Below are 72,089 nucleotides of genomic sequence, written 5' to 3' on the forward strand. Positions count from 1 at the left end.
TCGCAGGGCCTTGGCCAAACTCCGGACTTCCACTCCCCATTCTGTGTGTACTGCCCCCTTTCTCACGTGATCTTAAACAACCCATTTCGTTCCATGTTGGTCCGGGTCTTGTTTACCACATTCCGTCGCTGGGTCTGTCAGTTCAGATCGGTCAATTAAAAGGCAGGGGTCGGAGGTGGTTCGGGAAGGTTTGTCCAGCCCACCGGGCATTTTGCTGGTCCATGTGTGTTTCCGCATTTGCGTCCCAGGTGTCTTTGAATCGAGCGATGACGTCAGTGACGGTCTTTCCTTTCTTTTGCACGCACAGGGCAACTTCTCCAAAGCCCCCATGTTGTCGAGCTGTGGCAAGGATAGGGGGGATTTATGTTCGCGCACCCTCGTTCCCATAGCCTGTCGGCATCCTCTCCGACTGACGCTGGCCAGTCTCCCTCGGGAGTAGCCTAGGCAGCGAGAAGTTGGTCTCCTCCCAGTCCAGGAAGTTCCGTAGATGATACGGAGGAGCGCCCGTAAATCTCCAGGCAGCGGGTTAAACATTTGACAGTTCCGAGTGAGCTAATTATGAAAAGCTACAGGTTTTCTTAGTGGATCCGGGGCGTCGCTGATCCGACTGCGTACGCCAGCCGGGGTCCAGGGTTTTAAAATAGAGATATTACCCACTATTATCCGCGGGATTTGAGAGGTCCCTCTCCCCCTTCTGGTGTCAACTCGACCCTCCGTGAACAGAGCGTCCGTTCCCACCCGCGGGCTCCGGAAGAATTGGGTAAGGGGGCAGGGTTAGGAACCAGGCGAGCGAACCTCTGGTGCTGTCACCCCCTGGGCTGGCTGGCTGTTCTGGGGTCTTTAATTTTGTAATCCCGCTGCCATTTAATCACGATATCATTCATGGGGAGCCACAGGGCGGCGGAGGCGCCGGATGAGGCTACAAACCTCCCAATGGGATTTCGGACTGACGCTAGAATCTGCCATTGAACTATTATTCTCCCATTTCTTGGCCTTTACCTTAGGGCGCTGGTGCCGCTTTCCCACCTCTTCCCATGCAGTAAAACATGTAAGTCAGTTCCCCATGAGGATCCCCACGCCCGTTCTCAGATTCTCCCTTCCCATATCCGAGTTTTACCAAACCGAGACTCCATGTGGCCAATCGACCTGATCCAACACGTAAGTCACTAGAAAAGGCAGCAGAGTACCTGTTGTCCCCCGTTTTCAACCAAACCTTATAGGCGGACAAACCCGGAGGAATTAACGTGTCGCGCAATAGTTGTTCTGTGTTCTTGTATTTTGCAACTTTCCTCTCCGTGTTCTTATTCACTGAGTCCTCGGCGTTCGGATCGGCCGGGCGTCGTTCATGGGGGCGTCCTTTCTTCTCTTCTAGTTCGCTTGACCAAGACTTACTGGCCTTAGGGAAGAGAGGGTAAAGTCGGGAGCAGCGGGTCTGACTGTGAGCAGGTTCGTGGTTCGTTAGGGGGTTGCTCTGTTAATGAACCGGAGTACTGAAATGAACGGATATCTCACCGCGCTTTTCAACTGCTTTCGGAAGCTGGACTGAGTGGCGGCGTAAATGAATGTGTTCGTGCAGCAGCTGAAATTTCTTAGCAAATATCCGGCACAGGCGGAAATAATTTTCGAGTCATTCCTGTGTTCCTATCCCGGTGATGTGATAGTAGATAAATTCTGCAAATACGTCAGCCACAGGAGGATGAAGCTGCCGGAGAGGGTGAATAGCAGAACCACAGACCCTCTTTCGGCTCTCCATCTCCGAGTCACTGCTGTTTCCCCCCTTGCTGTGACCCCTCAGCCCCCTACGGACCCAACTGGCCACTAAAATGTGCCTGACTGTCAGAGCGTTGAACAGCAGAATTACGACGAATAGGAGGAACGGAGTTAAAACGATGTCACACCAGTCATACGCCACCCACGCCGGTTCAGTGAAGTAACTTGGCTTCGGATAACAGAACCATGGTATATTGTTAATGATCTCTCTGTAAGTGGAGTAGAGTGGGCCGTTTTTCAGACAGAACCGGTCGCTAGATGGCGCTAGAACCAATGCCGCCGTTCTCCCCGTGCAGTACTTTGTTCTCAGTTTCTGACAGCAAATGGCAACGAACCGATCGAAGGTGAAAGTGACGGTGAACCAGACGAATGATGCAAGCAACCTCTCGGAATGAACTGCAGAGTCGACCCATTACTGGTGCTTTATAGCCAGACGGATCCCCATGGGTATATAATGGTTTCCTCACAGTTAAAATCAGAGAAGGAAAAGTAGCAACAAACAGCCAAGAGAATTACTGCCTGGGGTCCATTATGTTCACCGCGAAACTACAAAGAACACAACAGCTGATATCCCCTGCTGGGTGAACATGAAGAAATGCATTCTACTGAATATTGTATAAGCCCAAATACTGCATCTGATATTGTTTTTTTTATTGTTTCGGATACTCTTCGACCTGATACAGAGGAGATTTACCAGCATGCTGCCTGGTTTAGAGAGTATGCATTATGATCAGAGATTAAGGGAGCTAGGGCTTTACTCTTTCGGGGGAAGGAGGATGAGAGGAGACATGATAGAGATGTACAAGATTTTAAGAGGGATTGATAGAGTGGACAGCCAGCACCTCTTCCCCAGGGCGCCACTGCTCAGTACAAGAGGACATGGCTTTAAGGTAAGGGGTGGAAAGTTTAATGGGGATATCAGAGGAGGGATTTTTACTCAGAAAGTGCTTGGTCCGTGGAATGCACTGCCTGAGTCAATGGCACAGGCAGATACCCTAGAGAATTTAAGAGACTACTAGATAGGTATATGGAGGAATTTAAGGTGGGGAGTTATATGGGAGGCAGGGTTTAAGGGTCGGCGGAACATTGTGGGCCGAATGGCCTGTACTGTCCACTACTGTTCTACGTTCTATGACTTGCTCAATAATTAAACTCCGAACTATAGTGAACCATTTAAGACAATATATGGGGGCAGGGACAGCACCATGATTTACTCAAGAATGAGAAAGGTAAAATCATAAATCATATGAACAAGACGTCAGAATCTGAAGAACAGCGGGACGCTGCCATCTACTGGCCGAAGGAGAAGTTAAATGTAACCTTTTGTGCCTTTGGACAGTCAGTCCCAAGTCCTTTACAAGTAGTCCGAACGTTCCCCAGAATTGTAGAATGAAACATTAGAAGGTAAATTTGACGCAAGTTAACGATTAAATGAGGCTGCAACATCGGATAACATCAGGCCAGGTGTCCACACCAGGACTGCAGAAGGAAGACCGTGCACACTGAGACCCTGGTGGATACAATCAAAGACACTGTCACTGTATCATTAAAGTACCAATGTCACCATACACCAAAGAGATTGATTTTCCTGCAGCATTTACAGGAAAATAAAGAAATGTTTGAATTGATCAAAACTACATGTGCGCAAAGACGGGGAAACATTGATATACAAAAGGAGGCAAGCGGTGCAAATTAAACAAAAAGAAAAATATAAGAATATGAATTGTAGACTCTCAGTTATCGAACCTAAATCTTCTGTACCTCCCGTCTGATTGAGTTGGCGAGCAGAGTGCGTGGATGCACAGTGGGGTCCTTGATGAGTATTTATTTCCTGTGGCAGTTCTCCGTGTGAATGTTCTCGGTGGAGGTGTGAGATTTCCCGCTTATCCTCTGGGCTGCATCCAACACATTCTATAGACTTTTCCCTTCCTTGGCATTGGCTTTCCGTAACAGGTCGTAATGTGGAAAATATCCCGCTCGAGACTCGGCCTGTACTGTGACAGATACACACACACACACACACACACACACACACACACACACACACACACACACACACACACACTCACACACACACACACACACACACACACACACACACACACACACACACACACAGAGTCGAAACACCCTCTTCTTCCAGCTTCCACCTCCCCGCACTCGCCTCCGAGCGCACGCAGTCTGTTAGGTTTTCCAGCCGTGGCTGGAATCACACTGGGGTCGAGATGGCGAGTCAGGAGCGGGAAACCCAAGAGGTAAGTGATGGGATTTTTCACCGGGTAGTCAAGGGCCCAGGGCGAGTGACAGCCAGTTTGAATGAGAACCGGCGAGAACGTTCTCCACGGTACATCTGTGGAAAATTGCCGGTGTCTGCGGTGACATGTCAAGTCTCCTCAATCTCCTAATGAGATCTAGTCACTGTCGTGCGTTTGATGTGCTGGGCTCAGAGGGAGATCTTCAGAGATGTTGGCTCTCATGTTCCTCAATCTCCCCTCCTCTTCCTTCCTTCCTGCCCTAACCCACTTTCTGACAACCGCCTCCACTCTCCCAGTCCTCCTCAACGTCCCCGTTCGCTCAGCCCATCTCCTTCAAATCCCACCTTCCCCTCTTCCGTTCACTTCTTACTCATTTCTCACTTTCCTCTCCCTCTCTCTGAACCCCCTTATCCTCACTTTCCCCCTCACCCCATCACTCTCAAGCCCCCCCCCTCCTCCTTACTGAATTCTCACTCCCCTCCTTCTCTCCGAACCCCGTCTTCCTCCCTATCTCCGTCACTCTGTTGAAGTAAAACTTACGGAATTTCAGAATTAAAAAAAAATAACAGTAAAAGGAAACGCGAGGAAATCCGATGACGGGCGGAAGCAGCTGCTCCTGAATCGTTGGGCGTGTGCCTTCAGGCTGCTGTAACTCCTTCCCGATGGTAGCAATGGGAAGAGGGCATGTCCTGAGTCGTTAATGATGGACTCCCCTTTTTGAATCGGATGGCAGAGGGGAAGAAGCTGTTCATGAATCACTGAGTGTGTGCCTTCAGGTTTCTGTGCCTCCTACCTGATGGCAACAGTGAGAAAAAGGCATGTCCAGAGTGGTGAAGGTCCTTAATAATGGACGCTGCCTTTCTGAGTCACCGCTCCCTGAAGATATCCTGGGTAACTTGTAGGCTAGTGCCCAAGATGTAGCTGACTAGATTTATAATCTTTGTAGCTTCTTTCGGTCCTGTGCAGTACCACCCCCCCCCCCCCCACCACCACCACCTTTTACCGGACAGTGATTCACCCTGTCAGAATGCTCTCCAAATTCATGTATTGAAGTGTTTGAGTGTTATTGTTGACGTACCAAATCTCTTCAAACTTCTATTGAAGTATAGTCACTATCTCGCCTTTTTTATAACTGCATCGATATGTTGGGGCCAGGTTAGATCCTAGAGATCTTGACAAACAGGAACTCAAAACTGCTTACTCTCTCCACTTCTCATCCCTCTCTGAGAATTGGTGTGTGTTCCTTCGTCTTAACCTTCCTGAACTTCACAATCAGTTTTTTCGTTCTACTGACGTTGAGTGCCAGTTTGTTGTTCGGCACCACTACACTAATTGGCATATCTCGCTCCATTACGCCCTCTCGTCTCCATCTGAGATTCTACCAACAATGGCGGCATCGTCAGCAAATTTACAGATGGTGTTTGAGCTATGCCTAGCCACACAGTCATGGGCAAACAGAGAGTAGAGCCGTGGGCCGAGCACACACTCCTGAGGTGCGCCAGTGTTGATCGTCAGCGAGAAGGCTGTGTTCTCATCAATCCGCACAGATTGTGGTCCCGGAGCGGAAGGACAGGCATTGAAGATGAGAGCGTGTGGGTTCAAGGGGAATGTGAGTGGTAAGTTTTGTACTTAGTGAGTGGTGGATGCCTGCAATGCTCCGCCGGTGGAGGCAAATACATCAGAGGCTTTTAAGAGATGTTTGGAAAGGCACGTGGATGTGAGGCAGATGGAGGGATATGGACGGTGCAAATAGGAGGGATCAGTGTTTGGAAAGGCACGTGGATGTGAGGCAGATGGAGGGATATGGACGGTGCAAATAGGAGGGATCAGTGTTTGGAAAGGCACGTGGATGTGAGGCAGATGGAGGGATATGGACGGTGCAAATAGGAGGGATCAGTGTTTGGAAAGGCACGTGGATGTGAGGCAGATGGAGGGATATGGACGGTACAAATAGGAGGGATCAGTGTTTGGAAAGGCACGTGGATGTGAGGCAGATGGAGGGATATGGACGGTGCAAATAGGAGGGATCAGTGTTTGGAAAGGCACGTGGATGTGAGGCAGATGGAGGGATATGGACGGTGCAAATAGGAGGGATCAGTGTTTGGAAAGGCACGTGGATGTGAGGCAGATGGAGGGATATGGACGGTGCAAATAGGAGGGATCAGTTTGGAAAGGCACGTGGATGTGAGGCAGATGGAGGGATATGGACGGTGCAAATAGGAGGGATCAGTGTTTGGAAAGGCACGTGGATGTGAGGCAGATGGAGGGATATGGACGGTGCAAATAGGAGGGATCAGTGTTTGGAAAGGCACGTGGATGTGAGGCAGATGGAGGGATATGGACAGTGCAAATAGGAGGGATCAGTGTTTGGAAAGGCACGTGGATGTGAGGCAGATGGAGGGATATGGACGGTGCAAATAGGAGGGATCAGTGTTTGGAAAGGCACGTGGATGTGAGGCAGATGGAGGGATATGGACGGTGCAAATAGGAGGGATCAGTGTTTGGAAAGGCACGTGGATGTGAGGCAGATGGAGGGATATGGACGGTGCAAATAGGAGGGATCAGTTTGGAAAGGCACGTGGATGTGAGGCAGATGGAGGGATATGGACGGTGCAAATAGGAGGGATCAGTGTTTGGAAAGGCACGTGGATGTGAGGCAGATGGAGGGGTATGGACGGTGCAAATAGGAGGGATCAGTGTTTGGAAAGGCACGTGGATGTGAGGCAGATGGAGGGATATGGACGGTGCAAATAGGAGGGATCAGTGTTTGGAAAGGCACGTGGATGTGAGGCAGATGGAGGGATATGGACGGTGCAAATAGGAGGGATCAGTGTTTGGAAAGGCACGTGGATGTGAGGCAGATGGAGGGGTATGGACGGTGCAAATAGGAGGGATCAGTCTTTGGAAAGGCACGTGGATGTGAGGCAGATGGAGGGATATGGACGGTGCAAATAGGAGGGATCAGTGTTTGGAAAGGCACGTGGATGTGAGGCAGATGGAGGGATATGGACGGTACAAATAGGAGGGATCAGTGTTTGGAAAGGCACGTGGATGTGAGGCAGATGGAGGGATATGGACGGTGCAAATAGGAGGGATCAGTGTTTGGAAAGGCACGTGGATGTGAGGCAGATGGAGGGATATGGACGGTGCAAACAGGAGGGATCAGTGTTTGGAAAGGCACGTGGATGTGAGGCAGATGGAGGGATATGGACGGTGCAAATAGGAGGGATCAGTGTTTGGAAAGGCACGTGGATGTGAGGCAGATGGAGGGATATGGACGGTGCAAATAGGAGGGATCAGTGTTTGGAAAGGCACGTGGATGTGAGGCAGATGGAGGGGTATGGACGGTGCAAATAGGAGGGATCAGTGTTTGGAAAGGCACGTGGATGTGAGGCAGATGGAGGGATATGGACGGTGCAAATAGGAGGGATCAGTGTTTGGAAAGGCACGTGGATGTGAGGCAGATGGAGGGATATGGACGGTGCAAATAGGAGGGATCAGTTTGGAAAGGCACGTGGATGTGAGGCAGATGGAGGGATATGGACGGTGCAAATAGGAGGGATCAGTGTTTGGAAAGGCACGTGGATGTGAGGCAGATGGAGGGATATGGACGGTGCAAATAGGAGGGATCAGTGTTTGGAAAGGCACGTGGATGTGAGGCAGATGGAGGGATATGGACGGTGCAAATAGGAGGGATCAGTGTTTGGAAAGGCACGTGGATATGAGGCAGATGGAGGGATATGGACGGTGCAAATAGGAGGGATCAGTGTTTGGAAAGGCACGTGGATGTGAGGCAGATGGAGGGATATGGACGGTGCAAATAGGAGGGATCAGTGTTTGGAAAGGCACGTGGATGTGAGGCAGATGGAGGGATATGGACGGTGCAAATAGGAGGGATCAGTGTTTGGAAAGGCACGTGGATGTGAGGCAGATGGAGGGATATGGACGGTACAAATAGGAGGGATCAGTGTTTGGAAAGGCACGTGGATGTGAGGCAGATGGAGGGATATGGACGGTGCAAATAGGAGGGATCAGTGTTTGGAAAGGCACGTGGATGTGAGGCAGATGGAGGGATATGGACGGTGCAAACAGGAGGGATCAGTGTTTGGAAAGGCACGTGGATGTGAGGCAGATGGAGGGATATGGACGGTGCAAATAGGAGGGATCAGTGTTTGGAAAGGCACGTGGATGTGAGGCAGATGGAGGGATATGGACGGTGCAAATAGGAGGGATCAGTGTTTGGAAAGGCACGTGGATGTGAGGCAGATGGAGGGGTATGGACGGTGCAAATAGGAGGGATCAGTGTTTGGAAAGGCACGTGGATGTGAGGCAGATGGAGGGATATGGACGGTGCAAATAGGAGGGATCAGTGTTTGGAAAGGCACGTGGATGTGAGGCAGATGGAGGGATACGGACGGTGCAAATAGGAGGGATCGGTTTGGAAAGGCACGTGGATGTGAGGCAGATGGAGGGATATGGACGGTGCAAATAGGAGGGATCAGTGTTTGGAAAGGCACGTGGATGTGAGGCAGATGGAGGGATATGGACGGTGCAAATAGGAGGGATCAGTGTTTGGAAAGGCACGTGGATGTGAGGCAGATGGAGGGATATGGACGGTGCAAATAGGAGGGATCAGTGTTTGGAAAGGCACGTGGATATGAGGCAGATGGAGGGATATGGACGGTGCAAATAGGAGGGATCAGTGTTTGGAAAGGCACGTGGATGTGAGGCAGATGGAGGGATATGGACGGTGCAAATAGGAGGGATCAGTGTTTGGAAAGGCACGTGGATGTGAGGCAGATGGAGGGATATGGACGGTGCAAATAGGAGGTATCAGTGTTTGGAAAGGCACGTGGATGTGAGGCAGATGGAGGGATATGGACGGTGCAAATAGGAGGGATCAGTGTTTGGATGTCCTGGATCTGCTTTTTAGTCGTTTCGGCACAACATTGTGCGACGAACGGCCTGATCCTGTGCTGTACTACTCTCTGTTCTGTGGTCTCTGACACGGGAAGGAGTATGTACGATGGATTGAGGGAGGGTTTAATGGACAGTACACCGGTCGAAACCCTCTTCTTCCTCTCACACTCTCTCCATGATGCCGGTCCGGGCGAAGGCGGGCACGACATTCCTGGTCACGGAGCCGCTGTGCCAGATCCGGGGATACCCGCCGTCCTACGCCAGCGCGGAGCTGCCGCCCGGGACGGAAGTGATGCCCGGCCTCAAGGAAGAGGCGGCCGAAGCGGAGAGGGCGGGAACCAGGAGGAAATTGGGAAAACTGGCGGTGGATGGGCGAGGGATTGCTGCGGGGTTCTGCCGATATCGGGAGGAGGCAAGGGATAAACACCACTATTCACGAAGGGTGTACTACCCTCTGACAAAAAGAACCCTCCGTCCCTCGACTCTCCTCATCATTCACGGTGTGTGTCCTGTCCTGGTACGTCGAAGTCCCTTCGTCCCTCGACACACACAACCATTCAGGTGCGTGCCCTACCTTCATACGCCTCATTACTCCTGTCACTCGACACTCCCCACCGTTCACGCTGCGTCTCCTACTTTCATTTGCCACAGTCCTCCTGTCCCTCGACACTCTCCACCGTCCTATCCCCGTACGCCGACATCACTCTGTGTGTAATCGCCTGTAATCTACTTTGTTCCCTCTCCCCGTCTCACTTTCTCACACCAGCACCGTGTCCCCCTCTAACTCTCTCTGTCTGTCCCGCTCTCTCCCCTCACTGCCCCCACCCACTGCCTCTGCATGTCTCTTTCTCTCTCTCTCTCCTTCCCTCTCTTTGTCCCCAGTCGCTGTGTCAATGACCCTCCCAATAACTCTCACATTTCTGCCTCTCCCATCTCTCTGACTGTTCCCCTTCTGTCCACTCCCCCCTTTTCCCTTGCTCCCATCTCCACAACCTCTCTTTATCTCTTGCTTACACTCTCTCTTTCTCCCTCTGTCCACTCTTACGCTTTCTCTCTTCGCCGTCTCATTCTGTCCTTCTCCCCCTTTATCTCTCGCTCTCCCTCTGGTTCTCCCTCTCTCAGACGCTCTTCCCTCTCATTTCCCACTTTCCGTGTCTCTCCCCTATCAGTTCTTCACTTTTTTCCTCTCTCCCCCTCTCTCTCTCTCTCTCTCTCTCTCTCTCTCTCTCTCTCTCTCTCTCTCTCTCTCTCTCTCTCTCTCTCTCTCTCTCTCTCTCTCTCTCTCTCTCTCTCTCTCTCTCTCTCTCTCTCTCTCTCTCTCTCTCTCTCTCACTCCTCCCCTTCCCTCCCTCCCTCCTCCCCGGCAGACCATCGCCTGCCTGTTCTGAATGTGATCTGCGCTCTGGTCTACACTCCCGCCGTCACCCAGTACTCTCTAAACCTCCGTAGCTTCCCCTGCATTGGGTACTGCTACAGCGGATGCCGGATGATGAGTGTCTACACACACCCCAACCCCAACTCATTGTCCCCGAACACAGAGACCTCCTCTCGGCTTCCTCCGTCTCCCGCGGCGATCTCCTCCTCGCCTTGCTGTAGCACTCCCTCTCTCCAAGTCTCTATCTCTCCTGCCGAGCGGCCTCCGAACCCTATCTCCCCTCTGATGCAGCGTCTCAGTCCTCCTCTCCGCCTCCCTCCATCCCTCGGCCGCTTCCTCCGGCAGCTCCTTCCACAGACGGACCACCTGTATCCCTCTAAACCTTTCCTATTCGTGTCCCTGTCCGAGTGTTGTTAATGTACCTGCCTCGACCACTTCCTCCGGCAGATCCTTCCACAGACGGACCACCCGCATCCCTCTAAACCTTTCCTATCCGTGACCCTGTCCGAGTGTAGTTAATGTACCTGCCTCGACCACTTCCTCCGGCAGCTCCTTCCACAGACGGACCACCCGTATCCCTCTAAATCTTTCCTATCCGTATCCCTGTCCGAGTGTCGTTAATGTACCTGCCTCGACCACTTCCTCCGGCAGCTCCTTCCACAGACGGACCACCCGTATCCCTCTAAACCTTTCCTATCCGTGTTCCTGTCCGAGTGTCGTTAATGTACCCGCCTCGACCACTTCCTCCGGCAGCTCCTTCCACAGACGGACCACCCGTATCCCTCTAAACCTTTCCTATCCGTGTCCCTGTCCGAGTGTCGTTAATGTACCCGCCTCGACCACTTCCTCCGGCAGCTCCTTCCACAGACGGACCACCCGTATCCCTCTAAACCTTTCCTATCCGCGTCCCTGTCCGAGTGTCGTTAATGTACCTGCCTCGACCACTTCCTCCGGCAGCTCCTTCCATAGATGGAACACCCTCCCCTCGGGTCCCCTATTAAATCTCTAAACCCTGTGCCCTCAGGTTCTTGATTCAATGACCCTGGCGAAAAGTCTGTTCACATTCACCCTACCTTTGCCCCTCGTGGTTTTACACACCTCTGTCAGGTCATCCCTACGCTCCAGAGAATGAAGTCCCCCCTGCCCGACCTCTCTCCGTAACTCAGCCCCTCGAGTCCCGGCGACACCCTCGTAAATCCTCGTGAGTTTCCGCCTCCGGTACACGGTGCCCGATGGTGGCCATGCCAAACGCCGCCTTCACCGCCCCGTCTGCTGTGGCCCCACTTTCAGGGAACCATAAACCAAAACGGTGCGTTCCGTTCATCGAAAGCTGAAGTACTGAGACAAGTGTTAAAGCAGATATCTCTCCACTCCCCCACACTTCAAAACACATCTCCCTCTCCAACACTCCCCCTCTCTCCCCACCCAACGCTCGCCTTCCCACTCCACCGACTCTACCCACCCCTTTCAACCACGTACCCCTCCTCTTTCTTAAAGGCCATCTCTCCCTCTCCCACCCCCTCTCACTATATCTTCCTCTCACCCCTCTCTTTCCCTCCCTCGGAAATCCCTCCAACTTCTCTCTCACACTCTCAACTCCTCTTATCCCCCACACTTTATCTCCCTTCTGCTAACCTTTGTCTTTCACCTCCCTTTCTTACCTCTCTGTTTCTCACCCCTCTCTCCAGTCTCCCTCTTTCACCCCTGTTACCCCTGTCCGTCTCTCCCACTCTGTCTGTCACCCTCCGTTTCTCACCCACTCCCCCTGTTTTCCACCTTACTCTCCCATGCTTGTCCGACCTCTCTCCTCTCCTGCCTCTCACGTTTCTCTCACCACTCCCTCTCCCATCACTCTCGCCTCTCTCTCCCCCATCTGACTCTCCCATCTCTCCCTCTATCAACTGTCCTCTGCCGCCTCTTCTCTTTTTTCCCCTTCTCTGCTCCCATCTCTCTCCCACCCACCCCTTCTCTTCCTCACTCATTGTCCTCTTCCTCTCCGTCTAGGTCTTCCACCTCCGCCTACCCCACACTATCACTCCCAACTTTAGCCTCTCCCCCCCTCTTCTGTCTCTCTCTCGCTCCCTCCCTCCTCTCTCTTCCCCGGCTATCTCTACCCATGCCCTTCCCTCTCTCTCTCTCTCCTCTCTGTCTCTCACCTCTCAGTCTCACCACATTTCTCTTTCTCTCTCCCCCTCTCCACTCCTCTCTTTCCGTCTGGCTCTGTCTCCCCTCTGTGCTGTAATTGTTAAGTGTTTATAAACCAAAACTTGGCGCGTTCCGTTAATCGAAGGCTAAATTTCATCTTCTCTCCCTCTTTCAGCTCTCTCCGCCCCTCACCCTGTCCATGTCTCACCCTCTAGCTCTCTGGCCCCCTCTGTTTTCCATCTTTCTCTCCCCTCCCTGTCCGACCTCTCTCATCTCCTGCCTCTCACCTCTCTCTCCTCCATCTGACTTTCATGTCTCTCCGTCTATCAACTGTCCTTTGCCACCCCTCTTCATTCTGCCCTTCCCTACCCCCATCCCTATCCCACCCACCCTCTCTCTTCCTCACCTATTGCCTCCCTTCCTCCTGGTCTGAGTCTCCCCTCCTCCGCCTACCCCAATACCCACTATCACTCACTTCTCTCTTCCCCGGCCATCTCCACCCATGCCCCTACCTCCCTCTCTCTCTCTCTCTCTCCTCTCTGTCTCTCACCTCTCACTCTCACCCCATTTCTCACTCTACCCCTCTCTCCTCTCTTTCCATCTGACTCTTTGCCCCCTCCGATGCTCCCTCCACTCTGTCCCTCCGCCAAACACCGAATCTCGCAGAGGTTTGTCAGCGGGATCACGGTGATCTTGCTGGTCAACTGCCTGGTCTCGCTGGTGATGTCCGTCCTCACGGCCATCGCCAAACTGCAGGGCCCTCGAGTGCTGCGCTGAACAGCCTCTGGTGGTGAGAGGGATCTTCCTATGCACGGGGGAGTGTGTGGGCGGCGAGGGATGGGGCATTGTAGAAGGGATGGGGAAGGTGAAAAGACGGTGGGGAGGGAGCAAGAGACTGGGAGGGATAGAGTGAGGGATGGGGTAGAAAAGGAAGAAAACGGTGGGGAGAGGGGTGGAGAAACAGAGGTGGGGGAGATATGGGGTAGACTGAGGGAGTGAAAGGCTGAGGGAGTGGGTAGTGGATCTCATCTCCTCTCCTTTTTCTCCCCTCCCCTCCTCAATGTGATCCCTCCCTCTTTCCCACACCCCTGCAGAAAATGGTGGTGATCCACGCCAACCAGCCCGCACCGCTTGACCTCGCCTCCGTCTTCTCCGGCAAGCCGGCGCCCACTCCTGCCTTCGAGCGGCCCCAGTGACGACACGTTGCCTTACTCCACGGGACAGCCTGAAGGATTCGGGCCGAGCGTCCTGAGGGTCGGCCTGAAAGAAAAATCAAGGCGGGAATTTGGAGACTGTGGAGGAGCGGGGAGTGTAATGGTGCTAGCCTCTTCCCGTAGTCACAATCCTCCCCGTGGGAACCCCCCGAATTCCAGCTCCATTTTTGCGAATCGCCCTCTCCCACCCTCGGCATCTGGTCACTCCTGAAACACTCCGCTCTCTGTTCCCTCGCTCTCCCCTCTATCACCGCCCATTTCACCCTAGCTGGCGGCCATTTTGTGATGGCTTCTATTGGCAACCGTTGTCCTAGCATCATAGAATGGGGCACACGCTTTTCCTCACCTCCACTCACTTCTCTCTCTGTTTATTCAATCTTAACTCCTCATCCCTCCTCTCCTTTCCCTTCCTCCTCGATCTCCCAACTCTCCTTTTAACGTTCTACCGACAGTCATTTTGTGACAGCGTCAGACCCTCCTTCCCATTTCCTTCACCACGAAGTGTGTCCCGGCCGCACACTCATCATCCTGTCACTCTCCTTCCCATCCCATCACTCGCAAACTCCTTCCCTTTCCACCATCTCCTCTTTCCTCTCCCTGCCACCTCGATGCTCCGCATTGTATGCTGGTTGGCTGCCATTTTCCGTTGCCAATCTTCGCCTCTCCTCATCGGTCTCTTTCACTCTCTTTTACCAGGTGAGTCATCCCCTACGCACCTTATCACTCCTGACACCCTCCCCTCTCTGTCTCCTTGCCCTGACTCCCAGCATCCACCACATCCTGGGTGGTGAACATTTTCTGAGGGAAATTTCGCTCCCCTTTCCAATCCCTTCCCTCCGTCGTGGAGTGAATCGCTCTCCTCTCCCTCCGTTGAGAGACTCAACTCTCCGACCTATCAGCTCTGACCTCGTCCCCGACCACTCGCTCCCCCTTTACCCTTTGCCCACAACCCCCCGTTTTCTTGCCGTCCGTCTTATTTGCGAAGGTAAGTCACCACCCACCCACCACTATTGAGTAAGTCACTCTCCCCACACTCCCCATCCTGTTCCTACCCGCCCTGTACTATCTGACCCCTCTCCCCCAGTCCGACCGCTTCACCTCCCTTCCCGTCCCATCAGTTGCCCACCTTCCCTCCCTCTCCTGCCGATCAGATCCCGTCGCTACTCGTCCCATCAATCCTATCCCCCCACGTCCCATTTTCCCTCTCTCCCTGCCCCATTAGTTCAGCTCTCTCCCCATACCTTCAGTTTCTTTCCCTCCCGTCTCAGAACTGTCCCTCCTCCCTGTCCCATCACTCCTCCCTCTTACACGTTCCATTACTCCCCCTCCCTCCTACTCCCATCACTTCCTCTTGCTCCGCGCCCTATCACCCCAGCTGCCTTCCTGTCGTTTCATTCCTCCTCACCCCGTCTTTGTCTTATCCACGTCGGCCACCATTTTGTGACAGGAAACTTCCACCCCTCCCCTTTCCGTCCCCTATTGAGTCAGTGACTTCCCCACGCTCACCGTCTCAACAGTCCACTCCTCGTCCCGTCACTCCTCTTCCCGTCACTCCTCTTCCTCCCAAACCCGTCACCCCTCCTCCCCAAAACTCACATGTATATGTGTATGTGTGAATATCTGAGATAAATACATTAGTTTATTCAATTACAACATCATTAGAATTAAAACATATATACAATAAGCAAGACGATATAAAACACAAATTAAAATACTGTTATTACAATCAATAACACACTCGATCCCGGGATTGTATCAATGGGCACCGCATGTTTCTTCGCCATAGATCCTGTATGCGTCAGAGGCCATTGTAAGTCAGTGTCTCACTCCATTCCGGGCGCTCACATTAACCAAGGATTCGCCCATTTTAAATCAGCGCGTCCCTCCCTCTCTTGTGCTCACTTCTACGAAAGCCGTCACTCCCTCCCCAGCGGCCATTTCAAGTGAAGCGCCGGCCATTTGAAGTCAACGTGTCCTTCACTCCTTCTCTGCCGCTCACTGAAACCGAGGCGTCGCTCCCTCCTTGGTCCCATTTCAACCCGGCCGAACGGGGTCTCCTTCAGTCACCACATCTCTCCCTTTCCCTCAACAAAAGTAACGGTGGTGACGGCCGTTTTCAATCGGCGTCTAGCTCCGTCCCTTCCCGGCACTCACGTTGAACAAGGTATCACAAACCCAAACTGCCCCGTCAGATATTTTAAGCGAAGCAGCAGCTTTTTTATATCAGAGCGTCACTCTCTCCTGGTAGATCATTTTGCATCGAACCGTTAACCGCGCTCCCTTCTCAATGTGTCTCCATTTAGGCCATTTTTCCCGGTGTATCTCTCCCTCCCTGTTGCCCATTTGAAGACTGTCCATCACTCTCTCCCTGTCTGTCATTGTGACAAAGGAATCAGGGACTATTTCAGATCGGGCCGCCTGTCCCTCTGACTTGTCACCTCCTGGCGTCCATTTTCTCTCAGTGCATCCCTTCCTCCCTGGAGACTATTTTCAATGCGCGCGTCACTCCCTTCCCGGTGACAATGTTATGTCGGCGCGTCAGTCTCTCCCCGTGATAACTTCAAACATTGCGTCAACCCCACCCTGTCGGTCATTTTAACTCTGCCTGTTTCTCCTACTCTCTTGTCAGTGTATCACTCCCTCCCTGCCGGCCATGAGGAACAAGATGACCACGGGCATCTTAATTCCACCCATCGCCCCCTCCATGGCGCCCATTGTCACTCAGCCCTTCACTTTCTCCCCGGAGACCATTTTCAGTCAGCCTTTCACTCCCTCTCTAGTGACCATTCCAAATCCTTCTGTCGTTCCCTCCCTAGTCACCATTTTCAATCAGGAGCCCCTCGCAGGACAGACACTCTCGACCACCCTCCACTCGATTGCGCAGACTGTTTATCACAAATAATAAGTATATCATAAACAATGGAGACCAATCCGACATCCTCATCTCCGGATCCTGTGCGTTATCACTCCGAGAGTCGTGGAGAGAGGAGGATACAGACACCAGGAATCGTGTGCGGTCATATTCCCGGTGTCGATACAGAGACCCGACACCGTGCGCGGTAAAACTCTCGGTGCGGAGACCGAGATCGGGAACAGTGGCTGGCAAAATTCCCATTGTGGGATATGGAGACCGTGACCCGTGGCCTGTATAACTTCCTGTGTGTTATGTTGATAAAGAGAACAGGGCGTAATGAATCATCCGGCGTGGGGACACGGAAACCATAAACCTCTCTCATACGCACCCCACCCCCGCCATCTTCAGGAAGGCGTGCCGAAGGTTCTTCAGTGCGATCATATACACCGTCTCCGTCAGGAGATGAACATCGTCAGTGTTACCAAGCCGTCAACATCAAGAGAAGGTGTGGGGTATGTGTGGAATGTTCGGACGATGAGACCAAATGTGGAGGAGTGCGTCCCGTCAGGAATGAAGATTGGTGCAGTGAATGGGAAGGGATGGTGTGTCTTGGGAGTACGGACGGTGGGAATGAATGGGAAGGGGTGTCTGAACCGTCAAAATCCACACCACACCACCCTCGACTTTCCTTGTAGCTAATAGACACATCGGCGTTTTCGTCAAATTTAGTAAACCCCGCTCCGAGTTCCGTCAAATACAGAATTCAAGCGTCCCCGCCAATTTCCAGGATCCCATTCCCGTTGGAAATGAGCTGAAGGGTTCCCATTGGGAGGCAGACGGTGTGAATGCATGGGAAGGGACAGATTCCACTGGGAGATCGGACGACAGGAGGGAATGGGAAGCGGTGCAGACGGTGGGGGTAAATGGGAAGAGGCGGGGCCCACTGAGAGGCAAACAGTGGGAGTGAAGCAGAAGGGGTGGGGCCCAATGGAAATTTGGACGATGCAAGCTAATGGGTAAAGGCGCGTCCCGTTAGGAATGTGGATAGTTGGAGTGAATGGGCAGGGGTGGTGTCATTGCGAGTGTGGATGGTGGGAATGAATAGGAAAGAGGGGTATTTGATTGTCATTGAGGAGCATGGGAGAGGAGGGGAAGGGGTAGAGTCCCGCTTTGCAAAATTATCCTTAACTTCGATTTCATCGTGGGCTACCTCTCAACTCTAGAATTCAAATGTGATTGTTAACTGCTATGGTTATGATTCCCGTCAGTACTTCCCTGCCTGTTTGCGCCCCCTCCCACCCTCTGCTGTTCTGTGCTCGCTGCATCCCACCCCGTCGCTGCGACTACTTCTACATATATTCATTCTTCATGTGCGTGTATGTGCGTGTGTGGTTTCCTGTGCGACAGTTCCAAGGTGAACACAATGAGAATCTCCTCTGTAATCTGTTTCAAACATACAACTCTGTTAATATATCTCACACTACAGAGAACTTCTTTTCCGTGTCTGACCCCAGGGGTGTGTGATGGGACGGTGTGGAGGGAGATTCACTCTGTGTCTGATCCCGGGAATGTGTGATGGGATGGTGTGGAGGGAGATTCACCCATCTCCCATCCCTTTCGTACTTGGGACCTAAGTGAAATCGCTTTTAACATTACAGTCAATGTTGACTGTCTGCAAGTGGCAGGCAGGTTTATTTTGCCACGATAGGGGTAGGGTGGAGGTGAGATCCTGGGCACCCAGACTCTGCATGTTCGACATTCCTCAGCCTGGAGCTGAGACTCTGCTGTTCCAGTGTGGGGAGCTCCAACACACTGTTGCAGTTCACCGGGTACAGGGGGAGGGGGGTGGGAAGGGAGGCAGCAGTAACCCCAGGTCACTGTTTCTTCTTTAATGAGACTTGAGTCCGACACCAAGACAGGAAGTTACAGGTTTATTGATTTCATTATGACAAATGTAAATTAATCAACGTGTGAACTGTTGACGTGCGGGAATAAATAAGCTGCTCCCGACTCACTCACAGTCACACACAATTAACTGACCGGCGACAACGAGAGACAGGTTGAATAATCAGTCCCGTTTCTTACCGTCAATCTGCAACGGGGAACCGATAATTATATAATCACACTTTGGGGTCGTGTCCGAGATCACTGCAGATCCAGGATCACTGCCGAAGTATTTATCATTTAATATCATTATATCGGACAGGCTGCCGAATGCTCCGTCCTCAGCAAAGGGAGCAAAAGGATTCTGTCCCGGGGTAATCCCACCCCGGGACACCGGTGTCACAGACTGAGCCCCGGACCCCAGGCTCTTCCTGTCTGTGTAATTCCCCGGGGTGTCACGAGGGGGAGACTGGAACTTGCATATCCGGCGGAAGCTGAACTGCTGTACATCAGGCGGATGTACGTCACTGCGGCACTGCTTCCGATGTCACCGAGTTCAAGACTGGATCCAGTTCCATTAAAGCCAATTACCCCCGGCGCGAGGCCATTAATGGTAAGGGAGGGAGTTAAAGGGGAGGGCGGGGAATCGGCAAAAAAGTCCCTAATCCGTTGGTTGGGATGTTCACACATTCAGATGTTCACAGGTCACTGTCAGTCCGGGTCTGGGTTCCTGCAGAGATCCCAGTTCCTTCCTCCCGGTCCGACTGAACCGATTCCCCGCCAGCCTGAAACAAATGGAAGAATAAAGATGAAATAAACAGATTACACAACAGTGTCAGTAACAGGACCAGGGTAAATGTTTCAACAACACTCACAGACAAATATCACCCGAAAACCCCCGGATTCGCTGATATTTTATCACATTGACCATTAACACAAACACCCACCTGATCCACTTCAGATTCGAGAGGGTCAGTATGAGGCGGCGGAGAGCAGGGACGGATCGGTCTGTCAGTGAGTTTAATCCCAGGTTCAGCCTCGTCAGTGATGGGTTTGTACTGAGAGCGGAGACGAGATCCTCGGCACCAGAATCTGTGAGACCGACATCCCACAGCCTGGAGATGAGAGAGAGTGAGGGTGAAGGACACAGAGAGACAGGAGACGGTACAAATCCCCACTGTTTATCAGTAATACAATTACTGATCACATTAGTGTTCGGTGTGAGACACCCAGAAACTGTAAACACAATCTCCCACAGTCTGGTACTTACTCCAGTTTCTGTATTTTACACTCCGCATTCCTCAAAGACACAGACAACAGTTTCACTCCTGAATCTCCCAGTTTATTATCACTCAGGTACACCTCCGTCAGTGATGGGTTTATACTGAGAGCGGAGGCCAGGTCCACGGCACCAGAATCTGTGAGACCGACATCCCTCAGCCTGGAGATGAGAGAGGGTGAGGGTGAAGGACACAGAAAGACAGGAGGCGGTACAAATCCCCAGTGTTTTTACTGATTACTGATTTTTACTTCAGCACAACTGCGCAAGTCGGCCAGTGAGAACAGCGAGAAGAGTTTAAAAGGAAGACAGATTTACAGAGCGAGCGTCAGAGGAGCGGGAGACAGAGTAGGAAGGCTTTGGCTCAACGGGGCTTCGGCGATAAAGGGTCGAGGCGAGGTAGGTTATCTGTTTACAATACAGACAGAGAGTATGTGTGTGAGGCTTGTTTTCTGTGCTCGGTGTCAGATATGGGAGATCCTGGAGACTCCCAGCCTCCTGGACGGCAACATCTGCACCCGGTGTGTCGAGCTGCAGCTCCTTAGGGAACTGGAGATGCAGCTCGATAACCTTCGTCTGGTCAGGGAGAGCGAGGAAGTGATAGAGAGGAGATATAGGCAGGTGGTCACACCGGGGCCAGAGGAGACTGAAGTGGGTAACCGTCAGGAGAGGGAAGGGCAAGAAGCAGGTACTAGAGAGTACCCCAGTGGCTATACCCCTTAACGATAAGTACTCCTGTTCGAGTACAGCTGGAGGGGGGGTGGCCTACCTGGAGGAAGCAACAGTGTACATGCCTCTGGCATAGAGTCTGCCACTGCGGCTTAGATGGGTAGGGAAAGGACGAGGATAGCAGAAGTGATTGGGAACTCTATAGTTAGGGGCCCGACAGGCAATTCTATGGACGCAGGAAATAAACTTGGATGGTAGTTTGCCACCCCCCCCCCGCCCGCCCCCCGGTGCCAGGGTCCGGTATGTTTCTGCTCAGGTCCACGATATCCTGAAGTAGGAAGAAGAACAGTCAGAGGTCATGGTACATATTTGACCAACGACGTAGGTAGGAAAAGAGAAGAGGTCCTGAAAAAAGACTACAGGGAGTTAGGATGTAAGTTGAGAAGCAGGACCTCAAAGCTAGTGATCATGGGATTACTGCCTGTGCCACGCGACACGAGAACAGGAAAAGAATGAGGTGAGGATAAATGCGTGGCTGAGGGATTGGTGCAGGGCGTAGGGATTCAGATTTCTGGATCATTGGGACCACTTCTGGGGCAGTTGTGATCTGTACAAAAAGGACGGGTTGCACTTGAATCCCAGAGGGACCAGTATCCTGGTGGGGAGGTTTGCTAAACCTATTCCGGGGAGTTTAAACTAGAATTGTTCGGGGGTGGGAACTGAACTGAAGTGACGGAGGAAAGGGAGTTTGTCTCACAAATAGAGAAAGTTTGGAGATAGTGCAAAAGGAAGGATACACGGGCGATAGAGAAGGGAGGCGCTCAGACCGATGGATTGAGATGTGTCTATTTTAATGCAAAGAGTATCATGAATAGAGCGGATGAGAGAGTGTGGATCAGCAGTTGGAGATATGACGTTGTGGTCATTACAGAGACTTGGATGTCACAAGGGGACAGGAACAACTGAACGATAGAACAAGACCGTGGCGAGCGTGAGGGACGTGGCATTCAAAGGTGATTCTGGCGTTCAGAGCTAGTTCAGGCAAGGGAGGAGGATCCCCGAGTTCAGGGAGATGCGGGAGGATCCCCGAGTTCACGACGAGGTAGGATCCCGGAGTTCATGGCGAGGCAGGATCTTTGCTAGGCTAGAGGATGAGTCTATGGGACAAGGAATGCTGGGAGGATAGCCCCCTGGGCGGGCCGCATAACTCCTGGGCAGGGCCCGGCCTCCCAGGCAGGGAATTGGGGCACAACCCGTCGGAAGAGAGGGGTAGGAAAGAGGCAGAGTCCTCCGCCGGGCAACAGAAATCTGGCCTGGCTTGCCCGACGGAGGCAAGGGATAGGAAGGGGACTAGGTCCACGGTGACTCCGAGACTGACTCACACAACTAGTTGATTAGAGGTGGGTACTCCAAGCCGGGGCGAACAGGATGAACAGAACGAAACCGGGTGAACAGCGCAAGCAGGGAATCATGATGAACAGGTCAGAACAGGGTAAATAGGGCGACCAGCACAAACAGGACGACTAGGTCGAAATAGGATTAATTAGACAACCAGTGCGAGCAAGGCGAAGCGGACGGAACAGCGGGACGAGCGCGTACAAGAAAAGCAGGGGAACAAGACAAACAGGACGACACCCCATCTAGACTCAGTCCCAGAGCCTCTTATATATCTGATGCCCAGACGATGGGCATCAGATGCACCTCCTTGAGACCAAACAAGCCACGATGATCCAGAGGTGTGTCTAATTGGCTCAACGGTGAAAGGAGAGACGGCTACAAGACCGGGAGTCCAGAGTCCGCGGACCAGATCAAGACCCGGGCTCCGGACCGGACCATTATAGTGGATGCTGCAGGGAAGGAATGGCGACTACAGGTACCAGGCTTCAGATGTTCCAGAACGGAGAGGGAGGGAGTCAAAAAAGGTGGGGGCATGGCACTGTTGATCAGAGATAGCGTCACGGCTGCAGAAAAGGAGGAAGTCATGTAGGGGTTGTCTACAGAGTATATGTGGGTGGAAGTCAAGAAAAGGAAGGGGTCAATAACACTAACGGGTGTTTTTTATAAACCATCCAATAGTAACAGGGACATTCATGAGCAGATAGAGAAACGTTCTGGAAAAGAGTAATAATAGCAGGGTTGGTGAGGTGGGAGATTTTAATTTCCCAAATATCGATTGGCATCTCCCTCGAGTGAGGGGTTTAGATGGGTCGAGTTTGTTAGGTGTGTTAAGGAAGGTTTCTTGATTCAATATGTAGATAACCCTACAAGAAGAGGGACTGTACTTGATTGAGTAATGGGAAATGAACCTGGACTGGTGTCAGGTCTCTCAGTGGGAGAGTGTTTTGGGGATAGTGATCACAATTCTATCTTTTTTTCCATAACTTTGGAGAGGGATAGGCAAAGGCAAGTAAGGGAAACCTTTCATTGGTGTAAGGGGAATTATGAGGGTATCAGGCGGAAACTTGGAAGCATATATCTGGAAGATATGAATCTGGAAGATGATAAGGCTAGCAGGAAGGAGCTTAAAATGCAATTAGGAGAGCTAGAAGAGGCCATGAGAAGGCCTTGGCAGAGAGGATTAAGGAAAACCCCAAGGCATTCTACAAGTATGTGAAGTGCAAAAGGATAGGTTGCAGAGAAAAGGATCAGTCAAGTGTGACAATGGAAAAGTGCGTATGGAACTGGAGGAAATAGCCAAGGTATTTAATGAATGATTTGTTTCAATATTCATGATGGAAAAGGATCTTGGCGATTGCTGGAATGACTTGCATTGGACTGAAAAGCTTGAGAGTGTAGATATTAAGAAAGAGGTTGTGCTGGAGCTTTTGGAAAGCATCAAGTTGGATAAGTCACCAGGACATGACGGGATGTACCCCAGGCTACTGTGGGAAGTGAGGGAGGAAATTGCGGAGCCTCTGGCGATGATCTTTTCATCATCAATGTGGATTGGAGAGGTTCCGGAGGATTGGAGTTTTGCGGACGTTGTTCCCTTATTCAAGAAAGGGTGTAGGGATAGCCCAGGAAATTATAGAACAGTGAGTCTTACCTCAGTGGTTTGTAAGTTGATGGAGAAGACCCTGAGAGGCAGGATTTAAGAATATTTGGAGAGAGCAAAATATGATTAGGAATAGTCAACATGGCGTTGTCAAAGGCATGTCATGCCTTACGAGTCAGATTGAATTTTTTGAAGATATGACGAAACACATTGATAATGGTACAGCTGTAAGTTATAAGCTACACCATGCAAGGCTTATTGAGAAAGTAAGGGTCATGGGATCCAAACGGACGTTGCCTTGTGGATACAGAATTGGCTTGCCCACAGGAGGCAAAGAGTGGTTGTAGACGGGTCATATTCTGCATGGAGGTCGGTGACCAGTGGTGTGCCTCAGGGATCTGTCCTGGGATTTTTATAAATGACATGGATGAGGAAGTGGAGGGTAGTGTTACTAAATTTGCTGATGATTCAACGGTTGAAGGTGTTGTGGATAGTGTGGAAGGCTGTCAGTCGTTACAGCATGGCATTGACAGAATATAAAACTGGGCTGAGAAGTGGCAGATGGAGTTGAACCCAGATAAGTGTGAAGTGGTTCATTTTGGTAGTTCGCATATGATAGTAGAATATACTATTAATGGTAAGACTCCTGAGAGTTTGGGGGATCAGAGGAATCTTGGGGTCCTAGTCCATAGGACACCCAAAGCTGCTACGGAGACTCTGTGGTTGAGAAGGCATACGGTGTCTTGGCCTTCATCAATCGTGGAATTGAACTTCGAATCCGAGAGGTAATGTTGCAGCACTATAGGACCCTGGTCAGATCCCACTTGGAGTATTGTGCTCAGTTCTGGTCGCCTCACTATAGGAAGGACTTCGAAACCACAGAAAGGGTGAGGAGGAGATTCAGAAGGATTTTTCCTGGATTGGGGAGCATGCCTTATGAGAATAGATTGAGAAAACTCAGCCTTTTCTCCTTGGAGCGACGGAGGATGAGAGGTGACCTGATAGAGGTGTATAAGTTAAGGAGAGGCATTGATCATGTGGATAGTCAGAGGCATTTTCTTAGGGCTGAAATGGCTGGCAGGAGACGCCATATTTTTAGGGTGCTTGGAAGTAGGTACAGAGGAGATGTTTGCCTTTTTATGTCGAGAGTGGTGAGTTCGTGGAATGGGCTGCCGGTGGCGGTGGTGGATTCGGAAACGATAGGGTCTTTTAAGAGACTCCTGGATGGCTACATTGAGCTCAGAAAAATAGAGGGCTTTGGGTAAAGCCCAGGTATTTCTAAGGTTCATCGCAGCTTTGTGGGTCGAAGGGACTGTATTGTACTGATTATTTCCTATGTTTCTACTTATCACATTAATGTTTAGTGTCAGAGGCCCAGTGACTGTAAACACAATCTCCCACAGTCTGGTACTTACCCCAGTTTCTGTATTTTACATTCCGGGTGCCTCAGACCCGCAGACACCAGTTTCGCTCCTGAATCTCTGAGGTCATTACCCCTGAGGCTATATAGAAACAGACAAATTGATGAACAAAGTGATTGAAACCGCGGGTCTGAGGGAATTTCTATCACTCGGATATTTCAGGAACCATTAAACTCTTCAGTAAATCACTGATCGGCGTTCCCATCATTGTCAATGTACCTCACTGACCAGCTCCAGGGTATTCACCGAATGTCAGTAATTCAGTCTGTCGGTGTGACCCTGTAAACTCCACATATTCCGTCTCAATTTCCAATGGTTAGAAAGGTGTTCCCGACGTGACAGATGCGGAAGGATCAGGGTTGAAGGGTGGGGAAAAGTCTCACGTTGATGATGCTTTGTATGTGGGAAATTGTCGATGGGAGATGGTCGAAGCGAAAGCACCTGAACAAAAGGTATTGGACGACAAAGCCTGCAGGAGGATGGTGATTGAAGAATAGAGATCCCAGAAGAGGAAGGAAGAGGGTTCCCACAGGAGGAAGGAGGGGGATCTAAAAGGGAGGAAGGGGGATGAGGAAGAGAGATCCCAAAAGAGGAAGAGAAATGGAGAAGAGAGATCCCACAGGAGGAAGAGAGATGGAGAAGAGAGATCCCACAGGAAATTGGTGGATGGGGAAGAGAGATCCAACAGGAGGAGGGGGATGGGGTAGAGAGATCCCAGAGGGAAAAGAAAATGGGGAAGAGAGAACCGACAGGAAAAAGGGTATGGGGAAGGGATATCCAACAGGAGGCAGGGGAGAGAGAAAGATCAAAGATAATCCAACAAGATGCGATTATCCAGAAAAAGGTGTGAGATAGGTCAGATCAGAAGATGCCGCCATGTGGTCTGGGTATCTGGAAGTGTGCACAGTCACACAGGTGAACCGATGGTGATAGTCACACACGGGGAAGGGCAGGGGAGAACAATCTCACAATGGCATTTCCTTCCTTCTCACTGGGACAGTCTGCTAACGGTCTCTTGTCCCTCACCGGGAAGGGGGTGTGAATCTCTGACCCACCTGCTACAGTCAGTGTCGGTCTGGGTGTCAGTAACAGTGAGAAGGAACATTGTCAATGGACATGCCACAGGCAGCGAGAAACACGGCTATTCCTGTGATTTACTACCATTAAACCAATGGCCGTTGTTCACTGATCTGATGAGGTCTCCAACATCCCTTCACAAGGAACCACAGAACCCTCCCATTCTTGGAGAATTACTGACCGATCCCCTGGCATTTGTCAAAATTCTTCACAATCTGATTTACTACAGTTTAACCCAAATCCCTTTACATTGAAACAACACAATGGAACAGGTTCACAGTTCAGAGTGAGAAATAAATCAAGTTACCTCAACTCCAGGCACTTGTGCAGTCCGGGTCCCAGCCGCTCGATTCCTTCACACTGAATGTGGCAGTTCTCCAGGTTGAGGTGTTTAATTGTATCACAGAGTCCGATGACATGCGACAGGACCGCGCAGTCTATCGGGGTCAATGTCATTCCACTGAAAGAAAGTGTTTCCACAGATCCCAGTGTGGCCTGTGCCAGTCCACGATTCTGAGACTCAAACAGGTAGTGCAATGTGTTCAGGAGGCTGCTTTTACCAGCTTCACTCCTCGTGTTTCTACTCTGACATTTAACCTCCTCCTTAACCCAGTCAATCACCCGGCAGGTTGTTTGATGAGGAAATGGACCCAGAAATTCCTCCAGACCCCGAGCTGTCATTGGGTTGGAAAGACCAGCAACAAAACGGAGAAATACCTCAAATCGCCCATCTGTTGTGCTGTGGGCTTCAGTGAGGAATTTCAGGAAATCTCCGGGATGTGGATTCAGGAATTGTGCGACTGCAGCTACAAACTCTTGGATGGTGAGGTGTGGGAATGTGTACACCACACACCGGGCAGAATCCTCTCTCTCCAAAAGCTCCATCAGGAACCCGGACAGGAACTGGGAAGGCTGCAGATTGTACTTGATCAAATCTCCATCTGTAAATACAATCTTCTTCTCAGACACTCCTCTGAAGGCCATCTGACCAACCCTGAGTAACACATCACGGGGTTTCTCAATCTCACGGCCGTGGTTTTTCAGGATGTTGTAAATATAGTAGGAGTACAGTTGGGTAATGGTCTTGGGAACTCGCTGTGGGTCTCTGACTCTTTGTGTGAAGAACGGGCCTAGTGCCAGTGCGAGGATCCAACAGTAGGAGGGGTTGTAGCTCATGGTGTACAGGATCTCGTTCTCCTTCACGTGTTTGAAAACAGCTGCCGCCACCGTCTGATCTTCAAAATGCCTGATGAAATATTCCTTCCGTTCCTCACCAACAAATCCCAGGATTTCAGCCCAGACACTGATCTCAGCCTTTTCCAATGAATGTAACTCAGTGGGACGGGTGGTCACCAGTACTGAACACCCTGGGAGCAGCTTGTGCTGGATTAAACTGTACACAATGTCAGACACCTTGCACTTGAATTCAGGATCTGTGCATGTGGATGGAGGTTCTGTGTGTCCCCGACTGTCAGAAAAATCAATTTTGTCTTTGAATTCATCCAAACCATCGAATATAAACAGCAATCCCTGTGGGTTCTTCCAGACCTCTTTCAGGATATTACCAAAGAAGGGATACTGATCTAGAATCAGTTCTTTCAGGTTTATTCTGCAGGTAATATGGTTTAAATCCCGGAATCTGAAACTGAAGACAAACTGGAATTGTTGGTATATTTTCCCCATGGCCCAGTCATAAACAATCTTTTGTACCAATGTTGTTTTCCCGATCCCTGGAACTCCAGCCAGTGCTGCCGAACTCCCAGATTTGGATTTAATCCGGGAAAAGCTGCTCTGGAACAATTGATCCGTCTGGATTTTCTCGAGCTCTCCGCGGAGATGTTTTTCTCTCCACTCCTCGTGGTCTCTGCCTCTTGCCAGCAGCTCATGCTCCACCAGTCTCCGATCTCGAACAGTAGAAATGACCGTGAGCTCAGCGTATCGATCAATCAGCTGGAAAACCTTCACCTTCTCCCTCATCAGGATCGTGTTCACTCTCAGTGTTTCAGTTTGTGCCCGTAGAGTCTCCTTGTGTTTCTGTTGAACATCTTCCATCAGAACAGACAGTGGACAAACTGTTAGATGCCTCAGCTCAGAACTCAGTATTTAAGCACCAAGAGTTAGCTCAAAGCTGTTGCATTACTTGGATTCATCAATGGATATTCATACAGTAAAGTAAATTCGGTTAACAGACCCCTGACTGGACAGAGAGACCTGGTCCAGATAAACACCAGATCATCACATTTCCACATTAGTTGTGCTGTGAAGGTGAGTATTTCCCTGGTAGTTTACTGAACCCCAACTGTCCCGTAACGGACAATCTGCCACATCTGTCACAGCTGTCATTTTTTCCTCAGGAAGAAACTTTTAATCCCCAGTGTTGATGTGGCGTATGGAGACAGAGAAGAGGGTGATAGGCATTCTGTCAAAGGAACAGTTAGGGGAGTCACAGCTCCCCCTCCCTTCCGACCGTCACTGATTTAAAATACAAAGAAGTAACTTTACGCATCAGCACGTGCACTGTGGGTGGCTGGTTTGTGTGTTCGAATGCTGTCAGGGGTGTGTTGGGTCTCACTCTATGTATGGACTCTGCCACGGGTGCCTCAGTTCTCACATCCTGACAGGTCCATCTTAGGGGTGTGCGGGGTCTCACAATATGTGGGGACCCTGTCAGGTGCGTATAACTACATAACAATTACAGTACGGAAACAGGCCATCTCGGCCTTTCTAATCCGTGCCGAACGTTTACTCTCCCCTAGTCCCACCGACCTGCACTCAGCCCATAACCCTCCATTCATTTCCTGTCCATATACCTATCCAATTTTACTTTAAATGAAAATACCGAACCTGCCTCCAGCACTTCTACCGGAAGCTCATTCCACACAGCTACCACTCTCTGAGTAAATAAATACCCCGCTCGTGTTACCCTTAAACGTTTGCCCCCTAACTCTCAAATCATGAACTCTTGCATGAATCTCCCCTACTCTCAATGGAAAAAGCCTGTCCACGTCAACTCGATATATCTCCCTCATTATTTTAAATACTTCTATCAAGTCCCCACTCAACCTTCTATGCTCCAAAGAATAAAGGCCTAACTTGTTCAACCTTTCCCTGTAACTTAGGTGCTGGAACCCAGGTAACAATCTAGTAAATCTCCTCTGTCCCTCTCTATTTTGTTGACGTCTTTCCTATAACTCGGTGACCAGAACTGCACACAATACTCCAAATTCGGCCTTATCAATGTCTTGTACAATTTTAATATTACATCGCAACTCCTATACTCAATGCTCTGATTTATATAGGCCAGCATACCAAAAGCTTTCTTCACCATCCTGTCCACGTGAGATTCCACCTTCAGGGAACTATGCACCCTTATTCCTACATCACTTTGTTCTACTGCATTCTTCAATGCCCGATCATTTACCAGATATGTCCTATTTTGATTATTGCTACCAAAATGTAGCACCTCACACTTCTCAGTATTATAACCATCTGCCGTCGTTCAGCCTACTCTTCTAACTGGCCTAAATCTCTCTGCAAGCTTTGAAAACCTGTTTCATCATCCATAACGCCACCAACCTTAGTATCATCTGAATACTTACTAATCCAATTTACTACGATATCATCCAGATTATTAATGTATATGAAAAACAAAATTGGACCCAATACAGATCCCTGAGGGACACCACTAGTCACCCGCCACCAACCTGACAAACAGTTATCCACTACTACTCTCTGATGTCTCCCATCTAGCCACTGTTGAATCCATTTTAATACATCAATATCAATACCTAATGATTGAACCTTCCTAACTCATCTTCCTTGCGGAAGCTTGTCAAAGGACTTACTGAAGTCCATATAGACAACGTCCAGCGATTTACCCTCGTCAGCTTTCCTCGTAACCTCTTCAGAAAATTCAGTAAGATTTGTCAAACATACCCTTCCTCGCACAGATACAAGCTGACTGTTCCTAATCAGACCCTGTCTATCCATATAATTATATATACCATCTCAAGAATATGTTACATTAATTTAGCCACCACTGACGTCAGATTGACAGGCCTATAATTGCTAGGTTTACTCTTAGAACCCTTTTAAAACAATGGAACAACATGAGCAACACGCCAATCCTCTGGCACCATCCCCGTTTCTAATGACATTTGGAATTTTTCAGCCAGAGCCCCTGCTATTTCTGCACCAACTTCCCTCAAGGTCCCAGGAATATCCTGTCAAGACCCAGAGATTTATCAACTTTTATATTCCTTAAAAGTGGCAGCACTATCTCCTCTTTAATCGTTATAGTTTCCATAACTTCCCTTGCTGTTTCCCTTACATTACAGAATTCAATATCCATCTCATTAGTGAACACCGAAGAAAATAAATAGTTCAAAATCTCCCCCATCTCTTTCGGCTCCATACATAGCTGTCCACTCCAATTCTCACAGGGACCAATTTTATCCCTCACTATACTTTTGTTATTAATATAACTGTAGAAACCCTTCGGATTTATTTTCATCTTATTTGCCAAAGCAACCTCGTATCTTCTTTTAGCTTTTCTAATCTCTTTCTTAAGAGTCTTCTTACATTCTTTTTATTCCTCGAGCATCTCATTTACTCCATGCTGCCTATATTTATTGTAGATCTCTCTCTTTTTCCTAACCAAGTTTCCAATATCCCTTTGAAAACCATAGCTCTCTCAAACTTTTAACCTTTCCTTTCAACCTAACAGGAACATGAAGATTCTGTACCCTCAAAATTTCACCCTTAAATGACATCCATTTCTCTATTACATCCTTCCCATAAAACAAATTGTCACAATCCACTCCTTCTAAACCCTTTCACATCTCCTCAAAGTTAGCCTTTCTCCAATCAAAAGTCTCAAGCCTGGGTCCAGTCCTACCCTTTTCCATAATAATATTGAAATTAATGGTATTGTGATCACTAGACACGAAGTGCTCTCCAACACATAAATCCGTCACCTGACCTATCTCTGACCTATCTCAGGTGCAGGATCTTACAGTGTGTGAGGACCCTGCCCGGGTTTTGTAGGGTCTCACCTGTTTTGTCAGAATCCTTTCGGGTTTGTGTGGAGTCTCACTGTGTGTCAACACCCAAACAGGGGTGTGTGGGGTCTCACAGTCTGTCAACAGTCTAACAGGGGTGTGTGGGTTCTCACAGTGGTCAGGAAGCTGTCAAGGTTATGTGAGATCTCTCAGTGAGTCGGGACCCAGTGCGGAGTGTGTGCTTTCATAGTGTGTCAGGACACTCCCAGGGGTGTTTGCGGTCACGGGTTGTCGGAAACCTGTCTGGGATGTGTGGGGTCTCACAGTGTGTGCGGGCACAGCCAGTGGAGAATGGGGTCTCGCAAGGTATCAGGACTCTATAAGGGGTGTGTTATGTAGCACAGTGCGTCAGGAACATATCGGGAGTGTGTATGGTCTCCCGGTGTGTCAGGTCCCTAGAAGGTTTGTGTGGGGTCTCACTTTGTGTCAGGACCATGCCAGGAGTGAGTGGGATCTCTGAATATGTCAGCATCCTAACATGAGTGCATGGTGCCTCACAGTGTGCCAGGAACTTGTCAGAGGCGTGGGGGTTCTCAAAGTTTGTCGGGACCATGTCAGGGGTGTGTGGGGTCACGCAAGGTATCATGACCCTGTCAGGTGTGTGTGGGGTCGCACAGTGTTTCAGGTCTCTATTATGGTTGTGTGGTATTCACAATGTGTGGGGACCCTGGCACGGATGTGTGGGGTCTCTCAGTGTGTTAGGACCCTGTCAGGGGTGTGCGGGGTCTCATAGCGTGTCGGGACCCTGCCAGGGTTGAGTGGGGTCTCACAGTGTGTGTAGACCCGGCCAGGGGTGAATCGGGTCTTGCAAGGTATCAGGACCCTTTTAGGTGTGTCTGGGATCTCACAGTGTGTCAGGAACCTGTCGTGGTTGTGTGTGTTCTACCGGTGTGTACAGTCCCTAACAGGTTTGTGTGAGATCTCACATTGTGACAAGACCATAACAGAGGAGAATGGGGTCTTGCAAGGTACCAGGACCCTGTAAGGGGTGTGTGTGGTCTCACAGTGTGTCACGAACATGCCGGGAGTGTGTATGGTCTCCCGGTGCGTTATTTCCCTAAAAGGGTTGTGTTGGATCTCACATTGGGTCAAGACACTAACAGGGGTGTGTGAGTTCTCACAGCGTGTCAGTACCCTGTCAGGTTTGTGTGGGATTCAGAGTGCGTCAAGACCCTCATAGAGATATGTGGGACCTCGCAGTATGTCAGGACCCTGCCAGGAGAGTGTGGGGTCTTAAAGTGTGTCAGGACTCTGCGAGGGGTTTTAGGGTCGCACAGTGTTTTAGGACTATAAAAGTGCTGTGTGGGGTTTCAAAGTATAAGTTCGCTAACAGGGGTGTGTGGGGTATCACAGTGTGTCTGGAGTCTGTCGGGGTTGTATGTGGACACACTGTGTGTCAGGACCTGTCAGAGGTGTGTGGGATCTTACAGTGTGTCACAACCCTGTCAAGAGTGTGTGGGTTCTCACAGTGTGTCAGGACCGTGCTGGGGGTGAGTTGGGTCTCACAGATTGTGTGGACCCTTCCAGTGGTGAATGGGGTCTCTCAAGGGATCAGGAATCTGTCAGGGGTGTACGGATTCTCACAGTGTTTCGTGCACGGCCAGGTGTGTACGGGGTCTATTAGCGTGGCAGTACCCTGTCAGGTGGGTGTGGTGTCTCACAGTGTGTCAGGACACCGCCAGTTTTGTGTGGGGTCTCCCAGTTCCTCAGGACCCTGCTGGGGAGTATGGGGTGTGACAGTGTGTCGAGACCCTGACAGAGGTGTCTCACATTGTGTCAGAACCCTGCCGATCGTGTGTGGTGTCTCAGTTTGTTAGGACCCTTTCAAGGCTGTGTGGGGTCTGACAATGTGTCGGGACTCTGTCAGGGTTGTGTAGGGATTCAGGTGTGCCTGGGGTCTCACAGTGTGTGGGGATCCTGCCAGGGGAGTCTGGGGTCTCACTGCTCTGTTAAATATGCAGTTGTGTAATCCAACTCAGTCTGCGATGATGAAGCCTTACAATCTTTTGAGCCCATGCACTGCCCCGGGCTCCATTTGCACCGACACAATGTGCTTACCGATGTAGTGAGTTTCTTATCCACAATAGGTGCAGGAGTTGGCTATTCGGCCTCTTGGACCAGCACCTCCATTCAATATGATCATGGCTGATCATCCACATTCAGGCAGATAGACAGATATACTTAATTGATCCTGAGGGAAATTGGGTTTCGTTACAGTCGTACCTACCAAGAATGGTGTAGAAATATAGCAATAGATAACAATAAATAATTAAATAATAATAAGTACATTATGCCAAGTGGAAGTAAGTCCAGGACCAGCCTATTGGCTCAGGGTGTCTGACACTCCGAGGGAGGAGTTGTAAAGTTTGATGGCCACAGGCAGAAATGATTTCCTGTGATGTTCAGTGTTATATCTCGTTGGAATGAGTTGCTGGCTGAATGTACACCTGTGCCTAACCAGTACATTATGGAGTGGATTGGAGTCATTGTCCAAGATGGCATGCAACTTGGACAGCATCCTATTTTCAGACATCACCGTCAGAGAGTCCAGTTCCACCCCCACAACATCACTGGCCTTACGAATGAGTTTGTTGATTCTGTTGTAGTTTGCTACCCTCAGCCTGCTGCCCCAGCACACAACAGCAAACATGACAGAACTGGCCACCACAGCCTCGTAGAACATCCTCAAATCGTCCAGCAGATGTTAAAGGACCTCAGTCTGCTCAGGAAATTGAAACGGCGCTGACCCTTCCTGTAGACAGCATCAGTGTTCTTTAACCATTCCAGTTTATTGTCCATTCGTGTCCCCAGGTATTTGGAAACCTCCACAATGTCCACATTGACCCCTTGGATGGAAACAGTGGTCACTGGTGCCTTAGCCCTCCTCAGGTCCACCAGCAGCTCTTTCACATTAAGCTGCTGATGATTCTGCTCACACCATGTGACAAAGTTTCCCCACCATAGCCCTGCATTCTGCCTCATCTCCCGTGCTGATGCATAAAACTATAGCAGTGTCATCAAAAAACTGTTATCAGAGTCATCAGTACCCTGTTCCTGCCTTCTCCCCATATCCCTTGACTCCGCTATTTTTAACAGCTCTATTTAACTTTTTCTTGTAAACATCCAGAGAATTGGCCAGCACTGCCTTCTGAGGCAGAAATTTCCATAGATCCCCAACTCTCTGGGTGAAAAAAGTTTTTTCTTAAACTCCATTCTAAATGGTCTACCCCTTATTTCTAAACTGTAGCCTCTGGTTCTGGACTCCCCCAACATCGGAAACATGTTTCCCGCCTTTAACATGTCCAATTCCTTAATAATCTTAGTTGTTTCAATCAGATCCCCTCTCATCCTTCTAAATTCCAGCGTATACAAGCCCAGTCGCTCCAATCTTTCAACATATGACAGTCCCTCTATCTAGGGAATTAATCCCGTGAACCTATGCTGCACTCCCTCAACAGCAAGAAAGTCCTTTCTCAAATTTGGAGACCAAAACTGAACACAATACTCCAGGTGTGGTCTCACCAGGGCCCTGTACAATTGCAGAAGGACGTTTTTGCTCCTATACTCAACTCCCTTTGTTGTAAAAGGCAACATAACAACATACCATTAGCTTTTTTTCACTGCCTGCTGTACCTGCATGTTTTCTTTCAGTAATTTAATAATATTGCAATTTCATAAATTGCAATATTATTTGTAGATATGTTCAGTCCCTGCCATCTTTTTGCCGCAAGCTCGCAGCTCTCGGTTTCTCTGTCCTAATTCCCATTTCTCACCCTTCCACAGAGTCCATCACACATCACATCAATTTCAGCTTCTGTGCACTGAGCTGAGGATTTTGTCTCCGACCTCACCCTCACTAATACTGTCTCCTGATGGAATTCCCAGGATTATTGAGTGGGATATTGATCTGGATAACTTTAGCAGTGTTTGTACTAAGTCGTTGCAGATGCGAAGAGAGTGGGGTTCATATGCTGCTCTGGGATTAAACAGACTAGTTGTAGTGTTATCTGCTTTTCTCATTAAATGGCTGCTGTCATTGTTATTCTGTGATGAGAACTTCAATGCACTCCCAGTTCTAAAAATGATGACCTGAGGTATTTAGAAAAGTAATTTAGGATGAGGGCTGTACCGGGGATTGACATTTCCCATATTTTCGCTCCTCAGATGACCCTCTTCTCCATTCTGACCCCGGTGGAGGGATCTGTAGTTGCGGGACCCAGAGAGGAGTGATCCCTTTCAACAAACGCTCCAGCCCTCTGAGTTGTTCCTTCTACTGTCCTGTGAAAACTCTCACTCCAGCAAACATTTTTCCATGTGTCTCACTGTGCACTGTGTCACGGTGGAACATTTACCTGATCAAATCGCCATGGCTCAATAACGACATGGCCCGACAAAACATCAGCCTTTGATGGAGACAGCGGTATCTTCACTTACCTTTCAGTTCCCTGGGAATCTCCGGTGCGGGTTGATGGACCGGAAAACAACCTGTTCGGATTTATAAAATTTGAGAAATTGAAATGTGTCAAATTATAATTATGTAATACTTGATTCCAAAATTAATTTAGTATTTGATATTATCTTACCATGCTTCTCAATTTCTTTTAGTATTTTGTCCAACTTGGGGACACAATTCCTCATTTTCACAAAGGTTTCCCACATCACCCTCGGGGCGCGGGAGCCTTTCTCCATCACCAGGCTCAGGAGGAGTTCAGAACTGTCCGCTTGCTCTCCCTTATCAGCGAGATCAGAGATTTTCTGTGAAGAGTAACAGTGAACATATTGGGGACTGACAGATTCACACAGAGTATGAGAAGTAAATGATGTGCTCTGTAACGGGATCACATTGAGCAGTCACACGAACGGGTGCTGATCCAGTCTGGACATGGACTGTACATTCTGAGTGCAGAGCACACGGAGGGACATTCACCCTGAACCTGGTCCACCAGTCAATGAGATCCTGGCTGGTCTGTGACCGCTTCATTGACGTGGCTCCAAATCCATTAATAATTCCTCACCAGATCTGACTGTGTAAAACAGAAATCAGCAAATAATGATCACAGATGAAGAAAGAAATCAGGAGGGTTTTGTATCAGCGTGAACAGTCTCTGGGAAGTTACAGGAAAGATGATTCATCTCCTCAGTCCGCCAGTGTCCAACATGACAGAGGATTACCGGCTGACACCTGATGCCTTTCTTTTGCCTTTTCCAATGGAGGTTTATTCAGTGATTACACATTACAACATGGCAGTATTCCTCGATCCACACTGTTCGCAGTTACGGATTGTAACGGAATCACCTTCACCCAGAAAAGAACACACTCGAGTTCCTGTGGCACCCGCAGTTGATTCCCCAGTTCTCACTGACATCCTGCCGTCACTCTGTACATTCTTCCACGACTGAAACTTCTTGTCATATTTCCATTTAAAACTGTAAACCCACACAACAGTAACTTGCTCAACTCACTCTGAACATAGAGCAGCCTCCCACCATTCCGCGGGGTCTTTTCACCCCTTTCTCTCACTGGTTCAGATTCACATGTTCGAGATTGTATGTACAGTATTTATTTCCCAGTTGTTCTTGTATCTAATTTAATATCCAATGAGGCAGAGTTCCAACACCAATCAGTCCTGTGATGTGTGAAAATTCAAACCCATTCTCCCTCCCACTCACCCGATGTTCCTCTCCGTTGAACTGATTCTTGGCCATTAACGCCAGGCTCACTCCGTGCACCCCTCCTTCCATCGCCTGCTCCAGCCTGTCCCGGTAGATATCCGTCAACCGCAGCAGCTGGGAATCGTCACAGCTTGCCAGGAGCTCGGTGATCTCTGAGCTCGGACCTGTGAAGGAAAATGGAGATAATTAAATAAAATACTGACCTCATATTGGGCAGCAACTTTCTCTCTGGAACCTAAAGATCACCTAACACAGTACGAAATGCACATACCCTTCCGTTTATTAAAGACTTGAAATGACTCTGCTTATTGCTGAGAATATAGTAACCCATCACCATCACTCTCCTGGTATTGCCCATCACCACCGCTTTGCTCTGGGTTACTGTCTGCCTGCCAGGCCAACCCTTTCCTCGGCAAATCTCTGGGATTTCTCACAAACTGCTGAAGGTCAGGTTGCATCTAAGGAGGGGAATAAACAATCAACGTTTCTGGCCAAGGACCTTTATCGGTCTCGAAATGAGGGGACAGAAATTCTAGATATTGCTACATTACTTTCTATTCCTTGTGGTCCTGATCCGAACCATTAACTGTTTGTTCCCCTCCATGGATGCTGCCTGACCTGCTGAATTCCGCTAGTACTTCGTGTATCCTTTTGTTGCTCAAAACTTTCAGCATCTGCAGAATAGCTTGTGTTTGGAACACCTCTCTGCTTTAACGTACATCTCAGTTTGTGACAGAAGAAAAAGCAGACAGTAATTGCATCGCTTCCACGTGTGACGGTGCTTCTCCCACAGATGTCAATTCTCGCTTTCATCTCTCTGATCAGTCCCCTCACAAATATTTTGAACATCGCCGATATTGCATTAAACTCAGACACAGAGCCAAGGCAATATTTATAAAATCGCAGACTTTCCCGTGACCTTTCCCGATGTTGATATTACTAGAACTCCTCCCCTGCCCGCCCGATCAGGTGTGATCAGATTCTGCTGCTCTGTAGCAAAATAAATTAACAAGAGGGTCAGTATCGCTCGGGGGGCGTTGGTGGTGGACCCAAATGCAAGACTCAGACACTGTGGTACTAGGAAAAGGAGTAGTTGTGTCAAGAAACAAGGGAAGTGGGGAGGAAATGATGCTGGACATCGACACAGGCCCGAGAGGAGACTAGGATTCAGGGCCTGTGGTAGGACATGAACTAGAGGCACAGGACGCGGGCGTGGACTAGGAACAAGTGGCCTGGACTGGGAACACGGAACTTCGCAACAGAGCCTGGACAAGGACCCGGAATCTGAGTCTTGGTTGGAACTAGGAACCTGGGTTTTGAATTGGGACAGGAACACTGGTCGAGGCTAGGACCATACGTGGCTACAGGTCGTGGTATGTCTACAGGACAGGACAAGACGCATGGACAGGATGCCTTGACTAGGTCTTGGGAGAGTGGAAACACAGAGCCTCGGTGTTGGGAGTATGGGAACACAGAGCCTTTACTCGGGCAGGATGCGGTACTCCTGGGCAGGATACAGCTTCAGAAGGAAGGGAAGGGAACAGTCCCACACTGCACCCAGGACCTACTTATGTATCCAGCCCAGAATGAGAATCATGTGCCTCTATTGAGACACTCCAACAGAACACGTGAAAAACGGAAAAGCTGGAATAAGGATTGATGGACCGGACCGTGATCCGGAATGCAGACTTCATGGAATAGACCACGACAGTCAGACATTAATTGTGGTGTAAAGGAGAACATTGTTTTGTTTATAAGCTGAGGAAAGCACCTCCAAATAATTTGGAACCACCCACTGACACAGCTGGATCGAGCTGCGCCCATCCATCCACACTCACACAATACCCATTTCAGCTTTCTCCATGGATTGTACACAGTGCCGGGATTCTCCGAGGTACCCTCGCTATATTGCCGGCAATTCCCTGTTATGAACCAGTCTTGTGCCTTGGACCTGGAGTGTTGTGTCAACAAAAAATAAAGGCAGGTTGAGCAGACAGCGCCCAGCTATTTGCTCCTCCTACCACTGGCGGTGCTATGGTGAGTAATGGACAACTATTTCAGCAGTGTGGGTTGAAGCATTTCCGCAGACCAATGGGACATCTATTCCTCTCATCACTGTACCGGAGGAGATAGCAGAGGTACTTAATGAATACTTTGCTTTAGTATTCACTGCGAAAGAGGATTTTGGCGATTGTAGGGATCACTTGCAGCTGACTGAAACGCTTAGCATACAGACATGAAGAACAAGGATGTGCTGGAGCTTATAGCAAGCACCAAGTTGGTTAAGTCCCCGGGATCGGACGGGATGACCCCAAGCTACTGTGGGAGGCAAGGGAGGAGACTGTTGAGCCTCTGGCGATGATCTCTTCATCATCAATGGGAATGGGAGAGGATCCGGAGGAATGTAAGGTTGCGGATGTAATTCCCTTATTTAAAAAAAGGGAGGAGAGATAGCTGAGGAAATTACAGACCATTGAGTCTTACTTGACGGAAAAAATCCTGAGGCAGGATCTATGAACATTTGGTGAGGCATAATATGATAAGCAATATTCAACATGGCTTTGTCAAAGGCAGGCTTAACGAGCCTGATTGAATTATTTGTGGATGAAACCAAACACATTGATGAAGGTAGATCTACAGATGTAGTGTATAAGGATTTCAGCAAGGCATTTGATAAGGTACTCCATGCAAGGCTGACTGAGAAAGTAAGGAGGCATGGGATCCAAGGGGTCATTGCAGGCATCCAAGCAGCTGTGCAGGTTGAATCTGTGGTTAAGAAGGCAAACGGCGCATTAACCTTCAGATTCATAGAATTGAGTTCAGAAGCTGAGAGGTAATAATTTAGCTTAATAGAAAACTTGTCAGACACCACTTGGAGTACTGTACTCAGTTCTTATCGCCCCACTAGAGGAAGGGTGTGGAAACCTTCCAAGGAATTCTGAGGATATTTACAAGTGTGATGCCTGGATTGTGGAGCGTGCGTTATAAGAATAGATTGAGTGAACTCGGCCTTTTCTCTTTGGTGAGACGGAGGACGAGAGGTGACCTGATAGAGGTGTACAGGGTGATGAGCTGATTCCAGGAATGAAAGGGTTATCACACGAGGATCCTGTGGATAGTTCTGATTATTTCCAACCCCCCCCCCCCCCCCCCAACCAGGGCTGAATTGGCTACCACGAAAGGGCGCAGTATTAAGGTGCTAGGAAGTAGGTACAAAGGAGATATCAGGTGTAAATTATTTTTTTACGCAGAAAGTGGTGAGCGTGTGGAATGGGCTGCCGGCAATGTTGGTGGAGGCGGATACGATAGGGTCTTTTAAGAGGCTTCTGGATAGGTACAGGAATCCTATAAAAATAGAGGACTGTGTGTAATACGGGATAATCTCTAAAGTCACGCTATGTTCAGCAGAGATTTGTGGTCCGAAGGGACTTTAATTTGCTGTAGGGTTTTTTATGTTTCTATCGATAGACGTCCAAAAACATCGACTGTACTTGTGTCCACAAATGCTAAACACAAATACACAACTGCAGATGCTGTGGCTCAAAGGATACGAACACAACGCTGGAAGAACTCAGCAGGTCAGGCAGCATCCGTGAGAAAAGCGTAGCCAGCGTTTCATGCCGAGACCCTTCATCAGGAATCAACCACAAATGCTTCCTATTCTGCTGAGTTCCTCCAGCATTGTGTGAGTGTGTTGTTCAGATTTCCTCTTGTTTGTGTGCAGGATCAACAGATGAATTCGTGGAAAATCCAACTGGGCGATCTGGAAGAACGTGTGAGGAATCTGGAGCAGCAGCTGGATGACCTTTGACTCATAAAGGAAAATGAGGCAGTCATAGCTACAGGGTGGTAGTCACAGCTGGGCTGCCGGAAACAGGTCGTTGGATGACAGTCCGAGGGGGAAAGCGAATCAGAGTACGCAGGTAGTGCAGTCTACAGAATGTAGCCATTCCCCTGAATAATAAGTTTACCGTCCTGGATGCTGCTGGTGTGAATGACCCGACCAGGTGTGAGCCACGGTGGCAGGGCGTCGGGCACTGAGTCTGATTCTGTGGTGAAGAAGGATGGGACGGTGAAGAGGAGAGATGTCATCATTGGAGACTCTACAGTCAGGGGAGCAGACAGGAGATTTTCTGGACGTGAGAACGACACGCGCACAGTTTGTTGCCTCCCGGGTGCCAGGATCAAGGATGTCTCTGACCGGGTGCATGACATCCTGGTACGAGAGAGAAAGCAACCAGAGGTCATGATACATGTTGTTACCAATGACATAGGCAGGAAGAGGAATGATGTTCTGAAGTGTGAGTTTTGGGAACTAGGCAGAAGGCTAAAGAACAGGAATGCAAGGATGGCGTTCTCAGGATTGCTGCCAGTACTACGTGATAGTGATGGTAAGAATTGGAGGAGATGGCAGTTGAATGCGTGGCTGAGGAGTTGGTGCCGGGGACAGGGTTTTAGATTTTTGGAACATTGGGATCTCTTCTGGGGAATGTGGGACCTATACAGATTGGATGGGTTGCACCTGAACTCGAGGTGGAGCAATATCCTTGCAGGTAGGTTTGCTAGCATGGTTCGGGGAGTGGTTAAATTAATTTGCAAGGGGGATGGGACCCGGAACGATAGAGTAGTTAAAGAAGTGCATGGAGTAAAGCCAGATGTAACATATAGAGAGGCTTCGATGAAAGAAAAGCAGAATAAAGAGTGTAAAGGTAGTAAGGTAGAAGGGCTAAAGTGTGTGTACTTCAATGCAAGAAGCATCAGGAACAAAGGTGATGAACTGAGAGCTTGGATACATACATGGAATTATGATGTAGTTTCCATTACAGAGTCTTGGCTGGCAACAGGGCAGGAAAGGATTCTCAAAATTCCTGGATTTCAGTGCTTTAAAAAGGATGCGGGGGTGGGAAAGAGGGGTGGGCATTACTAGTCAGGCAGCATACTATTACAGCTGCAGAAAGGGTGGGTAATGTAGCAGGATCCTCTTCTGAGTCGGTATCTGTGGAAGTCAGGAACAAGAAGGGAGCAGTTACTCTACTGGGGGGTATTCAATTTGCCCCCTGGTCGCAGCAGAGATACCGAGGAGCAGATTGGGAGGCAACTTTTGGAAAGGCGCAAAATTAACAGTATTGCTATCATGGGTGACTTTAATTTCCATAATATTGATTGGCTCTTGATTAGTTCCAAGGGTTTAGATGGGACAGAGTTTATTAAGTGTGTCCAGGATGGATTCCTTTCACAGTACGTTGACCGGCTGACTAGGGGGAATGCCTTACTATATCTCGTATTAGGTAACGAACCGGGTCAGGTCACAGATCTGTCAGTGGGTGAGCATCTGGGGGACAGAGATCACCGCTCCCTGGCCTTTTGCATTATCATGGAAAAGAATAGAATCAGAGAAGACAGGATTTTTTTTTAATTCGGGAAGGGCAAATTATGAGGCTATAAGGGTAGAATTTGTGGGTGTGAATTGGGATGATGTTTTTGCAGGGAAATGTGGTCGATGTTTAGGGATCTCTTGCAGGATGTTAGGGATAAATTTGTCCCGGTGAGGAAGAATGGCAAGGTAAAGGAAACATGGGTGACATGTGAGGTAGAAAATCTAGTCAGGTGGTAGAAAATCTAGTCAGGTGGAAGAAGGCAGCGTACATGAGGTTTAGGAAGCAAGGGTAAGATGGGTCTATTGAGGAATATAGGGTAGCAAGAAAGGAGATTAAGAAGGGGCTGAGAAGAGCAAGAAGGGGGCATGGGAAGGCCTTGGCGAGTAGGGTAAAGGAAAACCCCAAGGCATTCCTCAATTATGTGAAGAACAAAAGGATGACAGGAGTAAAGGTAGGACCGATTAGTGGTAAAAGTGGGTAGATGTGCCTGGAGGCTGTGGAAGCGAGCGAGGACCTCAATGAATACTTCTCTTCGGTATTCAGCAATGGGAGGGAACTTGATGACGGTGAGGACAATATGAGTGAGGTTGATGTTCTGGAGCATGGTAATATTAAGGGAGAGGAGGTGCTGGAGTTGTTAAAACACATTAGGACGGATAAGTCCCCGGGGCCTGATGGAATATTACCCAGGCTGCTCCACGAGGCGAGGGAAGAGATTGCCGAGCCTCTGGCTAGGATCTTTATGTCCTCGTTGTCCACAGGAATGGTACCGGAAGATTGGAGGGAAGCGAATGTTGTCCCCTTGTTCAAAAAAGTTAGTAGGGATAGTCCAGGTAATTATAGCTCAGTGAGCCTTACTCTGTGATGGGAAATCTGTTGGAAAAGATTCTTATTGATAGGATCTATGGGCATGTAGAGAATCATGGTCTGATCAGGGACAGTCAGCATGGTTTTGTGAAAGGCAGATCGTGCCTAACAAGCCTGATAGAGTTCTTTGAGGAGGTGAGCAGGCATATAGATGAGGTTTGTGCAGTGGATATATTCTACACGGATTTTAGTAAGGCATTTGACAAGGTTTCACACGGTAGTCTTATTCAGAAAGTCTGAAGGGATGGGATCCAGGGATGTTTGGCCAGGTGGATTCAGAATTGGCTTGCCTGCAGAAGGCAGAGTGTTGTGGTGGAGGGAGTACATTCAGATTGGAGGCTTGTGACTAGTGGGGTCCCACAAGGATCTGTTCTGGGGCCTCCACTTCTTGTCATTTTTATTAACTACCTGGATGTGGGAGTAGAAGTGTGGGTTGGCAAGTTTGCAGAAAGGTTGGCGGTGTTGCAGATAGTGTTAAAGATTGTCAAAGATTGCAGAGAGACATTGATAGGATACAGAAGTGGGCTGAGAAGTGGCAGATGGGGTTCAAACCGGAGAAGTGTGAGGTGGTACGCTTTGGAAGGACAAACTCCAAGACAAAGTGCAAAGTAAATAGCAGGATACTTGGTAGTGTGGAGGAGCAGAAGGATCAGTGGGTACACGTCCACAGATCCCCTGAAAGTTGCCTCACAGGTAGATAGAGTAGTTAGGAAAGCTTATGGTGTGTTAGCTTTCATTTATGGGATAAATAGTTTAAGAGATGCGATGTAATGATGCAGCTCTATAAAACTCCAGTTAGGCCACACTTGGAGTACTGTGTACTGTTCTGGTCGCCTCACTGCAGGAAGGATGTTCAACCATTGCAAAGGGTACAGAGGAGATCTACCAGGATGTTGTCTGGTTTAGAGAGTATGGGTTATGATCAGAGATGAAGGGAACTAGGGCTTTTCTCTTTGGAGAGAAGGAGGATGAGAGGAGACATGATAGAGGTGTACAAGATATTAAGAAGAATAAGAGTGAACAACCAGTGTCTCTTCCCCAGGTCACCACTGCTCAGTACAAGAGGACATGGCTTTAAGGTAAGGGGAGGGAAGTTCAAGTGGGATATTAGAGGAAGGGTTTTCACTCAGAGAGTGATTGCTATGTGGAATGCACTGCCTGAGTCAGTGGTGGAGGCAGACACACTAGAGAAGTTTAAGAGACAGGTAGATGGAGGAATTTACGGTGGGGGGTTATATGTGAGGCAGGGTTTGAGGGTCGGCACAAAATTGTGGGCCGATGGGCCTGTAATGTGCTGTACTATTCTATGTTCTATGTTAAAATACACTGTAGCATTTTCAGGACATTCTTTCAATTGTAATATGCATCCAGAAATCAGCTCACGATTATGATGAAAAAAATCGATTCTCAGGTTCTGCCAAGCCTCAGTCTAAGATTTGAGATGCCATTTGAATTGTGCATTTCATCACTCACCTGTCAGTTGAGTGGGTATCTGAGATAACCCCTGGGAGATGTTCATGTATTCCTGTGGGTCGGGGCCTGTTTAAATCAAAAGGCTTTCATGAAAACAGAGTTTATAATCTAAAATTTTTATAATTCAATGTCACTCTGTGTTCAATGCGCATCTTTAACATACCGAGCTCTTGTATATCCTTGAGTATTTTGTCCAACTTCTGTAACTCAGTCCGCATTTTCACAATGGATTCCCACATCACCCTCCGGGTCTGCGAGTCTTTGCCCATCACCAAACTGAGGAATAGTCTGAAACTCTCTGTCCGGTTTCCCCTCAGTTCAGTGACTTTCTATAAAAGGGAAGCAGTGAATTTATTTTGTTGTACACGAAAAGACATGGAGAATATGGCTCGGTTGCTTTCTGAACAGGCACAGTCAATGCTACTTCAGCTACTTCACTACTTCATCCTCCCTCTAAAGATCTGGTCTTTGTCATTCAGAGAGAAGCGTAACTGAATGAAATTGCAAGTCAATATTGTGCCTGAATAAGGCTTTAACGACCCTCAGCAGGAGGAGTTTTGGCAGACAGACATACTTTATTGATCCCGAAGGAAATTGGGTTTCGTTACAGCCGCACCAACCAGGAATAGTGTAGAAATATAGCAAAATAAATCATTAAATAATTAAATAATAATATGTTAATCACGCTGTGGAAATAAGACCACGACCAGCCTATTGGCTCAGGGTGTCTGACACTCCGAGGGAGGAGTTGTAAAGTTTGATGGCCGCAGGTAGGAATGACTTCCTATGACGATCAGTGTTACATCTCGGTGGAATGAGTCTCTGGCTGAATGTACTCCTGTGCCTAACCAGTACATTATGGAGTGGATGGGAGTCATGGCCCAAGATGGCATGCAACTTGGACAGCATCCTCTTTTCAGACACCAGCGTCAGAGAGGCCAGTTCCACCCCCACAACATCACTGGCCTTACGAATGATTTTGTTGATTCTGTTGGTGTCTGATACCCTCAGCCTGCGACCCCAGCACACAACAGCAAACATGATAGCACTGGCCACCACAGACTCAGCATCGTCCGGCAGTTGTTAAAGGACCTCTGACCCTTCTTGTAGACAGCCTCAGTGTTCGTTGATTGTCAATTGGTTTCCGCAGGTATTTCTCCACCATGTCCACACAGACCCCTTGGATGGAAACAGGCGTCACCGGTGCCTTGGCCCTCCTCAGGTCCACCACCAGCTCCTTAGTCTGTTTCACATTAGTTTGCAGATGCTCATTGTGATTAGTTTGCTCACTCCGTCAGATAAGCATCGGTTTACCAAACAACGGCATGAAACATTTGTATAAAATTAAATCAATACTGCAAAACAAAACAAAACGATACAATATGAAAATATGTGGCAGTTTATCCGTTATTTAGGGAGAGGGGAATAAGGTTTATATTTCAAATATTTCATCAGTAGAGATATCAATACTTGTCAACTATTGAATATGTTAGAGCTGTTTCTCACAACTTCTTCATTTCACCCTTCAGGGTTTCATCTAGACCATGCCAACAGTAAGTGAAATCTCTAATTAAAAGGACATTTTACTGAAGATGACAGCAAGCAAACAGCCATCAACGTCATGCTTCCACATCGACCTCCGTTGCTTTAATCAGAAGCTCTGCATAATTCAATAATTTACATCTGAACTGTTATATATTTTCTTTTGGCACAACTACTGCTGATATAAAACCCCTCTCCACATATTTTGCAATATATTACAAGGTTAGTGCAGGCAGTATTTCTGTGAATGTTACTTTTTTTTCCATCCAACGACACATATCTGATGGAGTTGGCAATGGCAGAATGATGAGGAAACAAAGCAGTGTTACAAATTACAAAATTACTGTCCGACAACAAGAAGGCAAGGGGAGGGTAGAGCGAGAGTTAAAAAGATGGATTGTGGGATCAAATCTCAAATAGATGGGAACATAACTGAATTTTCAGAAGCTACACTGTAGATAATTAGAAAAGGCCACAGTCAGAGAAACATGCATTCGGTAAGTTGGGGGCGTGTTCTGTCGCTAATGATCCTAATCGGTGTCGTTAACGGTCCTAATGATCGCAAGATCCTTCTATGCATTAAGAACCTAACGTAATACTGGGCAACACCATCAGCGAATTCTTCGCTGGTGGAAAACATCAAGGAACTACTCAACGTGCTGCTTCCTGAGTCCAAGAAGGTTTACAATCTAATAGCGATTGGCAGTCATGGTCGCTTTTCCTGGCATGCCACAAGTTTTATTCCCGGATTTATTGGGCTGAGAACAGTGGAGGATGGCGGGACAGCTGCGTGGTAGCGGTCGTAGTGAGGATATGAACTTAAGCCAGGAGAGAGAAGTTAAAACCAGTTCACAGCCCGGGACTGGTGTGACACGGCCTCCAGGATGGAGTTAGTGCTCTCTCCCAGTGTTTGGCTCAGCAGAAAACAAGCTCTGCAGTGGACTGATCTGAGGGCCTTATGCTGCGGGGTTGCCTGTTTTATAGTTACCAGCAAAGAGGCCCATACAGCTGGCGCACTCCAGTGTTCACTTGACAGGGGCAAAGCTCTATTGTGGTTGACTGAAGATTTCAATAGTTTGGGGTCTGAACTGCATACACGGATAATTGGCTGTTTGCACTTCATTGATATTTTCAATAAGCCTTTGACAATGTACCACACATGAGGCTGCTTAACAAGCTATGAGAGCATGGTACTACATGAAAGATTCTGGCTTGAATATGGCAGTAGCTGATTGACAGGAAACAAAGAGTGGGGATAAAAGAAGCCTTTTCTGGATGGGCGGACGTTGATGAGTGGTGTTCCACTGAAGTCTGTGTTGGGACCTATTGTATTATATTATACAGTAGTGATCTGCATTATGGAATTGATGGTTGTGTTGCAAAGGTTGCAGATGATATGAAGATAGGTGGTTGGCATGTAGTTTTGCGGAAATAGAGGCAAAGAAATTGCCTCTCTCTGTAGAACTGAGACAGATTAGGAGAATGGGCAAAGAAATGGCAGAATGTATAAAGTGTTGGGATATGTTCATGTACTTTGGTAGAAGAAAATAAAGTTGGCAATTTTTAAATAGAGAGAAAATTTTAAAAAATCTGACTTGGGATCCCTTCTGCAAAACTCCTTAAAACTTAATTTGCAGGTTGCGTCTGTGGTGAGGCAGACGACAACAATGATGGCATTCACTGCAAGAGGTCTAGAATATAAAAGCAATGATATAGAGCAAAAATATTTATAAAGCATTGGTGAGACGCCATTTGGAGTGTTGTGAGCATGTTTGATACCTTTATCTAGGAAAGTATGTGCTGAAACTAGAGAGGGTTCCACAGGTTCACGAAAAAGACTACAGGATTGAATGACTTGTTATATGAAGGACGTTTGAAAGCTCTAGGCCTGTCTTTACAAGAAATGAGAAGAAGGAGGGAAGACCTCATTGAAATCAACTGAATAGCGAAAGACTTTGATAGAGTGGATGTGGAGAGAATGAGGAGGAATTTCCTTATCCAGTGAGAAGCGAATCTGCAGACATCGTTGGCACAGATGGATGTAGAGATCAAGTCATTGGTTATATTTATAGCGGATATTTTATCTATCTTCAGCCAACATACACCTAAGACCTTAAGATGGAATGGAGGACCAGGATGCAACTGAGGATAGATCGGCCTCGGGCTTTGCTCTGAGAAATAGCTAGCAATGTTCTGGGTCTAGAACGACAGGTCTCCAAGAAAGGGCACCAGTAGGAAAATGGAATGAGTTCCCCTAACAGGAATAGTGGAAATAATTATGGAATAATTCAGCATAATTTCCTTATGGTCCACTGCACTGGAAAATAATCCCTCAGTTTCACTACTACCGGGTCCGAACAGTTACAGTTGCGAAAGGGATTGAAAGGTTTAAGTTCCATACCAGTAAAACTGAAGTCTTTAGACGATGAATTTATAGATGAAAATACATATTTACAAATTGCTACACTTGCCTGATTAATTACATATAGCGCCGACAGCAGAGTCAATCACTTGGGTCATGCACTTAATGTTCTAATGCCACTACTGGCTGGATAGGACATATCGTGATGGGAAGGTCTGATTGTGTTATACATTATGAGTTGGGGGCGGGGTGTTGGAGTGTAGAGTGTGTTCACTATGGAATTGCAGAGGGATGGGAACCAAAGCGCCGGGCCAGATAGTGGGGAGATTGTGGAGATATATGTCATTAAAAATCAAAAATAGGCATCAAGAGATTGAGCATTGGGTGAATATTGTCCTGAGGAGTGTATATCTCAATGCAATACGTATAGAAGGAAAGGATGATGAACTCAGACAATCGCTGAATTATGATACTTTTGCTTTTTCCACTTAATGACTGGGTGTCCCATAGTCTAAAAGGATTAGATGGGATAGCGTTTGTCAAATGTGTTCAGGAAAGTTTTCTTAATCAGTTCACAGAAATCCCAATGAGGAAATGTGCGTTACTTTATCTATTAGTGAAAGAGACGGGGCAGGTGCCAGAAGTTTGTCTAGTGAACGCTTTGCATCCAGTGAGCACGGTGCCATTAGTTTTACAGTGAACATGTAAAAAGATAGGCCTGGTCCGTGGGTTGCGTTACTAAATTATTCGAAATTAGATGAAGGCTAATCTTGATGGTATCAGAAATGATCTGGCAAGTGCCGAATAGGACAGACTGGTTTTTGGCAAATGTGTACTTGATAAGTGGAAGGTGTCAGAAGTGAACTTTTAATAGTACAAAACGTATATATGCCTATTGGCATATAATGTGAATCTAACAAATTTGGCAATCTTGGTTTTCAAGCGATATTCAGACCCTGGTTGATAACAAATTGAAATGCATTGCAGGTGTAGACTGGTTGGAAAAATGAGGTGATTATGGAGTATTGAAATGCAAAAAAGTACCAAGAAAATAAATCGGGGGCTAATAGGAGTCATGAGCTTCCATTAGCACACAACATGATGAAGAATCCAAAGAGATTCTACAGATAATGTTAAGAGCAAAAGGATTGCACTGGACGAAATTGAGCAAATACAAACTTCGTCCGTTGCAAGATCAGATTGGTGAATCGTGCATGGAGCCAGAAGAGATGGGGAAGATATCAAATGCATTTTCCAATCTGTATTTACTCAAGAGACGGGCACGAGGTCTATACACGTAAGAGAAATCATCATGAAGTCCATACTGATCAGGAGATGTTTGCTGTTTGGGGGAAAATTAGTGTGGATTACTCTCCAAGGCCTGACAAGGTGGTCCCTCAGATCCTGCAGGAGGCAAGTGCAGGAATTGCTTGACACCTATCAGAGATATTTAAATCATCTTTAACGATAGGTTAGGTACCAGTTTGTTGAATGATAGTCAGTGTCGTTCGTCTATTCAAGAAAGACTCGAGAAATAAAACAGAAAATTATAGGCCAGGGAGCCCGACATCAGTTGTGGGAAAGTTAATGGAAGTTATTCTGAGGGATTCAATATATAAGTGTTTGGCTACAGTTGGAGTGACTAAGGATAGTCAGCATGAATTCAATCGTGGTAGGTCATGTCTAATGAAGCTTAGTTTTTGGTGGAAGGTACCAGGAAAGTTGATGAAGGCATGCAGGTTCTCTATATGGCCTTTAGCAAGGCACTTGGTAAGATCCCGCATGGTTGGTTGATCAAAAATGATCAGTTGTTTGGCATTTAATATGAGGTAGTAAATTGTATTAGACTAGCTTTGTGCGAGAAGCCATAGAGTGGGAGCACATGTTTACCTCTCTGACTGGAGACCTGTAACTAGTGGAGAGTCTCAGGGGTTGGTGAAGGACTCCTAGATGTTTGTCATTTATATCAACAGTCTGGATAACCACATGGACAGCTGCATCTGCAAAGTTGCGGGTGACGCAAGGACTTGGGAGTGCAGTGGACAGCGAGGAAGACCATCAGAGCATTCGGTGAGATCTGGACCAGCTGGAAAAATGACAGATGGAACTTAATACAGTTAAGTGCGATGAGTTGCACTTTGTTAGTGGATAGATTTTACACAGTGAACAGTAGGGCACAGGGCACAGAGGATTGTAGTACAAGAAAGGTATCAGTGAATGCAGGTCTATAATTAATTGAAAGTGACATTGCAGTTATATATGGTAGTTAAGAATGCTGTTGGTACATTGGTCTTCATAAATCAATGTATTGATTACAGGAGATAGGATGTTTAAGTTGTATATGACGTTGGGGAGGTCTAACCTGGAGGACTGTGTGCAGGTCTGGTCACTTATCTACAGGGAAAATGAAAACACGAATAAAAGATCCCTAGCTATAGGTAAGTAGCCCCACTGCCTTATAGGCAGCCTCGGGAGACACGGAGGCTCTGGGAATAAACACAGACTGAAAAAATCGCAGTGGGGCTCCAAAGGCAGCTGGATGCAACTGAACGTGTTGAGCGTGGTGATTTTAACCTAGCGAACATTAAATCAGTGCTCCCCAAATTCCACCAGTATGTGGACTTTGCAACGATGGGGAAGAACGTGTTGGACTTGGTTTACACGATCATCCCCGACGCGTACCGTGCAGAGCCCCGCCCCACCTCGGATGCTCAGACCATATCTCTGTTCTGCTAATCACAGCATACACAGGCGCTCCAGATCAGTTCCGAAGCAGGTGAAAACCTGGCCAGCAGGAGCCATCTCTGCTCCTCAAGATTGTTTTGAGCACTCTGACTGGAACATGTTCAGGGATGCTGCAAACAATGGCAACTCTACCAACTTAGAGGAGTACAGCATCAGGGACCAGCTACATCAGCAAGTGCATTGATGATGTTACTCTGTCCAAGATTATCACTATATGTGCCAACCAGAAGCCATGGATGACCGCAGAGGTGCGTGCGCTGCTGATGTCCCGCGACTCCGCCTTCAGAGCAGTCGACAAGGCAGCTTTAACAACAGCAAGGGCCATACTGTCCCGAGCCATCAGTGGGACAAAGCGTGCACACACCCAGCTAATCCACAGCCACTTCCAGGACAGCGGCGACACGCGGCGCATGTGAAAGGGCATCTACAACATCACCAATTACAGGACAACATTACCTGACTGTGCAGGTGATGCCTCCCTCCCAGATGCGCTGTATAACTTCTACGCCCGGTTAAGGCAGAAAATGATGTGGCGGCGAGGAAGTCCACCCCTCCTACAAATGGCCAGGTGCTATGTCTCACCGTGGCCAACGTGAGAAGAACCCTGTGCAGGGTCAACCCACGGAAGGCTGCTGGACCAGATATCATCCCTGGTAATTGCTCAGAGGATGTGAAGACCAGCAAGCAGATGTTCTCACTGACATCGTCAACATCTCCCTGAGCAGCGCCGCCATTCCAATGTGCTTCAAGGCTGCCACCATTGTCACTGTGCCGAAGAAGTCTTCAGTGTCCTGCCTAAATGACTACCGTCCCTTTGCACTCACATCCATTATCATGAAGTGTTTCGGGATGATCGTCATGAAGATATCAAGACCTCTCGGTGAGAGCTGCCCTCCTCAATGCCCCCCTGCAGTTTGCGTACCGTCCCAACCGCTCAAAAGATGACACCATTGCCACCACCCTCCTCCTAGCCCTAACCCACCTGGACAAAAAAGACACGCACGTTTGAATGCTGTTCATAGACTTCAGTTCAACATTCAACATCACCATCGCTCAGAAACCGACTGGAAAGCTGAATTTACTGGGCCTGAACACCTCCCTCTGTAGCTGGATCCTAGACTTCCTGACTGGGAGACCTCAGTCAGTCCCGATCGGGAGCAGCATCTCCAACACCATCACGCGGAGCACAGGACCCCCCAGGGTTGTGTGCTCAGTCCAATGCTGTTCACTCTGCTGACCCACGACTGTGCTGCAACACACAGCTCGAACCACATCATCAAGTTCGCCAATGACACGACCATGGTGGTCTCATAAGCAAGAACGACGAGTCAGCTTACAGAGAGGAGGCGCAGCGGCTAACGGACTGGTGCAGAGCCAACAACCTGTCTCTTAATGTGAACAAAACAAAAGAGATGGTGGTTGACTTTAGGAGGGCACGGAGCGACCACTCCCCGCTGAACATCGACGGCTCATCGGTAGAGATCGTAAAGGGCACCAAATTTATTGGTTTTCACCTGACGGAGAATCTCACCTGGCCCCTCAACACCAGCTCCGTCTACGTCCCAGCAGCGTCTCTACTTTATTCGAAGTCTGCAGAGAATTCATCTCCCAACACCCATCCTCATCACATTCTACAGGGGTTGTATTGAGAGCATCCTGAGCAGCTGTATAACTGCCTGGTTCGGAAATTGCATCATCTCGGATCGCAAGACCTTGCCGCGGATAGTGAGGTCAGCTGAGAAGATCATCGCGGTCAAACAGCATTATGGAGGACCCCATACACCCCTCATACAATGTCTGCTCCCTCCTGCCGCCTTGGAAAAGGCTCCGAAGCATTCGGTCTCTCACGACCAGACTATGTAACAGTTTCTTCCCCCAAGCCATCAGACTCCTCAATACCCAGAGCCTGGACTGACTCCTTGCCCTATTGTCCTGTCTATTATTTATTGTAATGCCTGCACTGTTTTGTGCACTGTATACCGTCCCGTGTAGGTCTGTAGTCTAGTGTTGTTTTCTCTGTGTTGTTTTTTTTTACGACGTTCAGTCTAGTTTTTTGTTCTGTGTCTTGTAATACCATGGTCCTGAAAAAAAAACGTTGTCTCATTTTTACTATGTACTGTACCAGAAGTTACGGTCGAAATAACAATAAAAGTGACTTGACTTGACTTGACTTGAGCATCTTTCCAGCGTCTTCCTGTAGCCAAACTGGTGCCAAACGAATTACATCGCTTTCCGTTGTCCACAGCGATGAGGCCAAGAGTGGAATCTTGACGACTGGAACTCTACACCTTCCGCCCTGGCTTGTACCCGGGAGGAATCACTCCAGTGCCGCTGTTCACATACTGCACACACCGTTGCCCCTCGAGACAGACGGATGACAACATAAGGCACAGATAAATGAAATGCATGCAAGCTTTTTGCATTGAGGTTCAGTGGCTCTAAAACTAAATATTATGGTTTAAAGGGAGAATGTAAGAAGTTCAAGGGGCCAGGAGTGGAAACCTGTTTACTCAGTGGGGCGAGAGAATGCAAAATAAGTTACCAGCACAAGTGGTGCAAACAAGTTCGATCTCAACTTTTATAGTAGCTATGGATACGGGTAGGGAACACTGTCCTTTGTGCTGTACTCATACACGGACTGTAGGCGCTGAGACGACTGTCTATGGTGCTACACAGGTAGAAGAGTGGCATTGATAGGTAATACTGTCGATGGAGCTGTAAGGTACACGCATGGGTGTAGGGAAGCCTGTCAGTGGTCCTGTGCAGTTACAGAGATGGGTAAAGGGAAGGCTCTCGATGGTGCTGTACAGGTACAAGAATGGTAGAAGTAGGGAAGCCTGTCAGTTGTGTTGTATAGATACACGGAAGGCAAGGGTAGGAAAACAGTCGATGGTACTGTACAGGTACATGGAAGGCAGGTGTCGGTAAGGCTGTCCTTTGCGCTGTACAGGTAGACGGATAAAGGTGTAGGGAAGTTTGTCGACAGTATACGTACATGCAATGTGGTCATTGGTAAGGCTGTTGATGATGCTGTACTGGTACACGGATAGTAGGCGTAGCAATGGCTGTCGATTGTGTTGTACAGGTGCACGCATGAGTTTAGTGAAGGCTGTCGATGGTGTAGTACAGGTACAAGGCTTGCAGGTGTAGTGAAGGCTGTTGATTGTGTTGTACAGGTGCACGCATGAGTTTATTGAAGGCTGTCGATGGTGTTGTACAGGTACAAGGCTTGCATGTGTAGTGAAGGCTGTTGATTGTGCTTTACAAGTATAGAAACAGTGCTTGTAGGAAGGCTGTAGATGGTTATGTACACGTACACGGATGGTAGGTGTTGGAGAGTCTGTCGACGGTGTTCTACACGTACATGAATGGGGGTAGGGAAGGCTGTCGATGGCGCTGTACAGCAAGGATTATAGAGTTCGCGAAAGCTGTCAATGGCGGTGTACAGTTGCACGGATGGGTGTAAGGAAGGCTGCTGATGGTGCTGAACAGGTACAGGACTGGCAGGCATAGGGAAGGCTGACGACTGTGCTGTTCAGATGCACGGATAACTCTATAGAAGTCTGTCGATGGCGCTATAAACGCACATGGATCGGTGTGGGGAAGGCTGTCGACTTGGCTGTATAGTGAAACGAATTGTGGTAGGAAAGGCCGTCGATGGCGCTGTACACGGATGGGAGTCGAGAAGGCTATCGATGGTGCTGTAGAGGTACATGGATGGGTGTAGGGAACGTTTTCTCTGGTGCTGTGCAGATACACTGATAGTTGATGTAGGGAATTTGTCGATGCTGCGGTATAAATATACGGATAGATGTAGAGAAGGCTGTCGATGGTGCAGTATAGGTGCACGGATGGGTGTGAAGAAGTCTGCCAATGGTGCTGTACAGCGACACTATTGGTAGAGGTAGGGAATGCTCTGGTGCTGCACAGGTACACGGATGGCAGGAATAGGAACACTGTCAATACTGCTGTACTGGTACGCAAATAGCAGGTGTAGGGAAGTGTGTCAATTGTGCTATATGGTTGCACGGATGGTAGGGGTTCGGGAGGCTGTCGATGATGCTGTACAGGTATACGGATAGTAGTAGTAGGGAAGTTTGTCAATGTGTACTACTTCTCTATGTCTCCAAGAAATGTCACCCAATGAGTTATTTGCGAACTCAGATGGAGACCAGAGCTGGTATCGCTGCTGGAGTTCCGTCCCTCAGTGGCTGCAATGAAGCCAGCGGGTCAACTGAACTGTACTGATTTCCCTGATAAGATGTGTAGTTAGTTTTAAATAGACTGCCTGTTGAACAGTCCGGATATGCAGAAACTGTTTTAATGCCACACTGGTAAATACAGACAGACAGACAGACAGACAGACAGACAGACAGACAGACATACTTTATTGATCCCGAGGGAAATTGGGTTTCGTTACAGACGCACCAACCAAGAATAGCGTAGAAATATAGCAATATAAACCCATAAATAATTAAATAATAATAATTTAATCATGCCAAGAAGAAATAAGTCCAGGACCAGCCTTTTGGCTGAGGGTGTTTGACACTCCGAGGGAGGAGTTGTAAAGTTTGATGGCCACAGGCAGGAATGACTTCTAAGACGCTCAGTGTTGCATCTCGGTAGAATGAGTCTCTGGCTGAATGTACTCCTGTGCCTAACCAGTACATTATGGAGTGGATGGGAGTCATTGTCCAAGATGGCATGCAACTTGGACAGCATTCGTTTTTCAGACACAACCGTCAGAGAGTCCAGTTCCATCCCCACAACATTACTGGCCTTACGAATGAGTTTGTTGATTCTGTAGGTGTCTGCTACCCTCAGCCTGCTGCCCCAGCACACAGCAGCAAATATGATAGCACTGACCACCACAGACTCATAGAACATCCTTAGCATCGTCCGGCAGATGTTAAAAGACCTCAGGTTTGCAACAGGTTTGAGAAGACGTTCAGCCGCTCCCCACCTTAATCGATTCATGGCTGAGGCCTGTTCTGCTCTACGCAATTCAGAGATCAAACGTTTTGCCATGTGGAACCCAGAACGTACACGAGATTAATTTTAATCACTATCCCCCCCGATATAAGCAGTGATATGATAATTATCTAAATACACTTACCTCATGTTCTTCTGCACGGAAATGTCCTTCCTGTCTAGACATATATCTGAGTGTTATGACCCCTTCTTCTATCGCTTGTTCTAGCCTGTCCCTGTAATACTTTGTTAGTTCGTACAGTCCATATTCGTCCCACTGTGCCTGGAGGGCAGAGATTGTGGACTCTGCGACTGCGAATATGAAAAGAAGAAAGCAGATACTAAGCCAAATTACCACGTCTCCAACGCTCTCAGCACACGCAGCAAGCCATTCATGTATCGAAACTCCGGCACTCAGCTACAAACGCAGATTATCTCCCAACATCCAACACTGGCCTTAAACCCAACCCAACGATGAACTGGGTGCTACTTTACCAAAAGGGACCATATTTACTAGAAACTATACACTGCCACTCCACTCACGCACTCCACTCCACTACAGTTTAATTTTGGATGGGCAATAAATGTTGGGATTGTCAATGATGCTTTCTTCATAAAGATATTCTCTGCTTCCGGGCGGCTACATATCCCTTAATTCACACCTCAGAAGTGCACTCTTCATGCGTATAGCTCCATATGCTCTACAGCCCATCCTGGAAACCCTAAGAGCAGGTAGAACATTTCTTGTAGTGGGGAATCGTTTGCCCCACTACATCACATGCATGACGCCCACACATTTCCTCCCTAACCAACTGACCAACCTCAAACAAGGAACAGCATTCTGCGACCACATCACTCTCGTGTATCACTCACTTGCTCCTAGTCGTGCACTTGTCAATTCCGTGTTCAATGAGCCGAACAGAACAAGGATTCACAACGGGTGTCTCCAATGGAGCCGAGACTCTGACCAGATTTGGAGTGGGATTGTGCTGGTGAATGTGAACCACACTTCCTGCCAGGTGACCACCCGTGACTGGGCACATCCACTCCCAGAAAAAGAACAGGATAGACAATGACTACGCGGTAGAAACATTGAAAGCTTACAACACAATACCGGCCCACAGCGCTGTGCCGAATATGTCCTTACCTTAGAATTTACCTAACGTTACCCATAGCACACTATTTATCTGGGCTCCATATACCTATCCAGAAATCTCTGAAAGGACCCTATTGTAATCGCCTCCACCAATGTCGCTGGCATCCAATTCCACGTACTTACCTCTGCCCGTGTAAAAAAAAAAAAATATTATCTCTGACATCTCCTCTCTAGCTACTTCCCAGCAGCGGAAAACTGTGCCCCCTCCTGTTGGCCATTTCATCGCTGGAAAAAAAAAAACCTCTGACTATCCAAACGACCAATGCTTCTCATCATCTTAAACACCTCTATCAGGTCACCTCTCATCCTCCTTCGCTCCAAGGAGAAAAGGCCGAGTTCACTCAACTTATTCACAAATGACATGCTCCACAATCCAGGCAACATCCTTGTAAGTCTCCACTGCACCCTTTCTATGGTTTCCACAACGTTCTTGTAGTGGGGAGACCAGAAGTGAGCACTGTACTCCAAGTGGTGTCTGACCAGGATTCTAAATCGCTGCAACATTATCTCTCGGCTCCCATAATTTATCCTACGATTAATGAAAGCCAATGCACCGTATGCCTTCTTAACCACAGAGTCGATATGTGTAGCAGAGTTGAGTGTCCAATGGACTCGGACCCCAAGATCGCTCTGATCCTATACACTGTGGTCTATACACTGTCTTATTATTAATACTATATTCTGCCATTCTTTTTGAAATACAGAAATGAACCACTTCACGTTTATCCGGGTTGAATTCCATCTGCCACTTCTCAGCCCGGTTTTGCAACCTAGCAACATTCCGCTGTAACCTCTGAAAGGCCTACACACTATCCACAACACTTCCAACCTTTGTAATATCAGCGAATTTACTAACCCATCCCTCCACTTCCTCATCCAGGTCATTTATAAAAATCACGAAGAGTGAGGGTCCCAGAACAGATCCCTGAGACACACCACAGCTCAACGGCCTCCATGCAGAATTTGAACCATCTACAACCACGCTTTGTATTCTGTGGGCAAGCCAATTCTGGATTTACAAAGGAATATCCATTTGGTTACCATGCCTCCTTACTTTATGAATAAGCCTTGCATGGGCTACCTTATCAATTGTCTTGCTGAAATCCCTATACACTACATCTACTGTTCTACCTTCATCAACGTGTATTGTCACATCCTCAAAAAATAATATCAGGTTCTTAAGGCACGACATGATTTTGACAAAGCAATGCTGACTATTTATAATCTTATTATAACTCTCAAAATTTTCATAAATCCTGCATCTCAGGATCTTTCCAACATCTTGCCAACCACTGAAGGAAGACGCACTGGTCTATAATTTCCTGGGCTATCTCTACTTCCTTTCTTGATTAAGGGAACAATATCCGAAACCCTCCAATCCTCCGGAATCGCTGCAAGTCATCCCTGCAGTCACTAATATCCTTCTCCGTAGTGAACACTGAAGCAAAGTATTCATTAAGTACCTCTGCTAACTCTTCCAGTTCCATAAACACTTTTCCACTGTCACACTTGATTGGTCCTGTTCTCTCACGTCTTATCCTCTTGCTCCTCACATACTTGTAGAATAACTTGGGATTTTCCTTAATCCTATCCGCCAAGGCCTTCTCATATCCGCTTTTGGCACGCCTAATTTCCTTCTTAAGCTCCTTCCTGCTAGCCTTATAATTTTCTAGATGCCCATCATTACTTAGTTTTTCAACCTTTCATAAGCTTTCCTTTTCTTCTTGATTAGATTTACAACATGGATCCTGCACCCTAGCATCCTTTCCATGTCTCATTGGAAAATGCCTATGCAAAACTCCATGCAAATATCCTCTAAACATTTGCCACATTTCTGCCGTTCATTTCCCTGAGAACATCTGTTCCAATTTATGCTTCCAACTTCGTGCCTGATATCCTCATATTTCCCCTGACTCCAATTAAATGTTTTCCTAACTTGTCTGTTCCTATCCCTCTCCAATGCTATGGTAAAGGAGATATTATTGTGATCACTATCTCCAAAATGCTCTCCCACTGAGAGAGCTGACACCTGAACAGGTTCATTTCCCAATACTAGATCACGTATAGTCTCTCGTCTTGTAGGCTTATTTACATATTGTGTCAAGGAACCTCCCTGAACATACCTAATAAATTCCACTCCATCTAAACCCCTCACTCTAGGAAGATGCCAATCAATATTTGGTAAATTATAATCTCCCACCACAAGAACGCAGTTATTATTACTCCTTTCCAGAATCTGTCTCCCTATCTGCTCTGTTTCCCTGTCGTGATTGGGTGGTCTATTAACAAAACCTAGTAGAGTTATTGATCACATCCTGTTTCTCACCTCTACCAAAAAGACTCCGTTGGCAATCCCTCCATGACATACCCCTTTTCTCCAGCCGTGACACTATTTTTGATCAACAGTGCCACGCCCTCACCTTTTTTGCCTCCCTCCCTATCCTTTCTAAAACATCTGAAGCCTGGCACTCAAAATAACCATTCTTGCTCCTGAGTCATCGAAGTCTCTGTAATGGATGCCAATTATAATACCATGTACTGATCCACGCTCTGAGCTCATCCGCTTTTTGCATAATACTCCTTGCATTAAAATAGACACATCTCAAGTCATCAGTCTGAGCGCGTCCCTTCTCTATCACCTGATTTCCGCACTGCCTGGGAGTTTTCTCTATTTGAGAGCCAACAGCCTCTTCCTACGTCTCATCAGTTCGATTCCCATCCTCAGCCATTCCAGTTTAAACTCTCCCCAGTAGCTTTAGCAAACCTCCCCGCCAGGATATTGGTTTCTCAGCATTGAATTTGCAATCCGTCTTTTTTGTATAGGTCACGCCAGACCCGAAAAAGGTCACAATGATCCAGGAATCGGAATCCCTGTCACCTGCTCCAATCCCTCAGCTACGCATTTATTGTTCACCTCTCTCTATTCCTACTCTCACTGTTGCGAGGCACAGGCAGTAATCCCGAGATTACTACCTTTGAGGTCCTGCTTTACAGCTTCCTTCATAACTCCCTGTAATCTGTTTCCTCCTCCCTTTTCTTACCTATGTTGTTGGTACCAATATGTACATTTCATTTTTCAATCTTTTTATTGATTTTCAAATAAAGAGCATACAAGTCACAGGAGGAGTTTAGCAAACAGATAATATAAAAGACATAAAAACAGCAATAATAAAAACAGAATGTATATAATTTCAAAATCAGATAGATAAAATATTATGATGTTCTATATACAATGCTCAAAAAACTACAACTCCTCATAGCAATCATAAAAATTGTTTGGAAATTATATTGATAAAAAAAACCCTAATTAACCTGAAACAAAAAAGAGAAAGGAAAAAAAAAGAAAGAAAAAGATAGATTGTGCAGTCCAATTTAGAATAAAATTAAAAAAAAAAGAGAGAAGAAACATCTTTCCAGTCATCTCCGAACCATCATGGATAAGGATTTTCCCCAAAGAGAATAAAGAAAAATAAATAAATACAAATAATTAAACCATGTGAAAATACTGAATAAAGGGTCGCTAGACTTGTTCAAAATTAAAGGATGTATCAAGTATACGGCTTATAATTTTCTCCAAGCTAAGACATGACATAATGGAGGAAAGACAATAATAAACAGTAGGTGGGTTAGATTTTTTCAAGTGTAGCAATATAGCTGTCCTAGCCAGTAAAGTTGAAAAAGCTATCACATGTTGGGCGGAAGCAGAAACTTTGCTTGCTTCCTCTGGAATAATCCCAAAAAATGCTGTAAGTGGATTAGGTTGAACATTCACATCTATAACTTTGGATAATATTCCAAACACATCCCTCCAAAAATTATTTAAACTTACACATGACCAAAACATTTGAGTTAAAGTAGCCATTTCTGCGTTTTATATTAGGAAAAATATGCGCCAATTTATCTTTGGACATATGGGCCCTGTGTACTATCTTAAAACGAATTACGATATGGCGTGCGCAGATAGATGAATTATTGACTAAATAATAAATTTTACTCCATTGATTATCTGAAAGTGAATGCTGAAGTTCTACTTCCCAGGTACGTTGAACCCTATCATTAGGCGACATGCGAGCATTCATTAACTGTTTATAAATGATAGCTACTAATCGTTTTTGAAAAGGTTTGAACTGAAAACTACCATAAGCCAAAATTAAAGAGCAGGCCGAGAAATAATTCTGTAAAAAAAAACACGTTAAAAATTCCTAAACTGTAAATATCTGAAAAAATGTGCATTACTGATATCATATTCATCCATTAACTGTGAAAAAAACATTAAAGTCTTGTAAAAACAAATCTAAAACAGTTTTTATTCCCTCAATTTTCAATGTTAAAAAAGCCTTATCTAAAGTTGATGGTTTAAAAAAGAAAATGGAATAAATATTACCAGAAAGTAGAAAATCATTTAATTCAAAAAGTATACGAAATTGAAAGAAAATTTTTAATGTATGTTTGACAATAGGGATGAATGCTTGTCTACCTATTCTGGAGAGCGAAAACGGAGGAGGAGCTCCTAATAAAGAAGCAAACGAAAACCCCATTACTGAATTATCCTCCAGCTGTAACCATGAAGGGCTAACTTGGTCGTCTATATCATAAATCCAAACAGTAATATAACAAATATTAATTGCCCTGTAATAAAATCTAAAGTTTGGTAAAGCCAGTCCTTCATCTTTTTTTGATTTTTGCAATACATGTTTATTCACGCTGGAGCTTTTATTATTCCAAACATAAGACAAAATCAGAGAATCTATTTTATCAAAAAATGTTTTTGGAAGAAAAGAGGGAACTGCTTGAAATATATACATAAATTTCGGTAGAATAACCACTTTTGTAGCATTTATTCGACCTATCAATGACATCGACATAGGTGACCATTTAGAAAGCGTCTGTTGAGAATATTCAACTAAATGAAAGAAATTATACCTATATAGGACTAAAATTTTTAGTAATTTTGATACCAAGGTTACGAAAATGGTTTTTGGCAATATTAAAAGGTATTTGATCATAATAAGCGGAATAATTATTAATAGGAATTAATTCACTTTTATGTAAATTAAGATTATATCCAGAAAAATACCAAATTCCATACATATAGGTAACATAAAAAGAATTGATTTCCTAAGATTTGGGATGTAAACTTGTAAATCATCCGCGTATAATGAAACCTTATGTAATTTAACCCCTCTCCTAATACCCTGCACAGAATTAGAATCCCTAAGATCAAAAGTAAGTGCTTTTAAAGCCAAATTAAATAATAAAGGACTAAGGGGACAACCCTGACGGATACCTCTATATAAATCTAAAATAAGGAGACGTTTGATTATTAGTTACAACCGCAGCTACCGGGGCATAAAGCCTGGTCCTAAATTAAACCTTTTCAAAAACTGAAATAGATAAGGCCACTCCACCCTATCAAAGGCTTTCTCTGCGTCCAAAGATACACTACATTCAGATTCCTTGGCTGAGGGGGAATAAATGATATTTAAAAATCTTCGAATATTAAGATGTGAGTACCTATTTTTTATAAATCGTGTTTGATCTTTGGAGATAGCATTAGGCAAGATATTCTCAAGCCTATTTGCTAGAATCTTAGAGAAAATTTTAAAATCTGCTTTCAGTAAAGAAATAGGTCTGCAGGATACACATTCCAGTGAGTCTTTTCTTTTTTTGTAATCAATGAACTTAGTGCTTCATAAAAAGTTTTAGGAAGGTTCACAGAGGATGTAGAGTCGGTAAGCGTTTGATGAAGATGTGGTATAAGCACTTCATGAAAAGTCTTGTAAGATTCTACCATATAACCATCAGGTCCCGAAGCTTTACCTATTTGCAGAGGGGATATAGCCTTGGCTATCTCCTCTTGTTCAATATGTGCATATGACATATCGACATCTTGAATCGAAATCTGAGGTATGTTTAACGTTTGCAAAATCTATTCATAGTAATAGTACTATCAGAGAATTCAGATTTATAAAGATTAGAATAAAAGTCCATAAACTTATTAATTTCAATACGATCTCAAGTTTCTGTTCAAGATGGTCGGCAAACTTTTAAAATTTGTCCTCTGGCCATCCCAGCCTTTAACTGGCCCGCTAAAAGTTTGTCAGATTTTTCCCCATGCATATAAAATAAACTTTTAATTTAAAAATTTGCTGTTCAATGGGGAAGATCAGAAGCAAATCATACTGTGATTGAAGTTCGACCCTTTCCTTATATAAGTCTTCAGTAGGTTTAATTGAATACACTTCATCTATCTGTTTAATCTTATTAATAAGCACTGACAATTCTGCTTTAGTTTTCTTTCTCAAGGCTGCTGAATATGAGATTATCTGTCCACTAAAAGATTTCAAGGTGTCCCATGTAACCAGATTTGACATTCTTTCAGTTGTATTAAATTCAAAATATATAGAAATTTGCTCCTTAACAAAATTAACAAAAGCTGGATCCTGTAACAATACGGGGTTCATTCTCCACCGTGTGATTTTCAGAAATCTATCCGAAAGCTTAAGGATTAACTTTAAAGGCGCGTGATCTGAGAGCGCAATTATGTCATATGCACATTCAACAACGGAGTTTAACAGTTTACCAATAACAATTAAATATTTTCCAATCGAATAAGCAGTAGTATTAAAGTGTACAAAAGGGATTTTGGGGCTAGGAAATATAAAAATGGCTCTTATTTTACTATCCGACACCGAGTGAAATAGAGGTCCTTTCCAAAAGCGGAAAAACCTATCCTCATCCTGTTTTCATATATGATTTTCTTGCGCAAAAATAATATCTGCATTGTGTTTGTAATTTCTTAAAAATCTTGTAACGCTTAATGGGGTGATTAACACCGTTCCAATTCCAAGATATTATATTGATTTTATTAACATCCATGTTTAAAATTGAATTTAATATTATATAAAAGGAATGTTACGCAAGTACCGATCAAAGCAAAAGGCGCGAGTACAACCAGCAGGAGTGACGCATTTACGAAAGAGAAATCCATCAAAAGAACGGCCCAATCAAGAAAAAAACCTACTCTAATAGAACACTCCCCCCTCCCCCCACCCAAAAAATAGAGTCTAAAGAACCAATAGGCTGGTCCCATGCTGACTAATAACCCTTGACCCTGTTCTCCATCTTGCAGCTCCGTATGGTAAAAATAAAGCAGAAATCCCACGGAAAATAGCCATAATAAAAGACAAAAACAGAATTCAACGACTATAATGTTATGTCTAACATTAATAAAAGCATAATCAACAATGGCCATCTTAGAATCAGCCAAATTAGCTTAAACACTTATTCAGGAAAAGGAATAAATCCGGCCGAATAATGTTACAAGCAATGTTCTTTCTCTCTCGAAGAAAAAATAAATGAGCATATATAACACAGACCTAAAACTATAAGTATTGAAACAAATAAAATAAATAAAAAGATCAATACACAGCAGGTCCTACAAGGACCATTAAAGTACAATACTATAAATGTTCCCTGCAAGACAGTTGCATATGTACTAATTACTAATAAGGTAAAAAAAACAACCACGTTCCATACCAGAGAATAAAAAGGTATAGAATGTACTTGACTCAGAAGCTCCATAAAGAACTCATACAGCAAATACTTCAGAATTGCCTATTGAGTAATCGGAATAACTTTAATATTTTATTCAGTAGGCTTCACTTTAAGGTTTTTAATATATTCCCATCCCTATTGAGGAGAGTATATTCTCAATATTTGAGGTTTTTCAGGAAAAAATTATGAGCTTTGCTGGAAAGCGAAGGGAGGGTTTTCAATCTAATTTATACATTTCACTCATATCTTCTCGATATTTTATTCTTTTGGCATAAATCTCGGGAGGATAATCTTCGACTATACGAATCTGTGTCGAATTAAAAATAACATCCGCTTCTTTCTGGCTTCTTTAGTCGTATAATAATGCAAAGAAAATACAACTACTCGAGGACGTAATTCGGCTGAACGGCGAAAAAATTGAATTCGGTGAGCTCTGTCGATTAAGTGGCTAGCGTCAAGAGTCTCATTGAAAACTGAGTACACGATATCTGAAAGGAATTTTAACAAATCGCTAGCTTCAGTATTTTCAGGCAGTCCCAGAATATGCAGATTCCGCCGACGCCCTCTACTATCTAGATCAACGATTCTTTTCTTCGTTTTAGGTAGTTCCGAGGTAATTTCATTGATTTTCTTTTCCATTGAAAATATCTTCATTCCTTGAATAGTTTGCTTGAATAGATCATGCTCACTTTCAATTTGGGTTGTAGTCTGCTGAAGTGTTTGAAATTGAGAGTCCAAGTTTTTCAAAGAATCTTGAATCGTAGAAAGAGCTTTTTCAAGCTTCCCATTTGAACTGGCCAGCTTAACAATTATAATATTAAGCGATCCGAATTCCGATTTCATATCTTGTATTGAAGAAAATATTTCTGCTCGTGTAACAGATTACTTCGTTTTCTTGGTTGTTCCGCTTGTTCCATTTCAGAAAAAGTCTTGCCGCTTCTCAATTCAATACCGGAATGACTTTTTTCGGCCATTGTGGTTAAGTCCTAAATCCTTCAGTTGAAGTAATAAATCATCAAAACTAAAAAGATTTGTTAGTGGGATATAAAATATATTAAAAGAGAGAGAGCCGCCAGGAATGCGACTTAATCCATATGCTACAAGATGGGAAATCGGTACCAATATGTACCACGACCCCTGGCTGTTCTCCTTCCCACTTCAGAAATCGTGAACGCGATCAGAAACATCCCGGACCCTGGCACCTGGGAAGCAAACAACCATCCGCGTTTCTTTCCAGCGTCCACAGAATCGCCTATCTGACTCCTAACTACAGAATCCACTATCACTGCTGCCATCCTCTTCCTTTCCCTGCCCTTTTAGGCCACAGGGCCAGACTCTGCCGGAGGCACAGCCACTGTTGCTTCCAGCACGTCGGTCGCCCCCGAACAGTTCTCAAACAGGAGTACTTATTGGTAAGGGTGACAGCCGCTGAGGTACTCTCTAGCCTATGACTCTTACCCTTCCCTCTCCTGACTGTTACCCACTTGTCAGTCTTCCTAGGCCCCGGTGTAACTACCTGCCTTTAGCTCCTTTTTAATCACCTCCTCAGTCTCCCTGACTAGACGAAGGTCATCGAGCTGCATCTCCAGTTTACTAAGATGGTCCCCTAGGAGCTGCAGATCAACGCACCTGGCGCAGATGTGGCCAACCGGGAAGCTGGGAGTCTCCAGGACTTCCCACATCTGACACTCAGCAAATACCAACGGCCTCACACACATGCTTCCTGTCTCTAATTCTACACAGGCAGCCTACTTCTCCTCAACCCGTCATTGTTTAAGCCCCGGTGAAACAAAATGTTCCTATTCTGTCTTCCTCTACTCCATCGCCCGCTCCTTCGTAGCCCGCTCTGTAATGCCTTCTCGCTTTTAAGCTCTCCTTTCTGTTCTCACTGGCTGACGTCCACGCGCTTGCGCATTCGTGCCCGATTTGAAAGCGGAAGTTGAACAAACGGATGACCAGACAATCTTAATGAAACAGTGCCTGCTGATACTGGGAAATATCTTTGTGACTATCTCCCAAAAGCAAATATCACAAAGTGTCCAGTCACCTGTGTCAATCACAGACCAGCCACTGGATTACACTCTCCAATCTGCTAGATCTGTTAGTCCACTGTACAACACGCTGTCCCATCAATTGGGTTCAATACTGACCATTACCATAGAACCATAGAACACTACAGCGCAGTACAAGCCCTTCAGCCCTCCATGTAATCCTTAAAAGAAAAAGTACTAAACCCACACTACCCCATAACCCTCAATTTTTTCTTTCATCCATGTGTCTGTCCAAGAGGCTCATAAGTATCCCTAATGTTTTAATCTCCGCCACCATCCCTGGCAAGTCATTCCAGGCACTCACAACCCTATGTATTAAAGAAAGTACTCCTGACGTCTCCCCTAAACTTCCCTCCCTTAATTTTGTGCATATGCTCTCTGATGCTTGTAATTGATACCATGGGAAACAGGTACAGATTATCCACCCTATCTATGCCTCTCATAATCTTGTAGGCCTCTATCAAGTACCCTCTAATTCTTCTATGCTCCAAAGAGAAAAGTCCCAGCTCTGCTAACCTTGCTTCACATGGCTTTTTCTCCAAACCAGGCAACATCCTGATAAATCCCCTCTGCACTCTCTCAATAACTTCCACATCCTTCCTATAATGAGGTGACCAGAATTAAACACAATACTCTAAGTGCGGTCTCACCAGAGATTTGTAGAGTTGCAACATGACCTATCTACTCTGTACTCTTGAACTCAATACCCCGGTTAATGAAGCTAACTTAACTAACTGACCGTTAATCCTTTCTTCTGGTTTGTCCTTCCAAAATGCTTCAGCTTATAATTATTCTGCCTGAAGGTCTGTGACTAGTGGTGCCTAGCCGTGGGACCCCTGCTATTTGTGATTTTTATAAATGACCTGGATTTTGAGGCGGAAGGAAGATTGAGTAAGTTTGTAGATGACACGAAAATTGGAGGAAGGATATGGTACTTTTTCTGCTTCTTCCTCAAGATAAGGACACATAGATTGTGCAACAGGAAGAACAGTCCCAACTTGCCCTGATTCCCCTTATAGCTCAATAGCTTCACTCCAGGTAATATCCTCTGGAATATTCTCTGTGCTCTTTTCCATCTTAATGACATTCTTCCTGTGTCCTGCCCATGTGTATAAACAGCTCCAGGGAATCGTGCATCTGTACTCCTGGCTGCCCCTGTTCTACAACACTTTCCAGGGCCGTAATATTCACTGTACAACTCCTGCTCTGGTTTAAATTTACAAAGTGAATCTATTCCGGAATGCACTTTCTACGTTCGTCTCAGTCTCCTTATAATCATAATTAACCCTTTTATACCACCGATTTTGATGTCATTTGCAAACTTACAAACCGTATTAACAACTTTATCTACCAAATCATTAAGATGAAAAAACAAACAGTAGACCTTGTAGCCCATCCACACAACTAGCCTCAAGCCTGCAAATTTAATAGCACTCTGTTATTAACCCTCTGAATACTTCCGCATAGACAAATTCATATCCAGTTGGCTAGTTCGCCTGCAAGAAAATGTGCCTCTGGGTTATATATGGTGTCGTATATGAACTTTGATTAAACGAAAGTGCACTTTGAACTTCTAATTCTCCGAAGATTACAGGTAGCAAAGTGTGAAGTCGATAATTGGCATGTTTGGCTTCATTAGCTGCAGCACAGAATAAAATTGCAGCGTGGTCTTTTGACATTGATAACCTGCTGATTGGGTCAGTATACTAGAGGGTTCTATTAGTACTGGGGATTGCAGACCGAATAGTTCAATTATAGGAGATTAGATCCGATGCACATCGTCTTAGTCAGAGACTCCGTTCAGACTTAAATTCTTAATTTCCCTCCATCTATGTTGCCTGACCTGCTGAGTTCCTCCATCATTTTGCGTGTTACCCGAACGAATTAGCCCCATGAAATGCCGTGGGATTCACTTTAATCCTACTCATCAATGACATTGGTCCCGATGTTTATCTCCTGCTATTTTATATTCCCTGTGCCCTGTCAGCTTTGATGCTCTTTAAAGGACTTTTGAGAAACCCACGATCATCATTTCTCCATAGCCCAGATACTGATATTGAAACGCTGAAACAGAACACAAATTGAACTAGAATGAAGGGTCTCCTGATCAAAGCTGGCAATGTTCTCGGCACGGCTACAGAAAACAGGGAACACAAAATCTCTGATATTCTAGAAATGCTCAAATCATTTGGCTCTGAATTTTATAAATGAAAGTTGTAGTTGTCAGGGCCTGTCTAGACATAAAGCAGAAATTGACTCTGGACTTTTGCACAATGCACAAGCCCGATGTTGCAGTCCTGTGTTTCACTCAAAACCACCTGATTCTCTGAGTCTCTGCTCATTTCACTCAGCTGAAGTTTTGCTGGATGAGCGGAGTGATTCGGCCATTACCGGTGTCAGGTCCCTGCGCTGGAACTGATTAATTACTTAATGCAGCTTTACCAGTGGGATCAGTGACCATGCGTCATGAAACTTCTTTGTGCTCCGTTAAGGCCAGTGTAAGTTACTTCATCTGAACTATTGTGCACCAACAGGACAGAATTTTATTCATAAAGATCCCAGTGAACATACCTGTAGTCATTCTGACTGTGACTGACGGTTGCTGATTGTCGTCTTCCTTTCTCCACTGGTCCGGCTGCAAGAAAGCTCCACCTGCTGGTGATGCTCTGAATTACAAAAACAAGCTGAGTCAGACAAAGAACGATGACTTTGTAAATATGATAGTATCTCCATCCCCTGTATCAGGGCAACAGTTGGCTTAGGGGCTAAACATTTCCCGTTATCGTTAACTTCTACGCCATTTGTGAACGTCTGTCCAGTGATACCTGCGCCCTCTACCGTTATAGTCAGAGAACAACAGAGCACCAATATAGACCCTTCTACGTAACGAGACAATGCCGACCACAGTACCCAGTAAGATGATCCCAATTTCCTGTGAAGGGTCCATTTCCCTCCTTGCCTCTTCACTCCATTTTCATATTCCAGCTGCTTCTGGAATTATACAATTGTGCCTGTCTCATCCACTTCTTCTGGCTGCTCCCGCCAAAAATTACCAGCCTCCACATGAAACCATTGCTGCTTGTGTTCATTTAGCAACCTATTTACCACTCCAGTGACCATTTAGATACACTATAAACTACTATAATCTTCACCGCGAGCGCCATCTCCTAATTTTGTGTCAGCCGCGAACTTACAGATCAAGCCTTCTACATTCGCATCGAGATCATTGCTATAAAACAACACATATCTAAAGTCCAAACACGAGGAAATCTGCAGATGTTGGAAATTCAAACAACACACAGACACAATACTGGTGGAACACAGCAGGCCAGGCAGCATCTATAGGAGAAGCACTGTCGACGTTTCGGGCTAGTCCCTACTTTGAGACCTTGCGGCGCACACTAGTTACGTGACTTCATTCAGAGAAAAAACCTTCTGCAGCCACACTTTGCTTGCCACCTTGAAGGCTAATTTTGAATCCAGTTGCATTGATCTCTTTGGATCGTATGGAATTTTATCTTCCAGACCGAGCTGTCATGTGGGACCTTGTCAAAGGCTTTGCAGAAGTCCAATGTACAACATCCACACCCCTACCCTCATTGACACTGATCTTCAAAAACCTTAAAAAGTATTATTTTTTAAAAAAAAAACAACAATTTCCCATGCACAATGCCCTGGTGCTCCTGATCAGACTCTGTCGATCCAAAAGTTGGTATATATTCTGTGCGTAATCTGCACATGCTGTGGAAAATTATCTCTGGCATCTCCCTTACACTTTTCTCCACTCACCAATAAAAAAGCCATTCAGGAAACAATTAATAATATTTTGCTTCTCAAAATGTACAAAATTCCTGTCCACGAGTATCCTTTCCAAGGTTTTGCCCACTGCAGATGTAACATTCACTGGTCTGTAATCCCAAGGATTATCCTTTTTACCTTTATTGAATTACGGAACATTTTCTATACTCTAATTCGGTGTAACTACGCCTATGACCGGAAAGGGCATAAAGGTCAGTGTCAATGCTCCTGTAAACTCCTCCCTCACTTCTCGTAGTAACGTGGTGTATATTGGAAGCTCCATCGACAGCTCTTTCTTAACATTGCCGTGTTCCTACATTAATGTCTCAATCACAGCCCACCTTCTTGGTAACTCTGAAACAAGTAATTCATTAAGAACCTCACCATTCACCTCATCCTCCAGACACGTTTTCAGCTTTGCTCCTGAGTAGTCCTACTCTCAAACTATTCATCCTTCTGTTCTCCACTCGTGTAAAACGCCTTGGGGATTTCCTTTATCCTCCTTGCCAAGAACTTCTCAAGTCCCATTCGACTTCTAAATCCTTCTTAAGATCCTTCCTGACTAACTTAAAATTCTCTGGTGTCTTTGCTGAATATTCTTTTCCTAACACTGAATAATGCTTAATTTTCCCTGTTGCCTAAATGTTCCATACCTGTTGTGAACCATGATTTGTTTATCTAAACATCTTTTCCATGACTACTGGGCAAATCTATCCAGAACCGTATAAAAGTCCCTGAAAGTCCCTGAAACCACCTCCTCAAATCCGATGTGTATTTACCTGAGAAACATTTTCCCAATTTACGCTCCCATTTTGCTGACAATGCCATCATAATTGTCCATCCACTAATTAAATACTATCTCGTATCGGCTGTTACTATAATTGACCATGATAAAAGTTGGGGTGTTATGGTCATTATCTCAAAAAGATAACTCATCGAGACTTCTGTCACTTGACCAGCTTCATTGCCTCATTCCAGATGCAATATGGCAACTCCTCCAGTTAGCCCATCCACATAGTATGTCAAGAATTCTTCCTGGACACACAACGCATTCTGTCCCATTGACACATTTTGGAACAAGGAGGTGGGATCAACGTCAGGAAAGTTGAGTTCAACAATGATGACAACCCTGTTGCATTAGTACCTTTCTCAAAACTGTCAGGTTATCTTCTCTCATTATCCTAGAAGCTTTGGGGGAGGCCTATATTATGCTCCAGAATGATAGCCCCCTTCCTGCTACTGACTTTCACCCACACTGAGTCTGTAGACGGTCCCTCCATGATGTCCTCCGTTCCTGTAACGTGATACCATCGCTGATTAGTCATAACGATTGTCTCCTTTTGACCTCCATCCATATGCATTCGGAAACAACTACACTTTGCAACAAACATCCAATTCTGTCATTGTAACAGTCAAGTCTGTGTGACGGTGTTAACACGTAACATCCATATACTGAACCATGTTCCAAATTACTCTTATTCTTAATACATATCGTATTAAAGTAAACACATTTCAACCAACCCAACTGCTACATGACTTCTATCCACAGTTAATCCTTCCAAAGCCTCTCTGAACATCGCACCTGCCTTTATATCAAC

The 72,089-nt window shown here is 46.6% G+C and overlaps 1 protein-coding gene across 1 annotated transcript; it reads right to left on the reverse strand.

Annotated features, from left to right (window-relative positions):
• Positions 1-17,296: 17,296 nt before the first annotated feature.
• LOC132388584 (NACHT, LRR and PYD domains-containing protein 3-like) lies at positions 17,297-44,578 on the reverse strand. Its single transcript, XM_059960958.1, is given in 10 exon segments — positions 17,297-17,476; positions 19,118-19,202; positions 19,365-19,678; positions 19,681-19,858; positions 24,776-24,862; positions 26,166-27,930; positions 35,463-35,673; positions 36,589-36,755; positions 44,310-44,375; positions 44,473-44,578. Coding segments are annotated over 10 exon segments (3,159 nt in total).
• Positions 44,579-72,089: the final 27,511 nt, after the last annotated feature.

Source organism: Hypanus sabinus, unplaced genomic scaffold (assembly GCF_030144855.1).
Source record: "Hypanus sabinus isolate sHypSab1 unplaced genomic scaffold, sHypSab1.hap1 scaffold_355, whole genome shotgun sequence".
NCBI lineage: Eukaryota > Metazoa > Chordata > Chondrichthyes > Myliobatiformes > Dasyatidae > Hypanus > Hypanus sabinus.